General features: G+C 41.0%; 1 protein-coding gene across 1 annotated transcript; it reads right to left on the bottom strand.

Moving 5' to 3' along the window:
* Nucleotides 1–11,834: 11,834 nt before the first annotated feature.
* HECA (hdc homolog, cell cycle regulator) lies at nt 11,835–58,324 on the bottom strand. The gene is made up of 4 exons (XM_024249011.2): nt 57,080–58,324; nt 25,336–26,376; nt 18,127–18,281; nt 11,835–15,711 (listed from the first exon to the last, which is right to left on the bottom strand). The coding sequence occupies exons 1-4, from the start codon at nt 57,348–57,350 to the stop codon at nt 15,547–15,549; spliced, it is 1,632 nt and encodes a 543-aa protein (XP_024104779.1). The 5' UTR covers nt 57,351–58,324; the 3' UTR covers nt 11,835–15,546.
* Nucleotides 58,325–72,089: the final 13,765 nt, after the last annotated feature.

The following is a 72,089-nucleotide window of genomic DNA, read 5'->3' as shown; positions in this document are numbered from 1 at the left end:
TGATCATATTCACTTATTCATACATTCAATGACTATTTCTTGAGCATCTCTTACGTGACAAGCACTGTTCTAGACACTTGGTATATATCAGTGAAATAGACTCCCCCAAATCAAACAAATACCCATGTCCTTAACAGGCTTAGATTTCAGTGGGAAGAGACACACAATAAACAATAAGCATGCTAAATGTGACAGAAGGTGATAAGTGTTATTGAAAAGGAGCCCAAAGGGTTGCAATTTAAATAGTGTGGTCAAGGTAGGCTTCATAAGAAGGTGACATTTAATTAATAGCTTTAAAGAGTTGACTTCTTGATCCAAGACTGTATTCAAGGATTTTATTTTCCTCGATGCACTCAGTTTACAGTCCTCAGCTGGCATTAAGCCATCAAGTATGTCTGCAAGACTTGTGACTCCAGAGGGTTCCCAAATTGTTAATTGGTTGAATAAATAAATCAGAAGTAAAAAACCAAGATTCAGCCTCCACTTATTTCACTGTTATACTTAGAATAATCCAATTAGTACTGTGATCTGTGAGAACCACTCAACAAAGAAAAATCATCTTGGATTAAGTCCAGTGAAGGTTCCTAAGGGATTATCAACTCAAAAAAAGCCATTAATATTAGGTTATTAAAAAATGAATTAACTGTATGCTTAGCTGCTCACAGAAGAGGATAAATTGAGCAGGGATGTTAGGAACTCCAACTTTGGGAAGTTACTTTCGCTTGACACAGACCTGAAATTAGCCTTGTGTTTCTTAGGAGGCCAAGTGTGCCCTTTTCCATTCTGTCTCGCGTCCCTGTGGTTGCTTATTTAAGGCTGTTGATGTCTGAATGAACTCAACTGAGTCTCCCCGAGTCTCCCAGGTACACCGCCCCACACCCAGGATAACCAAAAATGAATAAGTAACAGAAATATTCCACACATTGTATCTAATTTTAAATCATTTATTGAAATATGTGAAACAGTATTAAGGGCTAATAATCAGGAACCCACTCATTAAGGTTTTCACAGAGGACAGGAAAGATTTTGGTGAAAAAAATCTAGCCCAGCACTGTCCAATAGAACTTTCTCCAGTAATTGAAACATTGTATAATTGGTGCTGTCCAATATGGTAGCCACTAGCCACATGTGACTACGGAGAACTTGAAATATCGTTAATGCAACTGGCAAACTGGATTTATTTATTTATTTATTTATTGAGACAGAGTTTTGCTCTTGTTGCGCAGGCTGGAGTGCAATGGTGCGATCTCGGCTCACCGCAACCTCCACCTCCCAGGTTCAAGTGATTCTTCTACCTCAGCCTTCCCAAATATCTGGGATTACAGGCATGCACCACCAAGCCGGGCTAAGTTTGTATTTTCAGTAGAGATGGGGTTTCTCCATGTGGGTCAGGCTGGTCTCGAACTCCTGACCTCAGGTGATCCACCCACCTCGGCCTCCCAAGGTGCTGGGATTACAGGCATGAGCCACCGCGCCCGGCCAGATAAACTGGATTTTTAATTTAAAAAAAATTTAAACTTCATTTGAATGGCAGTATGTGGCTGGGCTGCTGTACTGAATGGCACAGCTCTAGAGGTCTTGATTCTAAGAAATTCTTGTATCTGTCCCCCTTTCTATACAGTACAGGGATTGGGAAACAGGATTTTTAAGGTTCCTTCTTTTTCTGATGTTTTCTAACTTTTTAATCTTAACTACTTAAATAATCCCACACAGGAGCACTGCTATGGTCTGAACGCTTGTGCCTTCTCCTCCAAATTCATATGTTGAAACTCTAAGCCCCAAGGTGATGGCTTTTAGAGGTGGGACCTTCAACACCTGTGAAAAGAAGAGAAAAACAAAAGCAAAAAACAACAGAAGGGGTGGGGACTTTTGGGAGGTCATTAGATTATGAGGATTCTGATCTAATCAGAATCAGTTTGGTGCCCTTAGAAGTCAAAGCATGTTTTGTTCACACCTTTGCCATGTGAGGACACAGCTAGAAGACATCATCTATAAGAAACAGGCCCTTGGCCAGGCGTGGTGGCTCACTCCTGTAATCCCAGCACTTTGGGAGGCCGAGGTGAGCGGATTACAAGGTCAGGAGTTCCAAACCAGCCTAGCCAATATGGTGAAACCCCGTCTCCATTAAAAATACCAAAAATTAGCTGGGCATGGTGGTGGGCACCTGTAGTCCCAGCTACTCGGGAGGCTGAGGCAGGAGAATTGCTTGAACCCAGGAGGTGGAGGTTGCAGTGAGCCGAGATCGTGCCACTGCTCTCCAGCCTAGGCAATATAGCGAGACTCCATCTAAAAAAAAAAAAAAACAGAGAAAAAGAAACAGGCCCTCACCAGACACCAAATCTGTTGGCACCTTGATCTTAGACTCCCCAACCTCTATAACTGTAAATAATACATTTCTGTTGTTTATAAGTTACCCAGTCTAAGGTACTGTTATAGCAGCCTGAACGGACTAAGAATCACTTTTATTCTAAATGTGTAAGATATGAAGGCAGTTCTTATGATCCAGGTATTTTCTTTACTGTTAATATTTTGACATTTGGTTTTCTGAAAGGAATCCCCAAGGAAGTAGGCACCAAAAACACAAAACTAGGAAAGAAAATTGTCTGAATTCCCCACAGCTGCCAGCACATTTGTTTGACAGACAACTAATGGGCACAGCCCTATAGTAAGCATTATGGATAGAAGTTGTCAAAGACATAGTCCCTGACCTAGAGGAGAGCCTACTTGGAGTGATATTTACATGGAATCCCATCACGTGACTTCCATAGTACAACAGCTAGCAATATCTCTGTATCCCCCATCTGAGTGACTTCATACCCGACAAGATCAACCTTGCTAAATGCTGACATAGATCCTATAAAACTCTGTTTTCATCTGGCTCTGACCTCTCTCCCCACAAACCTCCACAGCTGCAAAGACAATATTGTCTTTGAGGAGGTAAAAGCTTACTTCCTTGGCCCAAACTGGAAATCTGACCTGGAAGTTTCTATTTGCAAAAAGAGCACATCTCTACAAGTTGAGAACTCCATTTATTTCAGACCTTTCTTATTTCCTTTCTTTTGGGTTTAATAATAAATTCTGAAATCCTCAGACTCATAATTAATATCTTATTAATTAAAATTATATGTAAACCAAGAAAACTAAATGCCAAATTACTTGCTCTAACCTCAATATAGAGGCAGTTCTAATAATAAAAAACGCCAATTTGACTATTTTAAATATTCTTCTTAAAATCATCCTTTTGAATTTTAATGCTTAGCAGTTTTGAATAAAGCTTTCTCATGTAGCTTAATTTGCTAGATATTTTCTTAAAACTTTCAACTAATGCAAATCCAAACATGCAACATGAAAAACATCAAAAGAGAAATCATAAACTTCTGGGCAACAGAATATGCCTGTCACCTCCTTTGCAATGCTTTTACCCTGAAAGCTATAATAAAACATTAGTGCTTCTTACACTACACATCATATGATTGCTTACTGTTAAAACCCCAATTCCAAAGAACCACAGGTTATATCCCACCTACATAGAATACCAGGTTAAAGAAATCTGGGCCGGGCGTGGTGGCTCACGCCTGTAATCCCAGCACTTTGGGAGGCTGAGGTGGGTGGATCACTTGAGGTCAGGAGTTTGAGGCCAGCCTGGCCAACGTAGTGAAACCCCGTCTCCACTAAAAATACAAAAAATTAGCCAGGCGTGATGGCTCACGCCTGTAATCCCAGCTAATCAGGAGGCCAAGACAAGAGAATTGCTTGAACCCTGGAGGTGGAGGTTGCAGTGAGCTGAGATCGTGCTATTGTATTCTAGCCTGGGCAACAGAGCAAGACTTCGTCTCAACAAAAAAAACAAAGAAAGAAAACAAAAGAAATCTGGAAAACAATTGAGATTCCAACACAATTTTTCAAAAAGCTCTTGCTTCCCAGCATACATACAAAGTGCTACATATGCATTAATAAATCTAACAAAAATGTAAATGAGAGACGTTAGGAGTGAAATTTCTCTTTCAGAAATTTTTCAGTTCAATAAAATTCTTAATATAAAAATGCAAACCTTATAAGTCAAATGCTTTGTGAGAATTTCAATTAAATTTTTAAAAAATAATCTACACTTAAAATTTCATGTTAGGGTAGATCACAGATCTGATGGGCAGCTGTTTGTTTTTACATAAGAGAAACAAATGGATCATTTTTCCAACCAAAGAAGAAATAGGTTTTTGAGCAGAGGTCTCAGTTTGAAGCTGATCCAACTAGGGAAAAAACAAATACGCTGTCACAAAATTTCTATCCCTCCTTATTAAGACGGATTTTATCTGCCTACCAGTTGCACAACCTCCTCAACCCTCTTCTCATCTGACTGCCTCACTGAGGCCTGGTTTTATCTCCCTTTCTGTCAACACACCCATCGATTTGAGAGACATAAAGTAAAGCCACTCTCAGAAGCTCCTGTATCCATGAGACAGGGTCTGTAATTCCTCCACTGCTATTAGAGAACTCTTCAGGAGCCTCTTAGTAAGAAGGCCCCTGAGAAGCTTTCTTAGGGGTTACCAACTGGTTGGTGATGGAAAAGGCCATCTAACATTGAGCCATTTTCCCCATCTGTAAAATAAAAGTGTTGAGTCAAGACAATCTTGCCTTAACATAAAAATGCTTCCAGAAATAACATAAATGATCCTAATACGGAACATCTTTGGCACTTACTCCATGCTAGTGACTGCACTAAACACTTTATTTAATGATTTCATTTAACACCCCCAGGTAGGGACTCAATATTTACAGGTAAGGGAAGTAAGGATTTAAACGAGCTTGAGCAGTAGAATCTTCTCTCAATCAACCTTTCCTTAACCAATCCAGCAATTAACTGCCTCTAAATCGCTTTGTAAAGCCACACTATGATGAATGACCTCGGCCAGACGAATGCTGGGAGCTGGGAGCCTCCTCGCTATCAGGCACCATCTGCATATGGTTTCGCCCAGCAGAGTTGTGTACTTACCAAAAGTTACTCAGGTTTATTCCCAGACTTGCTTATGCCACAGTTACGTTTGCCATTGCAATGATGTAATTTAATAAAACAGTGCATAAACCAATGAAATATAATTATAAAAAGAAAATACTGTTTCAATAACTCAGTAGGATGCTTTGAGCAGATGAGGCAAATCATATACACAAAATACTGAATTAAACATGGGGAAAAAACCAGCAAAAGATTAAAAAAATGGAAATCCTACAAGTCTAGAGAGGTTCTATATTTATAGTATTTCTCATGTGTCATTAAGTTCTAATTCCACTTTAAAAAGAACCAAATGGGAAGCATTCTTAGAGTGAATCATAAATGAGGGTTTTGCAAGAAAGTGTAGTCCTACAACTAGAGGGTCTAGTTAAAGAACCAAATCTGTCAAATGAAAGTGTATTACTGATTTAAATATAAATAAAATGTTTATGATATACAAGTTATCCTGGGTAGGGAGGTGCAGGGGGGAGAAGAGGGTATTTTTTTCTGGCTGATGGAGGTGTAATTGACACAGAACAAACTAAACATATTTAAAGTATACAATTTAATAAGTTTGACAGATGTCTACATCTGGGAAACTATCACTACAATCAAGACAATGAACACATCAGTCACCCCCGAATTCTCTCATGCCCTTTGTAATCATTTCCTTTCCGTTCTCATTAATATTCCTCCACCCATCTCCAGGCAACCACCAATCTGTCACCAGATTCATTTGCATTTTCTAGAGCTTTACATAAATGGAATCATACAGGGTGTAGTCTTTTTCTCTGGCTTCTTTCACTTTAATTATTTTGAGGTCCGTCCATGGTGTTGCATGTATGAAGAATCTGTTCCTTTTTATTGCTGGGTAGTACTCTAAATTGCATATTGCACTTTTGTTCATTCTTCTGTTGATGGGTATTTGGATTGTTTCTGTTTGGGGCTATTACAAATAAAGCTGCTATAAACATTCATGAATGAGTCCTTGGGTAGACATATACTTTCATTTCTTGAATAAATGCACAGGAGTGGAATGGATGGGACATAGGATAGGCACATGTTTAACTTTTTAAGAAAACTGTGAAACTGTCCCACCAGCAGTGTAATAGAGTCCCAATTACTTCATATCTTTGCCAGCACTTGATATTCTTTTTAATTTCAGCCATTAAAATGGGTGTGAAGTGGTACCTCATTGTGGTTTTAATTTGCATTTCCGTAATGACTAACAATATTGAGTACCTTATGTGTCATCATTCCTTTTTCTGTTAACATGTTTGTTCAAATGTTTTTTGGGGGAACTTTTTATGTATTCTGGATACAGGTCCTTTTCTTCCAGTCTGTGGTTCTAGTCTTTTTATTCTCCTAACAGTAACTTTTGAGAAATTCTTCATTTTAATAACATCTAATCTATCAATTTTTGGATTTTACATTCATATCTGATCCATTTTGAGTTAGTTTTAAAAATATGGTGTAAATATGGATCCAGATTGGGTTATTTATATATTTTTGCATACAGATATCAAATTGTTCCAACTCCATTTGTTACATTATCCTTTATTCAATGAATTCTCTTTGTACCTTTGCCGAAAATCAACTGATTATAGGGTCAACTTGTTGATCTTCTTGCTGATCGTAGGTAATTATTTTCTCAACTAACTTCTTTTTTGATTTGCTGACTAACTAATGTCTGGGTTTGTCAAGGAGCTTTTACTATATCCTGATGGTTAAGAAACTTGTTGCAACAGGAAGGGCAAGAGAAAGGACAAAGTAGGAAAGAAAGAGAGATAGGCAGGTAAGGGTAAGTGAGATAGGCAAAACTATCACAACAGGTAGAAGAAAAGGGACTAGAAAAAAAGGACATTTTTTTAAATGACATTTTCCCATCACCAAAGACCACCCTTAACCCAGTATGACTCTATCCTATGTTTTTGTGTGTTTTGTTTGTTTGAGACGGAGTCTCGCTCTGTCGCCCAGGCTGGAGTGCAGTGGTGCGATCTCGGCTCACTGCAATCTCCGCCTCCCGGGTTCACGCCATTCTCCTGCCTCAGCCTCCCTAGCAGCTGGGACTACAGGCGCCCGCCACAACGTCCGGCTAATTTTTCATATTTTTAGTAGAGACGGGGTTTCACCGTGTTAGCCAGGATGGTCTCCATCTCCTGACCTCATGATCCGCCCACCTCGGCCTCCCAAAGTGCTGGGATTACAGGCCTGAGTCACCGTACCTGGCCGCAACTCTATCCTGTTTTGAAAACTTACGTCTTCAAAGTAAACTGCATTTATTAGGTAATTCATTTGTTTTCATATATTATTCATCAAGGGCATATGCTACTGCCAGTGTTTCTGAGCAGCTTAATAACCAAGATTGCAGTAACTCCTGCCAAAAGTAAACTGACCTTTTAGGTATCCTGTGCAGCCTTGTGGTGGGTAACTTTGTGATCTAAATTAAGTTTTCTGAAATATGCACAGTAGCCCCCAGGACTCCCACTATCCCACTCCCTGCCCAAATCAATCATTCTCTTTTCAGAACCATGGGGTTCTGGAGCCTCAGAGGAACGCAAGCCAATAGGCTTCACCCGGCTTTACTTCCCTCATCAATCACCTGCAGCGTCATCAGAGCTTCAGAAAAATATGCAATTTGTTAATGTGATGAAAATAACAAAAAGGCATAAAGCACTTATTCAACCAATGGTTTGGCAGTAACTCAGAATACTGCTAATTAGCAAGGGACAGCCCCTAAACCATAAAAAAAATTGTCATTCCTTAAGAGAAACATGTAACCAGCACTTCTTCCAAGACTATATGGAACTCCAATAAACCCTGATCAAGTCAAGCAACCCTCAACAGTCTGTGATACCAGAGCTTCTAACAAGATTGTGAGAAATTGAAAATTAAACACACCTAGAGAAACTGTTAGAAAAGTTAGTCAAAAAGGAAAACCCTGCCCAAACTGGATAGATCAATGCTATCAAATCCGACAGCTTGACATGTTTGAATCCAAAAATAACTCAAAGCTAGATCCCCAAGTGAATAAAATGATGAATTCTTGGTGTAGACTGTGAAAACGTCACCTTATACCCAGAGTTCTCCTTAAGCAATCATCTATCTTAACAAAAGAGAACAGATGTCAACAAATCAATGCATTAAACGATGAGGTGAAGACACAACTATTGATTTCAAATTTTTTCCCTTTTAGAAAGTGTTCTTTTTCTAAAACAGGGGATGCTTCCAATGTGCTCATCACTCCTATGCAGAGGGCCCAGCTAGGCCTCACAGAATTACTTCTATGTTGGCACCTGTGTTGTTGAAGCAAGGGCTACTATAGCTTTTAAATCTACTCCCTTGTCACAAGCCCAAATTATTTCTCAACCGAAAACAAGGTGCCCATCCACTGATACATATATTGACCAAATCTGTAATTTCCACACCCACAAGGCTCCTCTCACTTACTTCTGGGGACTCCCTGCTCTGTACAATGTCCAGACACTTCTTCCATGTTTGTGTATTACACCCAACCTCCTAGGAGACAAAGTAGCAAACATAAGCAGCCATGTCTGCTCATTTCTGCTTGCTAACATAATTTCACAAAGTGCTGACTCCAGACAATGTGCAGCTCTCCCAAAGCATGCTTTGAGGACAGTGCAGTATTAGCAGACTGTCCTCCATGTCTCTTGCCTGGTCACTATATTCTTTAAAAGATAAATGACCCTAGTCCTTGCCTTTTCTAGCATATAATGTCTGACAGGCTTAGTGATTATGCTTCTGTAATCTATAACCAGATGTACTCTTACACCCAAACTTTGATGTGATTTTGCACGTACCGAACCTCCAGCATCTGTATATAAGCAGTGGGTTGAAGTATCTGTGTTGGAACAGCCTGGCAGAACCTCTCTCAAAGGCTGCTCCTGGGCTACAGGCCTCAGCCTACAGTCTTCAGTAAGACTTCTGAATAGAACTACCTTTAATTATTTAAAAGGTTGATATTTTTTCTTTAGTCAACATCAAGTTAGATATCTTATTTACATATCTGGTAAAAGTGTACATGGCTGTAATTGACATTTTCTTTCCTTTACAGAGAGTCTAAGTGCCATTCATATAGGCCCCCCAATTTGTTACCCTTAGCATCAGAAAATGAAATCAGTAAACACAAAATGAAAGCAACAACAAAAAAATTAACTTCAGGATCTAAAGTTCACATTTAAAACAGCTTCAAAAGTAACATGGACAACTGGCAACGATCTCTTCAGGCTACTAATGTCTAGATCTGACAATTAATATGCTAAAGGTGGCCAGTATGCAAGTGGTAACAGAAAACAAAAGGGAAAACCGAAGAAAGTTCATGGATTCTCTACCTCTGAGCAAGAGTTAGCTAGCTGAATATGTTACCGAATCTCACTTTGAGGACTAGGAGTGAGAATCCAGATTTAATTCCTAGTTAGTCATTAACTATGTGAACTTACTTAGATTTAACTTCTTTGGGCCTCAGTTTACCTCTAAAATGACTACAATTGTCAATGAAATTCACAAACATTTGCCATGTGGGTAAAACAAAAAGCATAGCCCTTGCTCCCAATTCTGACACGTCTAAATTCTATGACTGTTTTGGCTATGACTTTCTCACTCTTAGAATAACTGGGTTTATTAGGAATTACAATGAGACAGTTTTATGCTTGACTTAGATATCTAAATTTGTAATCAAGTGTAACAGAACTGCTTGAGATGGTGCTCATCACCAAGAAATGGTGCTATGGTAGCCAATTCCATTTGAACACTGATGAATGTAGCCAGTGTTGTTTTACTGAACTTCATGAGACAAACTGCTTTATTTTTACTTTTGCTGTTTCTGAGGCTTAGCAATGCCAGGTAGAGCTAATATAATTACCACAATGCTAAAAGTTTCTACTAAAGAAAAAATATGCCTTAAAAATACATTACTATTTCAGATATTACATCTGTACAGCACTTTATTGTCCTCAAAGGTAGTTCACATTCAGCAGGTAAGGTTTACCTCACTGCAGAGTTGAGAGAACAGAAAAAGAAGAAAAGCTCAAGACAACAATTTTTTCCCCCTTTGAAAATTTAACCCTTTACTAAACAGCCTACATAATTAGCAATCTAATTGCTGCTGAATTTGCCAAATTTAAGTCAAAACAATATAAGCAAGATCTAAAGTAACGGAAACCACCAATAAGAAATAAGAATTTTCTTCCATTAAACTTAATGCTTACCAATCACCATTTAACTTCATTTTTTTTCTGCAACTTTTTTCCTTCTGCAATAAAAACTGTACTTTCCTTAAAATTTCAAAGGAATTTTGCTGGCCATAAATTACATCAGTAGAAATCATATCCCAAGTCCTTTATAAGGCTTTAAATAAAGTAAAATTTATGCCTCAGACATCTGCATTAGTAAGTAGCAACACAGGCTTTGAATCCACTGGCAGACTCAAGACTTTCTTTACCCAGGTTTCCCCAACTTATCTTGTGTTCTAATGTTTGTGGATTTCAATCTATTGGCCAAGAATGATATTTGAATTGAAGAGGACAGGGAGATTTAAGGATAAACTATTCTTGATCACAGTATATGAAGTCAGCAAGACGTTCAATTAGACTTCTTTGCTTATAATGAAGAAGCATACGATCTTTTCATGATGAAAATTGTTACAGGCCTAGGAAACAAAAGCATCTGCAGAATGATCTATTGTCAAAAATAAAATCAGATCAAATTTTAAAATTGTATGTTTATTTTGCACACAAAAGAACAGTTGGCAAACCTGGAGACCTCAAACCAAAATTGTTAGAAGTCTGCACACAGCAGTTATAGCACCATTTATAAAGCATAAGGGAGAAACTATTTTCGCCCTCTTTTACAACTGGCTATTACATGTTAACATTCTTTATAAGGAAAGCAGACCAGTTGTTGATTTGTCTACACAGTAGGCACTCCCTTATCCTTAGGGGATCCTTTCCAAGACCTTTCCTATACATTCATACCTATGATAAAGTTTATAAATTAAGCACGGTAAGAGATTAACAACAATGACTAGTAATAATATAGAACAAGTGTATGAGTACACCAGCATTACTCTTGCACTTTGAGGTCATTTTCGGGTAAAATAAAGGTGACATGAATACAAGCACTGCAATACCGGGACTCATCTAGCAGCCTCCTAAGTGACTAATAGGCATGGGACATCTACAGCATGGATCCACTGGACAAAGGGATGATTCGCCTGCTCAACAGGATGGCACAGGACTTGAGATTTCATGATGCTACTCAGAATGGTGCACAATTTAAACTATGTGAATTGTTTCTGGAATTTTCCATTTAGGTTGACCATGGGTTACTGAAACTGCAGAATGCAAAACGGCAGATAAGGGGGGACTACTGTATGGCTAGTAAGTTTGATTTCACCAAATCATGCCGACAAGGCCTTGCATTTTGTTTTGTTTGATTAGAACTAGCATTTCAGGGAAATCAGGATGACTTAAGTTTTGGCTATGTGGCTATGGGTGGTTGACCTTGGGGTCTATCTAATCTTTAACACTATACTATCTATCCAATAGAATTCCCTAAAACCAGAACAATAATTTTGGACTATTCATATAGAATCAACTTTGTCATACAAAAGCTTTTATTGCAAAGTGAGTTTACATGTGATACGTGACTTGCAAGCAGCACAAAAAGTTGGCAGTTTTTATTAGCTGCAGGAGTGACTTTGAAATGGTTACCTGAACAGTGATCAAAACCTCAGAAAGCTTTCTCTTCATCTTTTCTGACCAGACAATCCCACTGCTCAAAAAGTTCAATGAAAAATAAAGTGACAAACTAAAGACAGAGTACAATGTTAGTTTCTGGAATTTTATTATTTTTAATACATACATTTCACAAACAGAAACCCTCTAAAACCACACACAATTCCACAACCAAAAGTTTCAATTTTATCAACATTCTTTAACTATTTACACTGTCTTTCCTCAACAAAAGTGCAATCCAAGACATCTTGACAAGAAATCTTTACCGACAAGAATTTATTTTTGAGCTGGTTTTAATGAAGCCCATCCATTATATTTTCTTTCAATTACCCGGAATATTCAGTGAATAGGACATAGAGATGAACTGGGTTAGGCAGCATCCTATTATAGGAAATAAAACACTAAACAAGAACACTTTCTCCTCACTTCCTTCCCAACCTCCAATGAAAGTTACTCAACAGCTGCTACCAGGACACAAAACAGAAAAGCAAACTGGAGTTCTTGACCTAGACACAGGAGAACAGACTGTGTATTAAGCATCAGTCTTGCAGGACTAAACAAAAGACTTAGCAAATTAGTTTTGGTGCTCTAATAAGGTACATATCTGTCTTATCTGTTAGTTTTAGAGTTCAAATACCTAAAAAATTCTTTTTTGATGAGTTAATTTTCCCCCAACATGTATGAAAATAACTTTTACTCAGAAAATGAACTTCTTGCACAAAACCTAGAAGTTAAAGGGCATTCAAGGAAAGCTCCTCTGTAACTAGAATGGGATAATTCACCCAACTCCCCAACTTCATGGCACCATGTCTATCTTTTAAAGTATAAACCCATTATATCAACTGCTTCAAATGTAACAAGAGAATGAAGAGGTGAGATGGCCTGAAGAGAAAACAATCAATCAGAAATTGTCCTCTCACTAAACTAAAGCAGATCATTCTATCTGCTCAAGGTATAAAACTCTTAAAAATAAATAATTAAAAAATATTAAGAATAGACAAAAAATCACTTTGAAATTATTAGTCACTCTTAAGATTGATTCATTTTACTGAACACTATTCATCAGAAAAACAAATTGGATCTCTTAGGTAACTAATATCCTTTTAGTATCCTAACTACAACAAAAATACTAACCTTTTTTGATATATTCCAATTCCAATCAAAGTATTCAGGGCAAGCTTGGGGTATTAAGGTCAGTAGATTTCCAAAATAAGATTTATCTTCATGGTGTTGAACACTCGATTATATTTTATTCCCAAATCAGCCAGATTTTCCCTCCAGACAAGAATGAATCATCTTAAAGGCAAAAGATATTCTCAGATATGCTTCATGCTCTCATGCTATTCTCTTTAAGTCACATCCACAGAATCCTTACTTTAGCATCGAAATAATGTCCAAGAGTAAACTTTACCCAATTACAGTAAAACCTCATCCTATTTATTGTTCAGGGGGTAGAAAGCCATCCAAAAAGGCAACATGGAACACAGCATACACTATACTGACAGCAGTTCTAAATTCAGGAGCTTGCTGAATGCAATGTATAGGTCAATTGTAAGCTTCAGAACAACAATATAAAGCAGGTTTCACTATAAAATTTTAGGTAGGTTAAAGATCAGCATCATAAATATTTTACTATTTAAATTCAGAAATAAAATCCAAATGGTATTACGAGGACAAGAGAAACTTAGCACTTTTTGCATCTGGGTACAGGAGAGAATCAGTAAGGAAATAGTTAATTCACCACTACAGCTTTGTGCATTAAAGACAAGTTTGCAGAAAGCTATGTCTTACAATCCTCTTTTAGTTGCATCAAACGCTGTCAGTTCAATGACTTTCTACTTCTTATAGGCATTTTATGCATTTCTTCCCACTGAAATGTTTTTTCAGATGATCAAACACCAACCTAGATGCAGCAAACCAAATCATCCAAACTGAAAGATGAATAGTATTAGTGAATAACATTGGTTCTTTAATGCTGCGTTGTTTCAAACAAAACATCAAATACTTCATATAGAACTGAAACTCCGCCAGGCGCGGTGGCTCACGCCTGTAATCCCAGCATTTTGGGAAGCCAAGGCGGGCGGATCACAAGGTCAGGAGATCTAGACCATCCTAGCTAACATGGTGAAACGCTGTCTCTACTAAAAATACAAAAAATTAGCCGGGTGTGGTGGCACGTGCCTGTAGTCCCAGCTACTTGGGAGGCTTAGGCAGGAGAATTGCTTGAATCCGGGAGGCAGAGGTTGCAGTGAGCTGAGATCGCACTACCGCACTCCAGCCTGGGTGACAGAGCGAGACTCCATCTCAAAAAAAAAAAAAGAAAAAAAGAACTGAAACTCACGTGCAATATTGCCTAAATACTTCTGAAAAGCAAAACCACATAGTAAAAAAAAAAAAAAAAAAAAAAGGTATAAACCAAATGAGTAATATAAAATGTTCACATCAACCCCAAATTTGGCTATTCATAAAATGATTTTCTGCATTCTTTTAGCATATATGCACATCATACATGAAATTATCCAATTAATTTTTGAGAAATCATATTCCAATTCTATAAGGGTATGGGACGTCAGTCTATTTAAAGCATTAAAATCTACTGAACCAAAGGCTGTATTTTGGAATGCCCAATGCTCTGACTAATCAAGTTCTATATATATGATCATCTTTTTTCATCAACAGTAAGGTATCATGGGCTTTTTAGAATGGTCTATTTTTCAAACATACTGCTATGCATTAAAATAATTGATTTTCCAAAACATACTTTTAAAAGAAATAGTAAAATTATTTTCTTCATCATCCTTTCACACTTTTTTTTCCCTTCCCTCTTAAGGTCAAATCTTTGATTTTGGAAACTCAGAATTAAATCGGTTAAACATGGCCATAAGCAATTTTGAGGACAATAAGTGTGGCAATTATTGGTTCTGAAGCTCACCAGTTAGATTCTGTGGCTGAGAGATTTACCTGTGAGAAGAATCTGACACCAAATGACACTTCAACAGTGCAACCTGTAATAAATCATCACTGCCCAAATCATGTTATTCATGGGTTCTCCTTAAGAGCTATATTACCAACTTCAAAGACACAATTCAAATGATGGAGTTCTGCCTTCTTGCATTATTTCCAAATTCATTTCACATATTCTGTTATAGGTCAGTTTACCTAAACATATTTGCAACACTAATATCTTTCCTATGTCTTACAATTTGGATATTATTTTCAGCATGAAAAATGAACTGGCAAATTACAATAGCGACAGAAACAGCACTTGTGCCACTTTCAGGTCACCTGTCAGTGTGAGTAAACTGCCTGCCCATGTGTGCTGCAGAACACTAGGCTGAGATAGACTAATGCACTATTAGCTCTCCAGGCACAGACTTACATTCACTTGTCACATATTTTTCCAAAGGCCCAAGGAAGATCTAAAAGAAGGTTTTTAGAAAGTTAACATTTTAGTAAGAGTTTCCTTCCAACTCCTATGAAGCTCTTAGTTTCTAACCACAAATTCCTTTCCTAAATTCACCCCATCCTCTCCACCATCTTAAAGCTGCATCAAAGATTCTTGGTAAGAGTGAACCCCGACCCAAATGCACAGGATTACCCATCTGGGCTCTGGTCAAAACCACAGACTAACACTCGGGAATCAAGACAGGGCAAGGGCAGCCCCTATTTTAGTGGCACACAAACAACAAAGTAACTCTCCTTTAAATTAGAAAAGAAATTAATGTCACAGAATGTTTCCCTATAAAAGATACGTAATAAAGTAATAATATCAATAAAATAGCTATTACTAAAGCAAAGCTTTCATCAATAAGCTTCGAGAACTTTGAAGGAGGAAAATGGCTTCACGAAGTGGTAGTCCAGGTTCCCACAGTGTGGACACTGCTGGACATTGCTATATTCGGAGAAGTACTGCATCCCGATCCTCACGTCGATCACCGGCTTCCCACAGTGCTTACAGTTCAGGCGGGCCTGGGGGAAACAGACACCATCAGCCACAACACCCCTCCGCTTCCCAACACTTGTCAAAGTCATCCAAACCAAAATGCTGGGAAACTGATCAAGGGCTTTGCAAAGCATCCCTTTTACTACCAAAAACAGGGAAACGGGGTATGCCTGAAAGACTCCCAGCTTCTCTCCTGATATGCAGCACTGCTAGCTGTTTCACCTACTTATGAGAAGAAAATTCTAAACTACTACTGCCTAAATGCTCTCCACTGAAGTTCCCTAACAATAAGAAACCCCTCCCCCTGGATTTTAAGACAGTGGCTGAAGCTGACTTCCCTCACCCAAACCTCCACGAAACTTCTTTGAAATTTCATTTTTCATTCTACTCTATATAAAAGTTGCATTTTCTTTGATGTAAAAATAAAATTTCCCAAGATACTCAAGTAAAATTAGCAATCCAGGAAGTGCAGTGCTGGTCTGAGGCTTCTGGAGTTCCCAGCACCCTGCATCTTCACTCATGCCTAGCCTCTCCGTAACAGCACAGTCCTAGAACCTTTCAGCAATGGGTCCAGGACTTAAGTGAATAACCAGAAATTATAAATAAAACAGACTCAATTTAGACTCATTTTAAAAACGTACTTAAAAAGTATAATCTCAACTTGTTCTCAAAATACTCCTGGGAGGTAGGTAGTATTAGATGACTTTTAGATAATGCAACTGAGGCACATGTGATAAAGCACCATGCCAAAGACCACGGTTAGAAAGCAGCAAGGCTGGAGTGAACCAAAGCAGCCTGCTGATCCTCAGCCACTACAGGAACTACTTTTCTGTAACCTGAGGTAAACACTCTTTTAACTACGTAATCTCTCTGAACAACATTAAAAGTGTGATTCTGAGCAAACCCGTCTTCACCCTGTTATACCTTTATAAGAATCAATTATTGCTTATTTTTGGCTACATCTTATTGAAGACTTTCCTTGATTCATTAGTAGTGTCTAACACTTGTATCCTCACTGATTTTTTTAAATTAACAATAATCGAACATATTTTCATTATTTTCAGTAGGGGGCCAGAAATGAAAGGTCTGGGCTTCAATTGTTTTAAGGAAGAAATACAGTGCATGGTGAATACCAAGAGGCTGGGTGTGGCAGGATGCTGTTCTGTTTTTCTTCCTAAAGACATGGAAATAATCTCATTGCCTTTCAATGGTGTACCAAAAAGAACACCAGAACAGGAGTCACACGGTGCAGTCATGGCTGTGACACAATGTATGTAGACCTGGGTAAAACATCCCAAGTTTGTAGGCCTCCATTGTATGAGGAAATAAGGAGGTCGGTCTAGATCCCAGTCCTTTCCAGTGCTAATCTTCTGAGTTAACAGGCTCAAACGTTCTTTCACTTCCTTATTTCTTTAATTTAAAAGATAATCCTCCACGGTGTGTGTGTGCAGAGGGGAGCCACTTCCTCTGGTTTCTCTCAAGAGCTGGCATTAAGGCACAATAACTATCATAAAATGCCACAGTGAATAACTACTGATAATAGTAAAGATACTCTCTTTACAAAAATCAAGCCATAATGCTAAAGACATAAAACTATACAGTAACTAATAAAGTATGTATCAGCTATTTGTACTAAAAAACCAGGCTGGAATACCTTAGAGCAAAGAAAAATTTCTCTCCTGCCCATGAGAGTATCAAAGAATTATATAACAAGCTGTTTTCTTCCCCAAGCACTTGGAAATAAAGCAAGATATTTCCAAGGATTTTGTCTCCTGTGATTCTACTGGTTATTTGTGTTTTCATATGTGAATACTTCCCTCTTTTTCTGATGACAGCTAAATTTCAGATGTCCTCATAGCATGAGACAATGCCTCCTTTTAGTAGTGCTTTAAGGATTACAACCTCAAACACCTTACAAGGCATGCAATTCCTGGATAACTGTACTATCCCACAGAAAGAAAACAAGAAAATCCTGTCTATTTAAGAAAGTGACTTTCTTCCTTTTGAATAACTTTTTTTCTATTAGAAATTTAGTATAAGCTAATCATACAGAATCTTAGAAAATATACTCAGGCAAAAAGAAAACTAAAGGAACCATGCAGCCTCCCACCACTGAGACCATCTGGTAACAGGTTAGCAATTCCCTTTTCATGCTCACTTACTTACAAATGCAAGCATATTATTATACCAATTTATAACCTGTTCTTTTGACCTAATATACTGGAAATGCTTCCCATATAATTATATATTATTCTACAGTATTCCTTTTAATGACCAAATAGTATTCCACTAAATGACTACATTACTACATTACAAGTAGTAACTCAGCCATCATTGCTGGACTGAATTTCTTCTTTATTGCCAGAAGCATCTTCCCTACATTCACTTGGGGACAGAAGCCTAATATCACCCACTGCTCCCTCAGTTTGTTCAGTACCTACCTGACAACATGGAGAGGCAGCCAGGATGTCGTAGGTGTACATAGTGCCCAGCTGGTGCCAGCTGCCATCCCACCGTGACTTACACTTGATGCAGATGATCTTGTGAACCCCTTCCAGGCAGTCCACGCACACCGCATACAGGTGCATGAGTCTCCCTGTGCACAGAAGACACAAGGCTTTGAGTGGCCATCATTGAAATCACATTTCATCTCCAAGGGGATAAAAATGTTTCATCTACCAGTTATAAGCAAAGATTTTATCATCTGGATAAATATAAAAAGAAAAATCAATATTTAGTACACAAGCTGTCCTTTCAGGATAATGATGAATTACTAGCTGTTGTCAATAAAACATGTATTTTAAGTTCAAGCATATTAAAAACTTGGCTTCAATTCACTTTTCCAAAAAGTGCCACTGGGCTTACATAATGGGTCCATCCAAATTCAAGTAACAAAGCCACATATACTCAAAACCAGCCTGTACTGTATTCATGCAGGACTTCCTGCTCAAAAGTTTATGTTTAGCATATAGAGACTTAACCAACAACACTGATCTTGTCACAGGCTCTCTTGTGACAAGTCCCATCATAAAAATCAAAAGTCTGTCTTGGGGACTGATAGCCCAGACTTACACCACAACCAAAATTACTGTTAACTATCCTTGTCCTCAAAATGCTCAGCCATCACCACATCTAATTTAGGAACCAGAATTATATCTTACTTGTAATTTTTTAAAAGTTCAATGTCTTATTATTCACTGAGCTCTTAAAAGTTACAACATGATCCCCCTCCATTATCTGATAACATCTTAATGTTAATAAAGGAAAGATGTCATCCTAGTGTATATGGAAGCATCACAGTTTAAATAATTAGGAAAGAGTCAGAATGCCCAGAATCTGCCCAGGCAACGTATAACAGCAACATTTCTGCTCTCTGTGTGGAACCCAGGGCGCTTCCCCATGTTAAAAACTACCATCAGGAGAACACATAATCCTAAGTGGCCTCGTATTCAGAATGTGCTGCTCACTGCCATCAGTCAGACTATGGGTCTTCAGCACTCAGTAGTAAGGACCAACCTGCTCCTTACCCGATGGAAAGGTATGTATGTTCCATCTACAGTACTTAGGGGGAGCCCTTCATTTGCATTTGCTTGCATGAACCCCTTCCTCCTTGAGGGCAAGAACCATGTCTTAGTCATCCTTATAGACTCAGTGACTAGCACAATGTCTGGGATGTGGAAAGCACTTTATAAATGTTGGGTAAATGGATGGTGCATGTTAACAGCCAAAGACAGATAACCTTGGGGGCCTTTATGCCAAAAGGGGCAAGGATGACAAGAACTTCCTGAAATACTGCCCACCTCTGCTCTACCGCATTGAAAATAAAAGGATCTCACATGCCACATCTACTCTGGCCTCAGGGCATGTTAGGAAGTCCGTTCAAGGATCCAGGAGCCACTGGAGAAAACTTCATTTGCACTCTCTGTCCTGTGTACTCAATGCAATTCCCAAACATTCCCAGGTACAGAGGTCACAGCTGAGAAGGGTAAGGGCAGCCTTCGACACAGAAGTCAGGTGTTGCTAACGATGACCATAATGATGAAGACAGAGTAACTTTTACTAAGAGTTAACCGAGGGTATGGCACTATGCTACCAGCTCCATGTGAATCATTTCATTTAACCCTAACAGCAACATTACAAAATAGGCATTACTGTTGCTCCCACTTCTGAGAGTAGGAAGTGAGGCTTACAAAGCTGAGCAGCTTGCTCAAGTTCATAAGATTTAAGTAGCAAGTCCAGACTGATTGATGTCTCTCGGATCCGTAACCTACAGGCAAACTCACTGGAACACCTGGTCTGGACTGAGTCTAGATTTATTTCAGTTCTGCTACACATTGTCCCCACCACAGAGAATTCTGAATTTCTAAACCCTTTGTGAATTTAAACAAAAAGCTGATTCTTCAGAGAACAATCACATGTGGTTCAAAGTGGTAAAGAAGCCCAATAAGAACTTCTTAATTAGATCAATCTTAATAAATTATTAATGCTAAACAAAACCTATTTTCAGAGGAAAAGAGAGCAAACAAAGTCCAGAGACAGAGTGCGGGGAGGGCAGTGAGGGGTAAAGGGCAGGGCGAGGGAGTAGTAATCCAGAGAGGGCCACTGAACACAGCAAGTACTGCAGCAGCATGTCAGCCCCGCATGCTGTGCAATCCTGTGGCCTGCAGTGTGGCCCTTCTATTGGAGTTGAAAATGCTTTAAAAACCACATGGTCAGGCTAGGCACAGTGGCTCATGCCTGTAATCTCAGCACTTTGGGAGGCTGAAATGGGATGATCATTTGAGGCCAGGAGTTCAAGACCAGCCTGGGCAATAATACAGTGAGACCCCATCTCTTAAAAAAGTTTAGGGCTTGGCGCAGTGGCTCACGCCTGTAATCCCAGCACTTTGGGAGGCCAAGGCGGGTGGATCACCAGAGGTCAGGAGTTTGAGACCAGCCTGGCCAACATGGTGAAACCCCATCTCTACTAAAATATAAAAAAATTAGCTGGGCGTGGTGGCGGCGCCTGTAGTCCCAGCTACTCATGAGGCTGAGGCAGGAGAATTGCTTGAACCCAGAGGCAAAGGTTGCAGTGAGCCGAGATAGCACCACTGCACTCCAGCCTGGGCAACAAAAGTGAAACCCCGTCACAAAACAAAACAAAACAAACAACAACAACAACAAGTTTAAACAAATTAAATAAGCCGAGTGTGGTGGCTTGAGCCTGCAGTCCTAGCTACTGGAGAAGCTGGGGCAGGAGGACTGCTTGAGTTCAGCAGTCCAAGGCTGCAGTAGCTATGATCACTCCGCTGCTTTCCAGCCAGGGTGACAGACTGAGATGCTCAAAAAAAAAAAAGAAAGAAAAAAGAAAAGAAAAATAGAAGAATGTGTGATCAGTAATTGGTGATTAAAGACATGATTTACATTTTCTTACTACAAATAAGACGGCATGGATTTCTCAAAGATGTGGCAATAAAAATGCTGATATGTGGTCAAGGCCTCACTTGTGGCAATGATAACTTCTCTGGTAATGATTAAACACCCTGATCTTCAGGTTTTACATCAAATGTTCAACTTCTCAGTATCTTTGTGGTGCACATCTAATGTGTGCATTATCTATTTATGTATGTCTATGTTTTGATGTGTATATATATGCACACACAAGTACTCAGGCCTAATTTTCACCTCTTTCTTCATCTGCTCCCTGAAAGGTACTCTCAAGATTTGGTCGTGGGTTTATCATATCCTCCTTCCTTTTCTTTCTCTTTTCTTCCTATCCAAGAGCTCTTCCACCCTTAGGATTTTAACCACCACTGTTATAAACTCCCAGTGTTCAACCCAAATGTTTATTTTTAACCGTGTTTGCTAGACATCTCCACACAAAAGTCCCAACATTCCTTCAAACCCAACACACAGAAACCTCATCTTCTGCCCGCAAAACCAGGCCCTTTCCCCACCTTTATCTACCCATCTCCTTTCTCTACTCTTGCACCATTTATCTGGTCTAGAAACAAAGTGAATTTTGTTTCTAAATTCACAAGCTGTAATTTTTCTTTAAAATAACCTCTTGACAATATCCCCTCCCTTCCATTCTGTCCACACCTTTTATCTCCTTGCATCTAGACTACAAAGTCTCAACTCTGTCTCTAGATCCCACCCCTTTCAAACCCCTTTCCCGCACCTTTCCTCCATGTGACTGCCTGCTTTAAAAAAACACTGAAAATCTTTCCATTCACATTCATAAAGAATATATAGCAAAGTTACTTATTATGGCTTGAAAGTACTTCTGCAATCTGTTCTCTCCCTTCTCTCCCTATCCTACTCCTTTCCCACTCTAGAACACCCTTGGCTCCAACCAAACAGCTCTCTCCCTATCTCCTGATCGCAACCTGCCCTTCTTCTTTTTAACCACCCTTACTTTGCTTGCAGGCACTCCCTCCTCATCAACAAACACCTGACCTGGGTAGACCCTCTGCTTACCAAGATCCAGTCCACCTTTTGACATCAGCATTCATGCTGCCTCTTTTTACGAACCAAGCCAAAGTGGTCCCTTCCTCTGGAAATTATAGGGTACTTAATGTACCTCATATCCAGGTGTGATACTAGAACTTTAAGCCTGGTAAGTTAGTTACATTTTATAAAAGCATCTTATCCTAACATTATAAATTGATGACAAGCAAGAACTGATGGTACCCAGCATGTGTGAAATCCGTAAGTTTGATCAACTGATGAATGGATTACATGAAAATAATTTGTCCATCATGGATAGAAAAAGAACACTACTATTCTCATATATGCTGTACCCATATTCATCTTCATAAAAAATGTTTCAAGTTTTACGATGGAGAAATAAAGGTGTTTCCATCCACTTCCCTCTAAAATTACCCCTAAACAGGATAAAAAAACAAAAACACGAACTCCATCTTCCATGAAACAATGAGGTTATTTCAACCCTGAATTAAACTATATGAAGTCAGAAAGTAGACTGAGGGATAGTAAATGGTTAAGCTCGGAAACTGGACAAGCACCGGGGAGCTCGTAGGGAGATTGTAGGGAGCAATAAATTACAAACAACCATAAATTCTATGCAGCACTTTCCATCAAAAAGCAGAGTATTTCAGCATCATCTGAACCTGGGCTAGACTTAGGACTTACACTGATGAACAGAATGTGACAGGAGTGATGTTACTCAGTTCCAAGCTTAAGCCTCTAGAGACAGACTCTGCAGCTTCTACTTACAATGCTATCCTGAGGGCAACATGTGAAAAAGTCCAAGCTAGCCTATTGGAAGATGAAAGACTACATGGAACACAGACAAGCCATTCCGGCTGAGGCCCCCCCTAAGCCAACCTAACAATCCACCCACAGAATTGTGAGAAGTCATTAAATTATCCTTTTAAACCACTAAGTTTTGGAATGCTCTGCTTTATAACAAATGCTACAAGATAAAGGGAGTTAGGTACAATTCTCAAAATGAAAGAGACTACTCTCTGCAATTTCAGCTCCCTTTCCTTGCTCAGAAAGGTAGCACAAGAAATTACATACATGAAACAAGAAGAGAATGCTATTAAAAAGAGCTTTTGGAAATTAAAAATGTAAGAACAGAAAATTTTGAACTTCGTAAAAACACCAAAATAAAAAGTCAAGGAAATTTTCCATAAAGCAGAATAAAGAGATGAACAGGGCCATGTATATATTTATTATATATCCTTTATTATATATAAAATAAAGGAGTTCTCCACTCCAACAAAAAAATAATCTAACGGGTCTAATATCTGATTAAAATCAGAGTTTCACAGAATTTTTCAAAAGTGAAAATAGGGTAGCAGAAATTATCAAAGAAATAATACAAAAACAAATTTCTCCAAATGGAAGATGGTAAGTTTATAGAGCCAAAGGGCCAAGAGAGTACAGAAAGCACGACAAATAGAGAAAACTGTGTAAAAGACCCACATATGGTGAAATTTCAGAACATTAGGGATATACGAAGAAAATCTTAAAACCTTCATGGAGGGGTGGAGATGGAGGCAAAGACAGGAATAAGAGTACCATCAGACCTCTCAAAATAGCGACATTGTAAGATGGGAGACAGTAAAGAAATGTCTTCAAAATTCCAAGGGGAAAATATGTATAACTTAGAAGACTACAGCCAGCTAAATAGCAATGGAGAGTGAAGATAAAATCAGGATATTCTCAGACGTTCAAAGTCTCAAATAATCTATTCCCATGCTCCCTTTCTCAAAAAGCTCCTGGGGGATGTTTCCTAAAAGCTGAGAGAATAAACCGAGAAAAAATAAAATATTGAGATCTAGGAAACAAGATTTTAAAAAATAGGACAGAAATGAAGGCATCCCTAGAAGGACAGCTATGTGGTACACCAGGTCCTGAGTGCACCAGGACAGGTAGAAGCAGGAGGGTAAGAGTCTCCATGAGGGGCATTTTCAGGGGCAAAAATTTTTTTTCCAAAAAAAATCTGACAGGTATGTGGAAATGTTTTTGAAAGATGGTTTGTAAAGCTGCTGGAGAGTGAGAACTAGCTAAAGTTAATTAAAAAAAAAAAAAAAAAAAACTCTGCAAATGAAAATAATCAATTAACCCTAATAAAAACAAAAGGAGTCCTAGAATGTACAGTACTATATAATAAGATAAAACCCTATACTTCTTGGATCAATATTAAATATATATATTCACATTAGTAAACATTAAGGATTTAACCAATAATTATGGTATCTCATCCTGAGAGGAAGGAGGAGGGGGATGCACAGTCATCCACCTTCAAAGCCAGTCAATAAACAGATAATATGTAAAGCTGGAGAATGAAGACAGCAGTATTTACAATCACGATGTCAAAAACTTGAAGCATCAGCTAAGATTTGAAAATGTTTGTCTGGGTACTGACACAGCAGGGTTGGTGGGAAGGAGACAGGTGGGGGATATATCATTTTTACAACAAGCTTTTTAGCACACATTTAAAGTGTAAACATGTTATATGTGATGTGTCTCATCTTTATGGAAGTTCAGTAGTTGTACACGAACTGATAGATTTCTTATACTAACCAACCTCGTGTCATTCAATTTATGGCTGAAATGTACCAAGTCCTTATATGTCATCCACAGGAATAATAAGCTTCCCCATCGCCCCTCCTTCCACCACCACCACCAGGCTAATGCCTGAGCTTTCAATAATCCTATTTACCTTTTGCTGCTATCAAGACACTCTCATCTTTCATAAACTTCAAAATTAATTCAACTAATCTAAAAATACCTCGGCCCTTTTCTGACCACTGCTCTTCCTCACTGTTATGTTTATAAGGATCTAAGAGGATACAGAGCTAGCTGGGCCCATTAAACAGGTTTAAAGTAAGTGACAAATATGCAACAACTCCACTAATTTCCTTCCCCATTATGCAAAACCATACACTGGCAATCCTCTCTTCAAATTACAGAACACACAAAATTATCCGCTAGGACAACTGTAGTTGGTACTGTGACATCAGAGTAAAAAATCACCGCGTCACTGGGCGAAGCTGAAATATTTAAATGTTACCTAGCACCTGACTAGAACAAAAAAACAACACTGGTGAAAACTACACCAAAATAGAGCTATCTGTCTTGTTCACTGTTTGGTTTTTAACAAACAGAAAGCAGGCAAGGTGAATTAACACCTATACCTTGAAGGTGACAAGGAACATCATATTCGATCTCATCATGTCTCGACGGGCTTAGGAACAGAGTTCCATCCACCAGTGGGAACTGTTCGAACACCGGGAGCGCCCGGTGGCACAGGGCACAGTTTACCACGTTTCTGTGGCTGGCACTGAGCGCGGCCAGAATGAACTTCCGCAAGTCCTCCCCCTGGCCCACTTGGGCATCGTCTTCCATGCGCACGTGGAAGGTGTTCAGCTTATGCCTGGGGATGTGAGTGAGGAGCTCGGAGAGGTCCAGCCGCCGAAGGAACTGCACGGGGGTGTCGAAGTGTCCCCCCCTGTGAACTGACAACCCTGCAGGGCTGTAATCAAAGTGGGCATTTCTGAACACATGGCCCCCAGCCATGGCCTTCTTGTGAGGCTCCAGATGGATGGCGTTCTTTAAGAACTCCCCGAGGTATCTGGAGGAGCGGGGGCCGCTGAAGTGGGCAGGAGAGAGGATGGAGTAGCCCGTGGGTGGGGACTGGCCCGGGGAGCCACCGGGGGAACGGGCACCGTAGGCTGCGGCACCCACTGCCTTCTCCTGGGAGTTCTGCCGGTCCATGGAATGCCGGCGGGGGAGGTCGTGGCTCGGGCCTTTCTGGGGCTTATTTGGGGGCCTGCACTTTTTTGCCTCCTCCGCCGCCTCACCAGGAGGCCTCCCTGTGTTCTTCTCGGAGCCAGACTTCTTCTTTTTCTCGTCCTGCATCCGCTTCACCTGATACCAGTCTGTGTCCTTCTTCAAATGGCCCTGGCCACAGCGGCAGGAGCAGAAGCGGAAGGCCAGGTCGTAGCCCTTCTTTGTCCACATGTTCTGGCGGCATTGCTTCTCGTTCCAGCTGCGCGCGCGGCCGATACAGTTGAACTGGACGAGGATGCTGCTCTCCCACTCGTAGAAGCACTGCAGGTGCATCCAGGTGCTGCAGGGGCAGTGCTCGTTGTTGCACACCACCTTCTGGTAGTCGTCCTTTTCCAGGTCCACCGGCCTCCCGAAGCTGCAGATCAGGGGAGTGGCACATGGGGCTTCTGGGGGAGGAATAAAGAGAGAACAGATTTCAGATTTTTGGATTAGGGATACTCAACCTGTACTTGCAACAGTATGGTATAAGGTTTTTCTAAGACATGAATATAATGAAAGGCAGTTCCAGGGTTCCTTTAAAGATGAATCACTCCAGTGAACCAGGGAATAATATAATGAAGCTACTTAACCAACCAGTCCGGTGGAATCTCTAAAAAGGACCTTCAAAGCCCTTCATCCCGAGCTTTAGGTTGTCCTGAATACCAGAAAGCCGCTGGAACATAGACGGTCTCATGCCCATTTCTCGTCTAAGGTGGTCTGACACCTAATGGCAGGGATATTGAATCAAACTAATTGTTGGTCTACACAAAATTACAAAGCCAGGCTGTGAAGGAAAAAACCAGAATTCTTCCAAAGCTATCAGGACAGGAAGTGGGAACAACATAGTTGTACTCTATCTTGAGTACATGTCCCACACACACGGTGCAAACAGCCAAGCCGGTTCCCAGAAAGGACAGAAAACATGGTGACAGAAAGTAGAATCCACTAACCCAATTCTTAAGAAATAAACATGATTCATGGATATGGGAACTCCACTGATTCCTTATAGCTATTCAATGATAACTGAACATCTGAGCTTAGAATTTATTTCTAAAATGTCAAAAAGACATGACAGAGTCAGTAAAAAAAAAAAAACAAGTGGTTGCCACAGCGGGTGGGGGATGAGCAGGTGAAGCACAGAGGATTTTTAGGGCAGTGAATCTATTCCTATGATACTATAATGGCAGATACACGTCATTATACATTTGTCAAAATCCATAGGATGTACAATACCAAAAGGGAACCCCAATGTCAACTATGAAATTAAGTGACAGTGATGTGTAAATGTAGGTTCATCGATTATAACACATGTGCCATTCTGTGTTCATAGTGGGGGAGGCTGGAGGAGGCAGCAGGTATATGGGAACACTCTATACTTCCAGTTTTTCGGTGAACTTAAATCTGCTCTAAAAAATAAAATCTGTTTTTTAAAATGAGAAATAAAAGGACATGTATGTATAAGTCCTGGTTCCATGGGATACTAGCCGTGTAAAAGTGAACTGGTTATTTCATCTGTTTAATCTTCAATTTCCTCAACCATAAATGGGCATAATTATAGTAGCTACCTTACAGAGATTTTCTGAAGATTAAATAAGAAATGCTTATAAAGAGTTTAGCACAGTACCTGGCACATAAAGGATCATTAATGTTGTTGCTGCTGTTCTTGTCGTTAGCTGACTGTGACACAGCTTGGGATATTTTCATTTACAAAAGAAGCTGTGTAATGAGGTGGCCAGAGGTGGAAGGGGCTAATGCAAAGATGGCAAAACTGACCAAATGTGGGGCCAAACTGGGAGACTGAAAGTCTCACAGTGCAGGACCAAGGAAGCAAACTTGTTGCCACAGGCCCCAAAGAGTGGCTGCCGGTTGTATGAGCGGGGGTTAGTGTGGCTTACAGGCCGGGATGACAAGGGTGCTTCAGGGAGTCACACAACTAACAGCCTTCCCCACTTGTGTCTTGGCATTTCTACAATTTTCAATACAATTCATCACTCCCTTACATTCTTGCTTGCATTTCCGTAAGGTTTCATACCATGCAGTTCTTTCGCCTCCCAATCCCCAAAATAAGTACTCTCCAGGACCAGTGCTCAGCATTTCTCTCCTCATCCTCTAGGCAGAAGCTAAAAACTACATCGCCAGTTCTTAATGAGGGCACTACTGGCATCCGGACAATTCTCTTCCTGTAATGCACTGGACAGCCCAGTCCAGCACACTACAGGAAGCAAACATCACTGGGCCTGAGCACTCAGTATCTGTAGCCCACCCACCCCACCTTCCCCATCATGATACCCCCAATGTTCATAACACTTTCAAAGGTCCCCTTTAGAGGGCAATACTACTCTCCCAATTGGGAACCACTGGGCTTGGTCATGAAGCAGTTTAGATTATGTGTATAGATGACAGAAGCTAAAGGCAGACTCCCAGCCTCAGAGTTCTGCTCTAGAAAACTCCCCTGGTGGTAGCGTGGGGCACGGGACTGGAAGTAAGGAGGCCAGAGGGAGGGTGCTGCGGGTTGAGAAATAAGGAGTGCCTGCACTTCAGGAGCAGTGTGAGAAGATGCTCAGAGAGATAGAGAGAGTGTGTGTGTGTGAGAGTCCATGCTGATGGACAGCAATGTGGGAGCAGCAGGGCAGGGAGGATGGAAAAAGACTTAAGGCTGCCCTATTTAGGACCCACTGATTTGGAAGTACCTGTGTACCACTGAGGTGGAGAAGACATGAATTTGACTGGAGCTCAAGAGAGCTAGAGCTGTGAATACAGATGTGGAGTCACTCACCCACAGATGAAGGTAAAATCCCTAGGACTAATGAGATGCCCAAGAAAAATGTGAGGAGTAGGCAGAGACCAGAGGCCAGGAAAAGAATCCTGGGATGCAAGGACTGGAACCAAGGCTGGAGGAGAAGATTCCCCTGCAGAGATTGGTAAGAAATGAACTCAGAATTTACTGAAAAACAAGTCAGGAGAGAATTATGTCCAGGCAGTCAGGGGACAGCGCGGTGGCTCACGCCTGTAATCCCAGCACTTTCGAAGGCCGTGGTGGGTGGATCACCTGAGGTCAGGAGTTCGATACCAGCCTGGCCAACATGATGAAACCCCATCTCTACTAAAAATACAAAAATTAGCTGGGTGTAGTGGCGCACACCTGTAATCCCAGCTACTTGGGAGGCTGAGGTGGGAGTATCACTTGAATTGGAAGACGAAGGTTATAGTGAGTAGAGATTGCGCCACTGCACTCCAGCCTGAGTGGCACAGTGAGACTCTCTTTAAAAAAAAAAAAAAAAAAAGAATGGAGAACTGCAAAATGTCCCAGAGCACCAGGTAACATCGGTGCTTCTCCACCTCTGCACTACAGACATTCGGGCTGGATCTCTGTTGTGGGAGCCATCCTGTAAGATGTCTAGCAGCAACCTCACTATCCATCCCGTACAGCCCAGCCCCACTCAGTGTCTCCAGGCACTGCCAGGTATTCCCTAGGGGGTAAAATCACCCCGAGTTAAGAACTCACTGGATGCAATAAGCCTGCAAGGCCCAGCCAAAATGAGCAGTGAGCCAGGCACTGTCTCCTCACGGAGAACAGCTCCAGAGGGAATGATGGAGGGCAGGTCAGAGGTGGACAGTGAGGTGAAAAGGCAGAAACAGGGAGACTCCAGGAAACTCTTTCCAGAGGGTAACTGTAGGGCAGGGAAAGAGCATGGGCAGGGGACAGAAGACAGCAGAGGCTGAGCCTTAACACCATGTTCATGAGTTCAAGGAATACAGGCCAAAACCTCAGGACAGCTTAAAGACATATGAAAGGGAACAAACCATGTGACTCCTCTACTCAACAACCTTCCCAACCTTATCCCTGCACACTGAACCACAGACACAACATTCCACCAAATCAATCAGCAGAGGGTGGTGGCAATGTGGACCCATAAAGCCTGTACAAATATTAGTTCTGTCATATGTTACAATTATCTCCTTCAGGTGTGGGATTCCAGGGCCTTGGCAAAATGGCCCTAAGCCAATTTGTCTACGTCTATGTATTAATATTTGATCACTGTGGTTTCCCCTTAATCTTCATTTGTCCAAATCCCATTCAGCCACTGACAGCAATTCACAGTTCAGATTCCGCAACCAGACTATCTGAGTTGGAATCCAGGCAGAACCATTTATGAGCTGCATGCCCTTGGACAAGTTACTTAACTTCTCTTTGTGTCAGTTTCCTCTGTATAAAATGCACAAAACAACAGAATGTACCTTAAATGGTTCAGAAGAATGAAATGAAAAAAACTATACAGATGAAGTGCTGAGAAAGCACCTGGCATCTAGTAAACTTCCTCCCCACTCCTACTGCTTCAAGGCCCACCTCTCTACACACCAATTTTACCAGGATTGCCCCCCTATCCTGACTCCAACCCCTTCTCCTCCCCTCCCCGATGGTCTGGCCCCAATCTTACTTGAGTCCCTCATCATGGGGACTCTTCATAATCCCCTGACGACTCAGGAGAGGAAGCCTCCTACTCATCTTAGTGTTCCCGGCACCACTGGGCCCAGGCTATGTAAAACTCCAGTGTTGAATAAAGTCGCATTAAAGACACTGGTTCACCAAACCCACACATGACAAGAGAAGCAGAAGTGAAAAAGAGAGCTGTAATCTTAGGCAGTCAGACCTGGATGTACTGAAGCACAACAAAAAGAAGTAGAAGAGTGGTTTGAAACTGAGTAAATTCACCAGTCACCTGGGCTGTGACCTTTAGAGGCCTTTAAAATGTTAATTGGTCAATTATTAAGTGTAGTTGTTTTTATCTTGATCCTTCAGATGAAGAGCCTTGAAGTGAACGTCACTGAAATGTAACCACAATAACCAAATTTTACTAACCCAAGACCAATAAAATCAAATCAGGTCAAAGGAAGATCTAACTAACATTTGCATTCACAATATTCCAACTGTAAATGCTGAGACTGACTTGATATTTCTTTGAAAAGTATTTTCACACTAAAGAAAGGTGGATTAAGAGAGGAAAAATTCTGTGTCTTTTCAAAAAGCAGCAAATATTTCATTTAACCAATACTGAGCACTTCCTACATGCCAGGTCTTGAGCTAAGAGCTCTAATGGTCTAACAGAAATGCACGCATGGAACACAGACGAGGTACCACAGCTGTGCCCCGTCCCTGTCCCTTTAAGTGTTTGTCATGTTCACAGCCACGCTCCACTGTTTCCTAACCAGCAAGCCTCTTCCTTGTATAAAGAGCCCCCACTCCAACTTGCCAGCCCTGCTTGTTTATAGTCAGCCACTTTGATGTGGCCTTGTGGGTAGGCTTCAAAAACAAATACAAGGCCAAGAGCATGTTAAATACGCCCAGTAATACACACAACAGACACCTCACCCTATTACACACCAGCAGGGTGAGGCTCCCAGGGAGACAGGCAAAATGGGGTAACAGGGTGGACCTCGGGAATAGTCAGAGGATGTCTGACAATGCTTTTGCTGAGGTGTGTTGGCCTCTAAATTCGGACATTATTTCCTTCAAGGCTCGGTTCAAACATACTTTCCTCCCTCATTAGCACCACCCCCGCCCCCGACACACACACACTACACACACACATTGTCCAAACTGGAAAAGCAGCAGGGAATAATAGAAGAGAGGTGTTTGGTGCCAGGTCTGCTCCTGATTAGTTGTTGGACACTGTGCAGTTTTGATTCCTCATCTGTAAAGTGAGGATAAAATGCTTGCCCTATTCAGCTCATGTACATGAAAATACTTTATAAATAGTAAAGTTTCATAAAAATGTTTACTTATATGCTACTTCTACCATAATTTTATACCACTGTATTTCACTCCCCAGATAAATGCAAACTGCTCCAATATTTTCTACTTTTTCTAATGTTTTGAACATGCCATACAGTAGGTGTTTAGAGAATAAGTAAGTATGGCCAGGCACAGTGGCTCACGCCTGTAATTCCAGCACTTGGGAGGCTAAGGCCAGAGAATGACTTGAGGCCAGGAGTTAGAGAACAGCCTGGACAACATAGTGAGACCCCGCCTCCACAAAAATTTTAAAAAATTAGCTGGGCTCAGTGGCATGTGCCTATAGTCCCAGCTACTCAGAAGGCTGAGGTGGAAGGATCAAGTGAGTCGAGGAAATTGAGGCAGCAGTGAGCCTGGGCAATAGAGTGAAACCTTGTCTCCAAAGAAAAAACAGAACAGCAGTCCCACAAAGGCATAAATGGAATATAGATTGATCTGATACAACTAAATCTTCAACACGAGAGATGGGAGAAGGGTATCATACACTTGTGCCACCAACTTCCCTTGGCGCATTAATTAAACTGTGATAATCTAACAAGCAAAACAGAAAAATGCTCCTTTACTCAGAGTTGGCATTGTTTAAAAAAGTATATAAACCTTCCAAGGCCTGTATTTTAGGTTCATCATCAAGTATTCAGTAACCAGCTTCTATTTCTCCTGCTCAAGTTAAAATAAGGAAATAACAGGGTTCATGTGATTCTGGGCAAAAATCTCAGTTTCAAGTCTGGATAACAGGGTAGCTAGGCTGAAGTTACCTGGGCCAAGCCTATCTTGTCTCCCCAGCTTTCTTACCCTGCAGCCTGCCCTCACTTCAGAACTCTGTGCTCCTTACCTATTGAAAGAGGAGGATCACACTGACTGCCCAATGAGCCCAAATCCCCTGACAACCTCATTCACTGAGGAGCCCTATAAACTGGACATTGCTATTTTCAGCTTTTAAACTATGAGTTAAATATTTTTATCCCCCTTAAAATAGTTGCATCATAAGCAGGTGGGGAGTTGGGTGGAATGAAGGTAAGGAGGGTCTTCTTAAGTCATATGAGGCTTTCCAGGCAAAATCTAAAGTAGGGATGACTTAGTCACATTAATCCTTGTAAACCCACTACTGTGTAAATAAGTGTTTAATAAATCTTCTGATGAAGGAAAGAATGACCCAACCAGACGCAGTCCTCTGGTTGTGACCACAGTAATAGAGAGAGGGTGAACCCATGGGGAGAACCAGCCCAGCTGCTGGGGAGGCAGCTACAAAGCTCCAGCCAGGTCTCCTAGACTCTGTCCAGGCCTTCTCTGTCGGGACAGAGCCTGGCCCTCACCCTCACTTCCTCAAACTAACATCATTCCTGCTACCCTCCTTGTGGCACCCAGGTAACATTTTTTTTTAAAGGAGAAAAAAAAAGGACATTTACGTGTAAGTCCTGGTTCCATGGGGTACTAGCTGTGTAAAAGTGAACTGGTTATTACAAATGTAAGGTTTCAAATCTGTTTTATTAGATCGCTGATTATTCCTCTTATGTGGGAACAAATCCCCTTGTTTGCAGAGAGCACGGTCCTCTTAGGGTATGAATTTCTGACCAGTGTCCTCCATCTCCAGCTTCCCAACTCCAGACTGTGGGAGATGACATAGAGTCAGCCTGCCTGGATGTGACTCAGCTCTGCAACTTATTAAAGACCTTTGGCAAATCACCTAACTTCCCTGTGCCTCTGTTTCCTTACCTATAAAATCCTGTAAAATGGCAGAAATAATAATTTTTTTTCAAAAAATTTTTTTTTGAGATGTAGTTTCGCTCTTGTTGCTCAGGCTGGAGTACAATGGTGCTATCTTGGCTCACCGCAACCTCCGCCTCCCAGGTTCAAGCGATTCTCCCGCCTCAGCTTCCGAAATAGCTGGGATTACAGGCATGTGCCACCATGCCTGGCTAATTCTGTATTTTTAGTAGAGACAGGGTTTCTCCATGTTGGTCAGGCTGGTCTTGAACTCCTGACCTCAGGTGATCTGCCTACCTTGGCCTCCCAAAGTGCTGGGATTACAGGCATGGGCCACTGTGCCTGGCCCAGAAATAATAATATTAATATTAATACCTACCCCAAAAGGGTTGCCATGAGGAATGAAGAAGTTATTAAAGTAGTCAGAACAGTGCTTGGCACCTAAGCACCAATTTTTTTTTTTTTTTTTTTTGAGACAGGGTCTCGCTCTGTTGCTCACACTGGAGTACAGTGGCATGGTCAGGGCTTACTGCAGCTTCAACCTGCCAGGCTCAAGCCATCCTCCCACCTCAGCATGGGACTATGGGTGCTGGGACTACGGTGCACGCCACCACTCCCAGTCGATTTTTTTTTTTTTGAGATGGAGTCTCGCTCTGTCGCCCAGGCTGGAGTGCAGTGGCACGATCTCTGCTCACTGCAAGCTCCGCCTCCCAGGTTCACACCATTCTCCTGCCTCAGTCTCCCAAGTAGCTGGGACTACAGGCGCCCGCCACCACACCACGCCCAGCTAATTTTTTGTATTTTTTAGTAGAGACGGGGTTTCACTGTGTTTGCCAGGATGGTCTCCATCTCCAGACTTCGTGATCCACCTGCCTCGGCCTCCCAAAGTGCTGGGATTACAGGCATGAGCCACCGAGCCTAGCCCCAGCTGACTTTTTATAAAAAAATTTTGTAGAGGTGGGGTCTCACTCTGTTACCCAGGCTGGTCTTGAACTCCTGGGCTTAAGTGATCCTCCTGCCTTAGCCTCCCAAAGTGCTGGGATCATAGGTATTAGCCACTGCACCTGGCCAAGCACTGTTTAACTATAAGCAATTGTTAATAAATGCCATATCACTTTATATTACTTGTCATAAAAATCAAGAGATTTTGAACAAGTTTAGAGCAAAGCCACAAACAGGAAGTGGCCATCCATCCTCCTTTCTCCACGTTAAGTGCAAGGCTGGCCAAGCCCACCAGGAGTTAAGCACTTCAGTGTTATTATATTCACCCCCTCTCATTTGCCCCCTTTCGCTACATGCAGGCACACACCGTCCTCCACCTGTGCCTCACCTCAATCCTGTCCCAAGCCCAATCCCTTCCACATCTTCCCAAGCCCAGGGAGGTGCCAGCCTTCTTAGCTGGGAAAGTACCATCCCACTCTCTACAGCCCTCTATATTACTCTTGGGCCAAATGTTGCCACTTGCATGCTCTCCCAACTTACACTTTTGTCAATCATGACTTTTTATGTGTGCTTTAGGCTTATGAGGGGCAAGATGCAGATTTCTTCTTCACAACAAAGCAGTAAGGCATGCATAAAATAATTCACTCAATATTTACTGACTAGTGTCAAAGAAGTAGAAGGAAAAGGAGACCTTCAAAATTACCTTCGTCTAACCCCGTGAAGATGTTCTTCTCAGTGTCAGACAAATAAGTACTCTGTTATGTTGTCAACAGGCGTGTGAACCAGAGCAACTCTATCTTAAATAGGAGCTGGGTAAAATGAGGCTGAAACCTACTGGGCTGCATTCCCAGATAGTTAAGGCATTCTAAGTCACATGATGAGACAGGAGGTCGGCACAAAATACACATCATAAAGACCTTGCTGATAAAAACAGATTGCAGTAAAGGAGCTGGTCAAAACCCACCAAACCCAAAATGGTGACGAGAGTGACCTCTGGTCATTCTCACTGCTCCACTCCCACCAGTGCCATGACAGTTTACAAATGCCATGGCAACGTCAGGAAGTTACCCTATATGGTCTAAAAGGGGACACATGAATAATCCACCACTTGTTTAGTATATCATCAAGAAATAACCATAAAGTGGGCAACCAGCAGCCCTCGGGACTGCTCTGTCTATGGAGTAGCCATTCTTTTATTCCTTTACTTTCTTAATAAACTTGCTTTCACTTTGCACTGTGGACTTGCCCTGAATTCTTTCTTGTGTGAGATCCAAGAACCCTCTCTTGGGGTCTGGATCGGCACCCCGTCCTGTAACAATATGTATTTTTAAACCAAAGCCATCTTTCCCTAGCATGGGTAACAGAGATTCATGAAGCATGACTACATTTTACTCATGGGACATGGTCCTGAAGAACTTACATAATTCAGAACAGATTATTCCATAGTCTAAGGATAGAGTATGGGGAATGCACGCGCAGAACACAGACACGTGCCGTCATTGTCCTGTATTTCTACTTTACTCATACTTTTTAATTCTATCAGCATTAACTCTCATACTTCTGAGTTTATTTCATAAATTAACAGCATGTCATGTCCTGGTATCTTTTATCACATCTAATTTCTTTTCCAAAGTTACTGATTTCCAGGATGTTTTTCAGCACCAGTATTAGCACACTTAGGTGATATTTTGAAAGCTACAGGCTGGACGCAATGGCTCACGCTTATAATTCCAGCATTTTAAGAGGCCAAGGCAGGAAGGTCACTTCAGCCCAGGAGTTCAAAACCAGCCTGGGCAACATGGTGAGATCTCATCTCTATCAAAAAAAGAAAATACAAAAATTAGCCTGGTGTGGTGGTGCGTGCCTGTAGTCCCAGCTACTCAGGAGGCCGAGGTGGAAGCATGGCTTGAGCCTGGGAGGCGGAAGCTGCAGTGAGCCAAGATCATGCTACTACACCCCAGCCTGTAAGACAGAGCCAGACCCTGTCAAAGAAAAAAAAAAGAAAAAGCTATAATAAAGATTTTAAGTTGTAACAGTGAATGTAAAAAATAATAATAATACAAACGTAACCAAAATCTTTACAGAAGTTCTAGCAACACGAAGAGTTCACATAATACTGCCACAAGTTAGTATTTCTGTTTATAAGAAAATATAAACATATAAAATATAAACATATTTATAAAATAGAAACATATAAAATATAAAAAATATAAATGGTGCCACTGGGTAAAAAAGCATTTTTATAATTCAGTTGACCTGACAGCTTTGAAAATATGAAATGGCTTCACACATAATTTGGGAAAACATGCTTGTTGAAATTTTGCACACAATGTGAAGCTTTTATTAATATTATTTATATGTGATTAGTTGAAATTTGCATAATTCAATTTGCATATAATGGGATCACACTGTACTAGAAAACAAATTAGCAGGCTGCCTTTTCTCTTGTTTAGAGATTTAGATCTTGAGGGTACTAAATCATTGAAAACTGTGCAGCATCCTAGCACGAACATGCACTACATAATGTGCTCTGAAGGAAATATAGATTCAAGAGCTCTTGGAACCAAATCACACTATCATAAAATGGGAAGAGGACTCCAGACTAAGCATATATGTAAGTGTATGTGTGTGTATATGTAAGTGTGCATATACAGTCATATGCTATATAATGACGTTTGATTCAACAATGAACTCCGTACACAACAGTGGTCCCATAAGATTATAACTGAACTGACAAATTCCTATTGCCTAGTGACATCCTAGTATACCTACCTCATTTTTCCCCTACATTTAGGGTAGCCTAAGTGTACAGTGTTTATCAAAGTCTACAGTAATGTAATGTCCTAGGCCTTCAGATTCACTCACTGACTCACCCAGAGTAACTTCCAGCCCTGCAAGCTCCTTTCATGTGTAAGTGCCCTACATGTGTGTACCACTGTTTATCTTTTGTACTGTATTTTTACTGTGCCTTTGCTATGTTTCTGTATGTTTAGATGCATAAATACCATTGTGTTCCAATTGCCTACAGTATTCAACAAACCTGCTGTACAGGTTTGTAGCATAGGAGCAACAGGGTATACCATCTGGCCTAGGTATGTAGTAGGCTATACTTTGTATAAGTACACTCTATGATGTACGCCTGATGATGAAATCGCCAAATGACACACTTCTTAGAATGTATCCCTATCATTAAGCAATGCATGACTGTATATATACAACTGTGGAGAAACTGTCCAATCAGTTGTTAAACAATCCTATTTTTAAAGACTTCATGTCAGTCTTTAGTACTGAATTCCAATATTATCCTTGCTTAGGAAAATAAGCTTGATTTTGATTATCCAGATTAATGTCCTCCTTTGTCAGCACAAATATTAAAAATGTGGCAATACTCAAACCTCTTTACTCATAGTTTATCTATGTGATTTTCATTTACCATGTAAATTACAACGCAGTGTAAATGTTGGACCTGCTTCTTCTCTCTTGATGAGCCCCAAAATGGTGCTTGGAGGCCAAAGGCCATGGCTGATTTGGCCCTTTCCCCTTACCTCTGAAATCCCAATGACCTCTGCTGAAAAGACTAATGACTTTACCCCTTCCCTTGTCTGCCCAACAGGTAAAGCATAAAACTGCATGATTAACTGGCAACACAGGTCATCTGTAGACCAGTTACCGATTAGAAAATACAACTCACAACTCCCTGCTGTTCAAAATATTCTAAAAGCTCAACTGATAATAGGTGATATGATGTCTACATATCCCCCAGATCAGAGTTCCAATGGGGCAGTTTGGCCTGCATTGTGTCTTATTAAACCAGTCCAGAGTTTTTTTTTGGAATGTGAATCAGAATACTGTTTTGGTGCAGCACACATTCTCCAGGTAGCTAAGACTCCCTCTCCACCCCATTCATATGCAGTCTGTCCTCTATATCTGTGGGTTTCCACATCCATGGATTTGACCAATTGTCAATGGAAAATATTCATGGAAAAAAAAAGGATGGTTGTGTCTGTACTGAACATACATAGGCTTATTTTTCTTGTCATTATTCCCTAAATACAGTATAACAACTATTTACATAGCAATTACATTGCTTTGATACCACAGAGCTAGGGAAAGGGGGAGGTACTAACCAAGTTAAAACACCACAGCTCACTGTTTTTATTATGATTCAGTCATTTCTCTTGAAAGAACACTCTTAGAATTACTGTAAGCCTTTGGTTAATTTCCAGAGTTCTGAAACAGTTAATTTTGGTAATTCTTGCCAGTGCTCTTATCGCTTTCATGGAGGAGCAAATTTCTGGAGGCCCTTACTCTGCCATCTCAGAAGTCCAACTTAATAAAAATTTAAGTTTATATATATATTTTGTTATAGGAAAATATGATAGGATGATCAATAAAATACTTTTAAGCAGGACAATACCCTGTCTTAGGATCAAATTCTGAGTACAAACTGAATGGAAATAAAGAAAAGAATGTAAAATTTCTATTATTTTTTTAGGCCGGGTGTGGTGGCTCACGCCTGTAATCCCAGCACTTTGGGAGGCTGAGGCGGGAGGATCACCTGAGGTCAGGAGTGACCAGCCTGACCAACATGGCGAAACCTCGTCTCTACTAAAAATACAAAAATTAGCTGGGCATGGTGGCACGTGCCTGTAATCCCAGCTACTCGTGAGGCTGAGGCAGAAAAATCACTTGAACCTGGAAGGCCGAGACTGCAGTGAGCCGAGATCGCACCACTGCACTCCAGCCTGGGCGACGAGAGCAAAATTCCGTCTCAAAAAAAAAAAAATTACATTATTTTTTAAATGGATGATAATGGTTACCAAGTTACTATGATAATTAGGATTCTGTTTGCATAAATTACAATGTTTACAATGAACTGGAAACTGTATCCTCAGCATCTATTTAAGCCTTTAAAAAACTGGGTGTGACAACTTAAAAATTTACAAGAATGCTGGTTTTTTTCTAATTCTCTTAGGAGATACACAGCAAAAAAAGTTTGATTAATACCTTCAGATCGGCATTCTGAAAACTTGACTATGATCACATCATACACACATTCAGAAACCTCAGAAACTCAGACTAATGCTCCAAGTTCTTGGGTCATGTTCAAGGAGCTCCTGTAATTAGGCCCCAGCCTTGCTTTTCCATCTGATCACCAGCTAGGGTAAAGTCTCTGCTTCAGCCTTGGCCCATCCCTGTGGCTGTAACATGGAAATTAGATAAGACACAGGAGTGGACAAAGAAGCTAACTGCAGCCCACTGATGCTCCACACTGTGCCTCAAATTCACAGGGTGTTTAGGAATTATTTCCTATATACTACTATGTACCCACAAAAATTAAAAATAAAAATAAATTTAAAGAATCATTTCCTGATTAACTGGCAAGTATTATTTAAATGAAAACTCGAAAGGTTTTAATATAAATTTCCTCAAATATTTTTAAGAACTTTTTTCTACTAAAAATAAAGACACTAAGCACTACACATAAAGGAAGGCTAGTACTTACAAAAATATTTTATCAACTTGTTTTAATTAGTATAGGAGCTACAATGAGATCGCTTAAGCTTATCTGTCTTAACCTTTGATGTAATTTAACCTCCCCTTATGTTATTTTAGTGTGTGAACCTGCTCCAAAGTGAGTAGCAAATTGAGCACAAGGCAATTACATTGTTAAACACGTTTTTCTTTGCTTACAGTAGGATTTAAACACAAAGCTTTTACTCAGGCAAACCACTCTGTCAAAATAAACATGGTAGCTACACACACACACACACACACACACACACACACACACACACACACACACACACACACACACACACACGCACAACCAACCAACGCTTCAATACAGTTAACAACTTGGGTTTTTAACATTCTCTTAATATATTTAGTCTGTTCTCCTAGACCCACCCTTTTTTTACTTTGAAATTAAAACCCACAAGTTTACCCAGCCTCAAATTCAAACTGAATAAAAAACTACAGGCTTCTATTTTACCTGTTATTTCCATTCTGGCTCTGACACTCTGATCTCAGTAAGAAATCACATCAATAATGACTATAAAGTAGAAGATTCATATTTTCCTTGTCTAATAGAAGCCACGTCAAGACCCAAAAGAATATGGACCCAGAATATGCCTGGTTTAGGCTGAACATCAGGATGAAGATAATGGTGTCATAGTTTATCCTAAATGTTTCTTAAAAGTATCAAAGTTTCACAGAATAGAAATAGGACAATCACTTTGGTCCCGATTCCACATACTCTTTCTGAGCACAGGAAGGCTCCTTTGGTGATGTGCCCAAGGCCATTCAGCTAGTAAGTGGCCTTCTCTCTTGTATTTCCACCCATACTGCACACAGGACAATTGAGAGCACAGAGCCAGCTTATATGGAGAGGCGGTGACCCCACAGCTTTGTGTAACCAGATTGTAGTATGTAGTTCTACAATTAAGAATAGTGTCTTATTCAAAATGTTCAATCCTCATATTAATCCTTAGAGTACTTAAAAAGTAGGTAAGAAAGTAATGGCAAAAATCGCAAATTACTTTTGCACCAACCTAAGTAGACCACGTTAAAAAAGTACTTAAACTCAATTACAGTATAAAGGTTTCCTGACCCCAATCTTTGCACTCCTTAAAAATAATGACAAGTCAATCTGTTCTAGTTAATAGAATTGCTAAACTCAAAAGAGGAGGATTTTCCTTTGAAAGAATGTAAAGAAACACCATTCTCTCAGTATGGAGAATATCAAATTAAGTAGCAGAAAAAGCACTGCCGGGAGAAACAGAAGTTCAGCCTGCCTTGCCTGCATTCTGTTTAGTTAAACGGATTGAGTTAACACACCAACTCCCAAGATAATTTTAAGACTACTGTATTTAAATCAATAAAATCTCAGCACGATGTAGCTAAATTCACTTCTTTATCCTATCCATACCCTAAAATAAATGAAATCCTTACACTCCTTTGTTTTCCACGGGCCTTTTCTGCCCTGCTGAACTTCCTGAAATACACTCTTTCTGCTCCCTGCGTCCCTTCAAAATAACCTGGTAAAATGCTTTATAGTGATCACTCTGGCAGTCATTCTGCTAGGTTCTGGGGAGAAAAGACAAAGCTTTTGCCTGGGGCCACACTGCACGGCCTATTTCTGAAAAGCTGCATCAGCAACCAACAGGCAAGTTATAGAATCTGTTGCAACAAGGAAAAACTTGTCAAAGAAGAGGGCATGTCTAAGTCTTATCCATACTTCAGTAAAAATGAAAAGTAGACTCAACAATCAGTCATGATTGTTGTGAACTAGCAGTTCACATATACTAACTTGAAGCAACTTGCTATAATATGATTTGATTTCAAGGGAGTATTTCATAAAATTTTCTAAGGAAAATTAAGTAAACTTAGAGTTACAGACTCCCATTGATAGTTTAAGCTACTGATATTTTAACTAAATGTTCATTCCTTTTCCAATTATTAACTTTTGTGGAACACAGATATAATTTTATGGTATGACCATTCTCAAAGACTCAAAACTATTCATTTCAAAACCAGAGGGGAAAAATAATATAACATTTGTGAAAAGAGTTACCAAAAAAATCTAAAACTTACTTTCTACTATTATAGAATTTGTTATATTACCTATGATTATATTCAACATATATATATAGTCTAAATGAATTCTAACTCATATGTCCAAAATTGATCAAGAAAAAAATATTTAAAATTAATTATTTAAAAATTACTCAAAGTCATCTTTTTTATCATCTATTTCCTTTTTTTTAGCCCCACTCTCACCCCCAAAGTCATCTTTAGATCACATATATCACAGAACATTAAAATATAAGTTGAGGAAAACTGATTTATTCCAAAGTCAAAAATTTCAAATCTGAATACCACTCATGAATGAAGCTAACAAATTGTTTTTTGTCAGCCTAACCCCAAGAAATATAATGATTCCATATAAAATACTGATACGTACACATGACCAGTATTTCATACCCACAGAAACTGTTTGGATAAAATCTACAATATAGTTTGGTAAATTCACAATTCTATAACCTAATTTAAAATGCAAAACCTAAAAGGGAAGTAAGGAAACCATGAAAGTCTTATGAACATTTCAAAATGCTTTTACAACAACATGCAAACTTCCACTCCATATGGCCCTAGAGGCAGGTAAAGAGGAGAAAGCAGAAAAGCCTGAAGTGAATCAAAATATAAACTATGTGAGGCATAATTACAAATCCAGATGCACACTGTAAATCATGCAGCACAACAGGCCAAAAACAAGGCTCTGCTGATCAAATGGTTAAAATCTAAGTGGACTCTGCTGTTATAACAAAATCAGGAGAGCTCAGGGACAGGATTGATCCACAGATCAGAATGAAAGAATCCCAAAGTCAGCTATGCTCACACTGGTGAAAGAACCCTCCTCAAGGCTTCGGTTACCTCAGTTTCTCCTCACTGTGGGGTCAGAAAGGCCGTTTGCAGTAGCTCCAGAAGGTCTCATTCAAAAAACTGGGCTTGCCCTGAGACCAGCAGGAGAATGAATATTACAGATTCTCTGGGCAAAATTTGCACAGCAAGAGCTCCCAGATCCAAACTTACAGAGAAACGAAAGGCTCCCCCTCAAGCAGCAGAATACAGATTTGGAAGACCGGCATTCACTGCAAACTCCCTGGGCGAAAGCCAACATCTGCACTGGTTCTTCCAACAAATCAGTGTGTGCATTCATCACTGGTTGGGAAGCAGCCACACTACACCACATTACAAACAGAGAACCAAAAACTCACCTAGAAAATACTAAAATCCCCAAATCACGGCACAATGATTTGCTTTTCCAAACAGCTCTATGGTTTGAAAAAGAGCTCGTCACAAACAGTATCACGTCATGCTCACTTTCTGCAGATAAAACTTGGGCTTGGCAAGGTTTGGCAGCCTTGCAAAATGGCAGAGCCAGATCTCCACCTATAACCTGTGTCTCTCAAATCTCACATTTTAGAACAGGAATGAGTTTGGAAACCTCTTCCAAATCACAGACATCTGAGAAGGCACAAAGGTTCCCTGGATCAGCATGATGCATGGTGTGTGAATAAACTCTTGGTTCAATTGAGTGCTATGTTCTCATTTTATTAATATACACATGTAATTTCAGTTCAAGTGCCAGAAGGAGAAAAATGAGAACTTTCTTATGATTCAGCATTTAAGTCTGTTATCATGAGCAACTTATGGGCAATTTAGCTTAAGAGGCCTCAGTTTGCAGCCTGGTTCTTGAGAAGAGGCAATTACAAGTAAATAATGAGTCTTTATCTACAAGTGTCAAAGTCCTACATAGCTGGAAAAAAAACTACAAGGGATTTTAGAAATGTGCAAGAAGAGATGGGTATTGAGCACTGGAGCTCAGCTATTGACTCGACAGCAGTGAGTGGCCAGAGACTTGGAGAGGAGGTAAGGGAGGGCAGCAGGAGTTGCAACCAATTTTTTTTTGTTTGTTTGTTTTTTGGAGACAGAGTCTCCCTCTAATGCCCAGGCTGGAGTTCAGAGGCATGATCTCAGCTCACTGCAACCTCTGCCTCCTGGGTTGAAGCGATTCTCCTGCCTCAGCCTCACGAGTAGCTGGGAACAGGCATGCGCCACCATGCCCAGCTAATTTTTGCATTTTTAGTAGTGACATGGGGTTTCACCATGTTGGCCAAGTTGGTCTCAAACTCTTGACCTCAAGTGATCTGCCTGCCTCGGTCTCCCAAAGTGCTGAGATTACAGGCGTGAGCCACCACACCCGGCGGGTTGCAACCAATTCTGAGAAACAGAGTCTTCCAAATTAAAAAGTAAACACAACCTCATAAATGTAATAGCATTATTGTGCACTGGTATACAAATGAACTCAAAGTTGCTAACTTTATGCCATGCTCAAACTGCTTTGCCTACAAGTAATTTCACAACTTGCCTCACACTCCCTTACCTTTACCTTTATTTCGATGTGGATGTTAACGTAATCATACAAAACTGTAAAATTTCTAACCAGCAAAGACAACCATAAACAAGGCTGAAAGGCAAACAATAAACTAGGGAAAGCGTATGTCAAAAAGTACCCTGAATACACAAACACTTTGTGAAAATCAGTAAGAACACAAATACCCTGTCAGTAAAATGAACAAAAATCACAAACAAGAAAAAAATGCAAATGGTCAATATAAAAAGATATTCACTGATGATCCAAAAAATGCAAATATTATGACAATGAGATGTGATTTTTCATCCATCTGATTGGCAAAGATGAAAACGGTAATCAAAATTTACATTACAGAGTACAAAGGAACTGCACCGCCACTGATGTTTTAAACTGGCAAACCTCGTCTGTAGGAGCAGTTTGGCAATATATATCAAACCAGTGATCCTACTGCTAGGACTTTACCCTAAAGATAATCACATGCTAGTTATGAACTCTGGTCCATTAAGAACAGGAAGTGCCAGTTCAAATGTTCACAATCTCCCAAGCCAAGACCAGGAAGTCCTTCTGTGATAGAAGGATCAGATCAACATACGTGTACAATGTGTGAGTAAAGTGCTTCCTTGGTCAAGTATTTTCTTGTTTTACAAATGTGATTTCAGTTCAAGTACCAGAATGACAAGCATAAGGCTCTTTTCTTTTTTTAGACAGCATCTCGTTCTGTCACCCAGGCTAGACGCAGCTCACTGCAACCCTTTCCTCCTAGGCTCAAGCGATCCTCCCACCTCAGCCTCCCGAGTAGCTGGGACTACAGGCACACATCACCACATCCAGCTAATTCTTGTATTTTTGCAGAGGCAGGGTTTTGTCATGTTGCCCAGGCTGGTTTCGAACTCCTGGACTCAAGTGTTTCACCCACCTCAGCCTCCTAAAGTGCTGGGATTACAGGCATGAGCCACTACGGCCGACCCATAAGACCTTTTAAAAGTAATGTAAATGTCCCTATTCAGTATAAAAACCATATTGGTGTTTTTACACTGAATTTCAGTCCTCTCCTTTAAAAATCTGCATATAGTTTTTCATTATTTATGTACGTATGTGTGTGAGTCAAGATGGACCCAACATCAACAAGATTCCAACTATAAAGCATGGGGGGTCAGGCACACTTCCCTACAGCCAAGCCTTTTCTGCAAGAAGGGAAAGGCCATCTCTGAAGCTTAGTGTCCTCATACTCAAATGTAGACTGTAGACTACAGGTGTCACACCTGACTCCTATTAAACACTCAAAAAGGGGAGCTGTGGCAACTTCACTGTTCCTGTCACTAGGAATGGCTGCTTCTCCTTTCTGTAAGTTCTACAGCCCCAACACACCAATCACCCAGGAGTCTTCCCTAATTTGCTTCTGCACTACAGCACATCACCTTCGCTACTAAAACTATATGCCTAACATAGTGGAACTGTATCATTACCGAGGTAAAGAAAGTCACTGTGACACGTAGGCACTGCCCAGTAAGAACGGATCCAAGGAGCTGGAAACCATTTGGAAGAATTCTTTGAGCTTCCTTGTGTTTTCAGGCATGTACACTTCTGTCTCCACCACAGCAGGCACTTCTTATTTTTAAATGCCAGGCCCTCTTCATGGCTTCTGGCAGCACTGTTCTGGGCTCTCCGTGTCTGTTCATTGACACCTATCACCAGCCACCTCAGGCTCCCACTCTCAGATTACAGACTGTACCCGCTGCCAATCAAAAATAGCCAGAACTTGATTCTGTACATTTCTGTTTCGACTTCTGCCCACTGAGCTGTGTTAGGCATAACAACTAGTGTGTTACCTTAATAAGAAGTTGTGTTATACTAAATATTACACTGAAATAAGCATCACACTCAGGAGTGCTGATTTATAAAGCGAAAACAAAGTTTGTGACTCAGTTTCAACATTAGTGTCCAAAGACTCTCCTGAGATGACTTTATAACTTGAAGGGACATGATCTAAAGTATTATCAAACCTATGCTTACCCCTAGGGAAAAACATACATTTTCAATGTGGCAAGTAGCTGCTTAACTTACCTGAGCAATTTGATACCTTACTAACTTTTGTCTGAATTCATCCTCTTGATCAGTGTTATGAAGGAATAGATCTTAAGGCATTCTATTTTTAATGAATTTCCAATAAAATGAAATAAAGAGAAATGTGAATTGTGACACCTGGACCATCTTTTCCTATCCGACTATCTGTAATTGTTCTTGGTGGGGGGGGGGGGTTAATATGATTTGAGTGGCAATATATTGTGAGGGGGTCCAGAATATGCCACTGTGGCATAAAAATTAAAGAGCTGAAAGTGATTAAGTTCCTGAAATCTCTTACTGGCCTAAAAGCAGAGGCTCTCAAAAAGAATTCAATTAACATAAATCCCCTCCCCAAGAGCAACCAAGGAAGAGCGACTTATCATCAGAGATGAAAAGTCTTCACACCACACCAAGCTGATATTACCACAGAACTATCGCATCTTTCATCTATTCTCCTAAAGGCCCACTTATCTTTCCAAAAAGTCCTTTGTTTTCCCATAAGTTCCCTTTTCTCCCCTCCCCTTCCCCTATTAAAATAACATACAAGCCCCTACTTCTAACCATTCCTTTGACTCACATTTTTCTATGATTAAATGTCTTTTATCTTGCAATCTGTCTCTTGTCAATTTAATTTGCAGACCCTCAATCACTAAGCCTAAGAGAGTAGAGAAAGTTTTTCCTCCTTGACTATTTAAATCTATGAAATACACTATATTATGTGTATATATGAGAACAATGCTAACTCTCATTAAATGCTATCTAAGCAATTATATGACTACATTTAACACTTCATCTTCCTCTTTCCTCACTTTTCTTTAAGCTTCCTCTTAATATCTTTGTTTCTCACTCTTAGACTTTTCAAGTATTATCCTTATCTGTACAATTTAGCAAAAGTAATTTGTCTGAAAAATCGTACTATTTTAAAGTATTAGAAATGCTACTGACTTTTTGCTAGTTTATAAAAAGCTCTCAAGTACAATTAAGCTAAAACATCCTGTTGATTAAATAAAGCAAGTTGCTATTTCGCTAACCACTGAAAACTGGAAGCTTTCTGAAATATACAAAATTAAAACACACAGTCACTCTGTACAAAATAGCATCTCCTCTCACCAGAGTTTATTGTTTTAAAAACTGGTAAGATGTTGACAAAAATAAAATGACGAACCAAGATAATTAGTACAACTTGGCACAGAGATATACACTTTCTACCTAGGTATGAAAAATAAACCATAGGGACAAGCCCCTGTCTCTAGAGAAAATCTTACTTGCTCAAATGGTCCCAATCCCTCCCACTGGCATCTAGTTCTCTGATGTTAACCTCAATTAGTAACCTCACATGGCTCAGAAAGCACTGGGCTGCTGCTGCCCACAATTAAGATAGGCTTTCCATACAGCAGTCTTGGATCCTGTGACACTGTCATCCTGGGCAGAAAAGCAGCATGTGCCATGTGCCCTCTGCTTCATTGAAAAACCACAATTGAGGGTCCATGGCAGGCTCCACCTCCAATCCTTTATTAGTTGTATTAAAAGATACTCATTCTGTTAAAATGTATAATTTTACAAACTTATCAACAACCTATGATTACCCCCTTTTCAAATTCAGCTGACCATGCTTATAAACCTTGCTTATAAACCTAGGTGGGTGTCCTTGCTTATAAACCTAGGTGGGTGGTTCTCCACTGGCTACAAACATCCAGATTTGACTGTCTGACCCAGCCCCCTTTCCAGCCTCCAGTCCTACCACGGCGCCTGACACCGGCCACATTAAACTCCTGGAGCAACCAGAACTCAAGGCCCTTTTTCACTTCCCTCTGTTTGGAATATCCTTCCTCTATCTTTAGAATTCACTGTCTCTCTTCCTGCAAGACTCAGCTCAAATGTCCCCTCCTCCAGGAAACATCATTTTCCCCACTGGGTATCCACAGTACATTATCATGGCTCCTGTTGTTTCCATGTCTCTCTGCCAGCTTCACAGTGAGCCCTGGATGGTGTGGATTCTGATCCCCCCAAGCATAATTTAACATTGTACTTCTCAGTCATAGGAGACAATAGGTGCATAATAAATATGTAGTAAATGGATGAGTATATAAACAATGAATTAGGATCTAATGAATGAGGATTTAATGAATCCAGTAGTTGCCTGGAGAGAGGGAAGGATCCTGTGTTTAATTCTCAGTAAAACTAAGCCCTGGCTGATCCCCCAAAGTACATCCTGGGCTCCTCACCTCCTTTCAGCTACACAACCCCACATACTCATTTGAATTCTCCATCTTCAAATCCAATACTTATATTTAACCCAATATTTTGCCACATATGCTCCTGCTCTTTCACAGCTGCCCTTGTTTAATACATGGAATAACTTACTTGCATTTCTTTCTTTCTTTTTTTTTTTTTTTTTTTTGAGACGGAGTCTCGCTCTGTCACCAGACTGGAGTGCAGTGGTGCAATCTCGGCTCACTGCAATCTCCATCTCCCGGGTTCAAGCGATTCTCCTGCCTCAGCCTCCCGAGTAGCTGGGATTACAGGCATGTGCAACCACATCCAGCTAATTCTTTTGTTCTTAGTAGAGATGGGGTTTCACCATGTTGGCCAGGATGGTCTCGATCTCCTGACCTTGTGGTCTGCCTGTCGGCCTCCCGAAGTGCTGGGATTGCAGGCGTGAGCCACCACGTCTGGCAGCATTTATTTCTGTATAAGGAAGATGTACCCAGTTTTACATGTTGCTTTTTGTTTGCTTATTTTTAGCTAAATCATCTGATTTTTTCCCAGTAAACTATGATAAGAAAGAGAAGATGGGGGAAGAGTAGATAATAATTTTGGGTCAAAGCAGTGCTTGAATAAAAAATTCCATGGTACTATAGTCTTTTTCCACCTTAATGTCTCTCAGTGTCTGTTCTTAACAGCACAATGGCTTAACAAGATTTTTAGTTGGATAAGGTTGAACAAACCACAAAATGTACAAAGCTGTTGTTGACAGGGCTCATATCTGCCAGGCCCTGTGCCAGCATCTTTCACGTATACTGTTTTCCTTCAAAAACACACTCCAAAGAATTGCATTTAGAAAACAGAGGCTGAGAAAGGTTAAATAACCTGCCCCAAAGTCACTCTGCTATAGCATAAGTTATGGCACCTAGCTTTATACCCAAGCCTGAAGTACCCAGTCTTTTTTCACTAAAGCTTTAAAAACTCCAGACCTGACTTTATAAGATTAGAATCATGATGCAGACAGAATTTCAAAGGTCTATGCTTTCATCTTCACTAACTTTATCACCAGTTACTAAAATATCATCTACCATTATTACTTTTGTTTTTGAGACGGAGTCTCATTCTGTCGCCAGGCTGCAGTGCAATGGCACGATCTCAGCTCACTGCAACCTCCGCCTCCTGAGTTCAAGTGATTCTCCTGCCTCAGCCTCCCAAGTAGGTGAGATTACAGGAGCCCACCACCATGCCCAGCTAATTTTTGTATTTTTAGTAGAGAAACACGGTTTCAGCATGTTGGTCAGGCTGGTCTCGAACTCCTGACCTCATGATCCGCCCGCCTCAGCCTCCAAAAGTGCTGGGATTACAGTCGTGAGCCACCATTGCCTGGCCACCATTACTACTTTTTAAAATCTCTGTTTGCTACCAAATCACTAAAGACTACAGAAGTCTCCAACAGAAATACATCCAGCCTTGGAAAGTCCCCCTATGTATGACAGCATCTGCTCCAAATTCCGGATGCAAATGGGGCCCTCCAGTTACTGAGACATTTTGAAGAATTTGCTGAGCAATTCTCCAGCATGCCTTTAAAACAACCAGGGAATGATGAGACCATGGGGAAAAGCACTCTGACCACAGCAATGTCAAACTGGTACAACCTTTCAATAGGGCAATCTGTCAGCATGTATTAAAAGTCATGAGAATATGCATATCCTTTGATATAGCAAGTCCACAGGAAGAATTTTTCCTAAGTACATGCTATGGTTTGAATGTTTGTGTCCCTCCAAGATTCATGCTGAAACTTAATCCCCAGTGCAACAGTATTATGAGGTGGAGCCTTTAGAAGGTGTTTAGGCCATGGCCAGTCGCGGTGGCTCACACCTGTAATCCCAGCACTTTGGGAGGTCAAGGCGAGTGGATCACGAGGTCAAGAGATCGAGACCATCCTGACCAATGTGGTGAAACCCTGTCTCTACTAAAAATACAAAAAATTAGCCGGGCGTGGTGGCAGGTGCCTGTAGTCCCAGCTACTCGGGAGGCTGAGGCAGGAGAATGGTATGAACCCAGGAGGTGGAGCTTGCAGTGAGACGAGATCGTGCCACTGCACTCCAGCCTGGGCGACAGAGCGACACTCCATCTCCAAAAAAAAAAAAAAAAAATTAGCTGGGCATGGTGGCACGTGCCTGTAGTCCCAGCTACTAGGGAGGCTGAGGCAGGAGAATCGCTTGAACCTGGGAGGTGGAGGGTGCAGTGAGCTGAGATCAAGCCACTGCACTCCAGCCTGGCGACATAGTGAGACTCTGTCTCAAAAAAAAAAAAAAAAGAAGATGTTTAGGCCATGAGGGCTCTCATGAACGGGATTAGATCCCTCATAAAAGTGCTTGAAGGAACAAATTCATCCCTTTCACCTTTTCTGCCATGTGAGGATGCTGTGATTCTCACCAACTACAGAATCTGCTGGCTGTGACCTTGGACTTCCCAGCTGCTAGAACTGTGAGAAATACATTTCTATTGTTTATAAATTATCCAGACTGAGGTATTTTGTTGTGGCAGCAGAAACAAACTAAAACATGAAGTAATTAAGTGGACAAATGCCCAGAAATATATGAATAAGAACCTAAAGGTAAACAATAGTGGAATGATCAAATTTCCAAGGTGCAGACATATGATGATACACCTGTATATTTACTGCTCTGCTAAAATGTCCACAAACTATTCTAGGTATAAAAATCAGATTATAAAATATATGATCTTTTTGCAGAAACTATATATGTACTTTTAAAAGTTTTGTGAGAAAAAAATTAAAGGCTGCAAGAACATATATGAAAATATTAATAATGTTGATCTCTTAAGTGGTGGAATTATGTGTTTAACCAGAAAGGCAAAGAAAGCTTTTTTTCTACAATGCTTATTTTATTACTGGTAAAATAATAAAATAACACAATATTTTCGAATAAATAAAACCCTTAAAAATGCCAAAGAGGGCCGGGTGCGCTGGCTCACGCCTGTAATCCCAGCATTTTGGGAGGCCGAGGTGGGTGGATCTCGATGTCAGGAGATCAAGACCATCCTGGCTAACACGCAGAAACCCCGTCTCTACTAAAAATACAAAAAATTAGCCAGGCATCATGGCGGGTGCCTGTAGTCCCAGCTACTCGGGCAGCTGAGGCAGGAGAATGGTGTGAACCTGGGAGGTGGAGCTTGCAGTGAGCCGAGATAGTGCCACTGCACTCCAGCCTGGGTGACAGAGCGAGACTCCATCTCAAAAAACCAAAATGCCAAAGAGTCGGTGATCAAAATCAGTTAGGGCAGATTTTTTTTTTTTCTGTAAAGAATCTCTTCTGATACCTTCAAGTTCTTTAAATTATTCATAGCTAAAAGCCTGAAGTAAACTCATAGGAGGATTAAGCTGCAAGAGATTTTCCCATTTTATCTCCCGTTTTCAATTCTCCATGGAATGAAATATATTCCTGGACTTACAGGAAAATTGACATTGAAGGTTCAGTTTCTAGAACTTAAGGACAGGTCACAGATCCTGTAACAAGTAAAGAATGAGAGAAAGACGAGACTGCACATAGAGCACCATGAACAGCGCACAGCAGAGCTCTTCACTTTAATACACAAAGTGTACAGGAAGAATCTTTGATGCATGAGGCAATATTTTCTGCCAATCTCCATTAAAAAGGTGGATTTCAAAAGGCAACATCCAAAGGCAAATAATTCTTGAGACCCAAAAAACTGACTTCTAGATAAGGCAAGAAAATGTTTTCTAAGATTATAATGGTAACCTATATACCTTAGATCCTCAACAGATATTCCTGATTTGAAAATAAACAGCAAGCAAACATTTTTCATTTTCCTACTGATGGATATAGGTAATTTAAATGTAGTAGGAATTAAAGTATACATCTAAAAAGAAACTATTTAAAATATACTACAAACCTGGGTTATAAAAAGAGTCTTTAGTGGCCTAAATATGCAGCAAAATACAAATCCTGTGCATAGGGAACAGGTGGTACTCCAAAAAAATCTACTTGTAAACAGATATATGGAATTCAGAACCCATTTTCCCATGGAAACATTGTTATAATGGTGGTTAATTCCCAGTCTCTTCCAAAAAGCCTATTTAGTTGTTAGTGAGAAATATTTATCCCACACCTGTGTTTTATGTGAATGGTACTGGTGGTCTAAATGAAGACATCCATAATGCTAGGGGAATAAGAATGGCTCTCCTTTCACTCAGAGCTGAAGCTTCTCAGCAGAGTCCCTCTCCATAAAGGGTTTCCAGGTAAAGAGATGCCACCCTCAAGGTCATACTCTCTTCCTGGGGGGAGGCCAAGTCCAAATGACCAGTCAACTGGGAGTTGGGGGAGTGTGTGGAAGAAGGCCCTGCCCCTATTATTTAAGGTGAGATAACTCTGAAAGGCCATCCCACCTCCAGAGCTCCCCAAGAGAGGATCAACTGGGGTCTCTGTTACAGATGCATCACAGTTCAACTCCTGCTTCTGCCCAATCCTGCTTCCTTCCCTCCTCCACTAGGAATGATGCCAACAGCACTCTCCAGTAAACCTCCAGCACGTGTATCTCTGCTCAGGCTATTTCCAGGATCTACGACAAACAGCTAATACTTCATAAGCTGGTACTATAAGTCAGACACTGTTCTAATCTATCTAATGTATGTAATCTATTTATTTTAAATAGATTTTAAATATTTTATTATTTTAAATATTAAATTAAAATAAAAATTATTTTATTTTAAATATTTAAATATTTTAAATATATTTAATAGATACATACAGATACTTTACTACATCTGTATGGGTAGGTACTACAATCCCATTTTACAAAGCAGAAACCAAGGCTCAGAGAAGTTAAATGACTTGCCCAAGGTCATTTGACAAGTAATTTGAGAAGCCAGGATTTGAATCTAGGTCCACCAAATGGAAAGCCAATCTCTATGCAAACGAACTCCATCTGCTAGAAACAGTTCCATGAATTAAGGCAGACTCTGCTGCCCATGGGTTCTAGAGGCAGTAAGGAATGAGTGGAGTGATGAACCATGGTCATCCAATAACAGGAATTTACAAAAGTACTTAAGATCCAGGCCCAATGAAAACTAGATATACTACGATCAAGGTTTCAAATATTTTTAGGCCTGATGCAAAAATGCAGAGGCCTAATGGAACCAGAATGAAACTACATATCTACCTTTTGATAACTAGATTCTAAATATAACCATTGGTAATCTTGTGTACCTACAATGAAAATGCAAACAGTATGTGCAGACAGATTACTATGTAGGAAAAAGATGGGGTGGTCTTTTACTCCAATCCCTGAAAAATAAGCCTCATAAACTAGTATCTTAAAATTAGTATCTAATAAATGTCTTATTAGTGGTATGATATCCTAAGAATATTAAACTTGTTCAAGATGCACGACTGCAGCCAGTTCAACTTCTCCAACCACAACTATACCGCAACTTCCCCAAGCTCTCCCTAGCTAGTAATCTTCCTTTATAGAATAAGTATTTATTTATGCCCACTTGACAAACTGAACAACTAAAAGCTAATATTGCCCTGCTCTGGTGGCCACACTGCCCAAGAGCCACAAAACACAAAACTATTCTATGAACTCCAAACAACTACAAATAAACACTATTAATTTTAAGCGAAGTCATTAAGTTTGCATGTTTGCAGATGTAGGTAGCTGACTTGAACAGTGAAAACAATTTACAAGTTTCAAAGAATATCAAGTACCTCCTTTCTTGTAATAATTACTTGATTTGTAATTTCTGTAATTACAAAATCTAATGTCACAGTTAAGTAAAAAATTGAAATACACTTAAAACTACTACCAATAATAATTTTAACATTAAAAATCCAAATATTGGTCCTTAGTTGATTTTGAGAATTATGCGTCTCTTGCCCCTTCCTCTTTAAAAATTCACCAGTAACATCTCTCCCAAACCCCTATCTTATAAACTATAGCTTTAAATAGCAAAGAAAAAAACAAAGAAAGAAAAGAAAAGAAAAAGGCATTTGATCTTGCACACAGGAGTCCTCAGCATCCAAGTTCAGTTATCACCAACTGCAGAACTGAGGGGGGGTTCTTCAAATTAAGGTGAATCATTCACGAAGACTTCACATCACGTCAGAAACAAGAATCGGGCATCATAAAATTTGGCTCACTCCTCTAATATAAGTTACATCCTCTGACCCTGACTATGGGAATGTTGGCCCATTCCTTTTTCTCCCCGCCTTTCACTTAATAAAATAAGCTCCTAATCAGAAACAGCTCTTCACATACACTGTGCTGCTAAATATACTTAAGTTTGCCACTTCAGAGAATAATAGGGGCCCCTTAACCAGTTTGTTATGTACAAACTAGGAGGTACAAGTAGCCTAAGAAAAAAATTTCCTCATGCCACCTTGAAGTGGACGAATCTTTTGGAGCAAGAAAAAAAAGGAAACTGCGAACTTGAAGCTTCCACATAGGCCAAAAAAAAAAAAAAAGGAGCGGGTAGGGGGGTGGGCAGAGCAAACCAAAACCGCCACCAGAACAGGAATGCAAGCTCCCTGAGGACCGGGATGTCTCGTCTTGATTACCGCTGGATCCCTTAGTATTGAACACGGTACTTGCAACACTGCAGGTAATCTTTTTTAAATGAATAAACGAAAGCTGTCATCATTGTTCATGCACTCTTTGTGAGAAACTTTAAGCTCATTATACATGTAACCTTTAAAATAACAAGAACTGGGAGCATAATAGGGAAGGGGCACTCTGAGCCTCTCAATAACACTAGGAGGGAGCCAGGGTAATTTTTTTTCAAGCTTACACATGAGGAAATTGAGGTTCTAGAAGACTGACCTTTCCAAGATGACGAAGCTCTAAATGGCTGAGCTAGGAGTCTGTCCTACCCAGAATCTGAGCACCTTTCTCACTGCCACATCAATACCAAAATGAAGGTTAAAGCCAGGAGAAAAACAGAAGAACATGAAGAACACAGGCTACCCAAAACTAGTATTCTGAAACATTCACAAACGGGGTAAGTTTGTTTCTGAAAATAAATAAATAAATCTTCCTATTTCAATTTTGCAGAGACACAGCCAACCGGGCCTACAGTTCTAACAGGCGACACTCAGCCGCCTATGTTCAGAGCACCGTACGCTGCTTGTAAGTGCAGGTGCCCTGTTTAAAAAGTGCCTGATCTGGCTGGGCGTGGTGACTCACGCCTGTAATACCAGCAGTTTGGGAGGCCGAGACAGGCGGATCACGAGGTCAGGAGTTCGAGACCAGCCTGACCAATATGATGAAACCCTGTCTCTACTAAAAATAACAAAAATTAGCCGGGCGTGGTGGCGGGCGCCTGTAATCCCAGCTACTCGGGAGGCTGAGGTAGGAGAATCGCTTCAGACCGGAAGACGGTGGTTGCAGTGAGCCGAGATTGCGCCACTACACTCCAGCCTGGGCGAAACTGCAAACTCCGTCTAAAAAAAAAAAAAAAAAAAGTGCCTGATCTACATAAAGAATGGCTTCAAAAGCTGAAGCTGTAAATTAAAAGCCAGATATAACAATTCAAATCTCCCTTCATTAAAATACCTACGGTGTCTTCCTGGAAAAAGTGCCTGACTAGAGGAATTCAAACAACTGTCCAAATAAGTAAAAGTGTTTGCCCAGCACCTTATAACGAAAACCATGGCTCTGTAATGAGAACAGAAATCCTGTCACATCTGGGCCAGTTCCTAAGTGTCCCCTCAAAAGGAGCATTCAGGCACTACCTAAGATTATGAGGCTTCCTTCTGAAAATGTTAAGCAGAATGACATAGAGAATGATTTTTCTTTTCTTTTTTTTTTTTTTTTTTTTTTAAACTCTGGGCTGAGAACGGAAGTCAAGTTCAGATTCTCTTCCTTCCTCAAGCAAGCCAAAAAATTAAAGAGCGAACACAGAGGCCCTAAATGTCTCGAGGCCTCTTCACCTGTGGCGATCGACGCAGCAAGCCTGGGTGTGCTAAGAATTGAGGCTCTCCTTCACTTCGGGGGTTACGGGTGGCCTTGGAGGCACCGGGAAAAATTAACCGGTGCCTAAGTTTTCAATCGGATCATTCTTCTCAACTTAGGCGGCTCTTTCCTCCCTTCCTTCCTCCCTTCGGCCCGGCACACACGGCGGGGCAGTGCCAGCCCGGGCAGCAGGCTGGGCCCGAGGGCAGCGCTGCCGCAGCCAGGAGCCCCTCAGAGTGTGGGACGCGGGCTGCCCCCCGCGCGGACACCCGGCAGGGGCCGCAGATCCGTCCCCGCCGCCAGGCGTGGGGACCGCGAAGGGGCAGCCGCGGCGGGGCGGAGGGGCGGGGTGAGCACTTCCTGACTCTCGCATTGTCCACGCACCGCCCGCGCCACCCAGGGCCCCGCCACCGCGCCGTCCCCGTCGGGGAGGAAGTTGGCGCTCGCCCCGCCAGCCCCGTCTTACCGTTTTTGGCATCGCCCGCGGCCGCAGCCCCCGCGGCGGCCGCAGCGTTCGCGGCGCCAGTCCCCGCGCCTCCAGCGCCCGCCGCGCCTCCGGCGCCCGGCGCGCCCGCCGCCGCCGCCCCGCAGCCGGCCGCCGCCGCCAGGGCCCCCACGGCCGCCGCTCCCGCCGCGCCCGCCGCTGCCAGGGCCCCGGCTCCATTTTCCTGCTCGTCGCCGCTGCTGTTGGCGCGCTTGTTTTTGCGGCCGCCTTTGCTGTTTTTGGGGTTGGGCATCTCGCTCGCTAGCGTCCAGGTAGGTGCCCGGCGTCAGCGAAGGCGGATCCCAGCGGCACGGCCGCTCCCGGCCCTGCGCGAAGCCGGCTCGGGGAAAGAACGGAGGGCGCGAGCCGGAGGTTCCCTCGACTCCCGTCTAGCCGCACGGCCCGTGCCGCGCCATCCCGGCCGCCGCGCCCTCTCCGGCTTCCTGGAGCCGGCACGCGGCCACCCGAGGCTGGCAGCCGCGCGGGCGCTGCGGGCCCGGGGCGCAAGCGAGACGCTCCCGAGCCGGAGGGAAAAGGCGGGTCTCCGGCTTGTTTTGATTCGGCTGCACTGACACGCTCTGGGCCCGCCCCCTCCCGTGACGACACTGGGGATTCGGCCTGGCCGCGCCCACCAGGTGACCTCACGGCTGACGGGACCGCCCGCGTGACGTCACGCCCCGCGCGGGGCCGGCTCACCTCAAGTGACGTCATCCAGGCGTCCCCACCCCGGCCTCCTGCACTCCCGGGCCTTCGTGAGCTGCCCTTCTTGACTTGCTCCACCCGCCAGTGCAGTGGCATGTGGAGTTCTTCGGTGGCCTCCTGGCCTTAATGTAATTGAGGCTTAGAACAGTATGGTCTGGAAAAATAAGCTGTGACTAGAGCAAGAATGGAAAACAAAGGATTTTGGATTAATAGCTCATTCAAAGGCTATGCCTTTCAGTAACAGTAATTAAAGAAACAGGGGACCGGGCGCGGTGGCTTATGCCTGTAATCCCAGCACTTTGGAAGGCCGAGGCGGGTGGATCACGAGGTCAAGAGATCGAGACCATCCTGGCCAACGTGGTGAAACCCTGTCTCTACTAAAAATACACACACAAAAAAAATTAGCTGGGCGTGGTGGCGTGCGCCTGTAGTCCCAGAAACTCGGGAAGCTGAGGCAGGAGAATCACTTGAATCTGGGATCCGAGATCGCGCCACTGCACTCCAGCTTGAGCAACAGAGCGAGACTCTCTCAAAAAAAAAAAAGAAAGAAAGAAAAAGAAAAAAGAAAAGAAAAGAAAAAGAAACCGGGTAGAGTTCCCAGACAATGGGGATGAACACCAGGGTCCTGAATGGGAAGCCTTCACAGTCTGGTAGTGAAAACAATTCACTCAAACAAGACCCATCATCCAGGGATGTAACTAGATGTTGCCTGGACTCTGAAGCAGTCCCTGCTTGGGGGGAACCCATCCCTATGCATAGGGCTGAGTTGTCCTGAAAGATAGTGAAAGATAGGTAGCCAGGTTATGAGCAGTAGGTGATTAGGTGACACCTGTGAAGACAGGCAATATGAGGGCAGGGGACCCCTGGGAAGAGCTCCCCTTGATCTCTTTCTGCAATTCTATTCTACCTTTTCGGCCAACTCCTTCCCTTCCTTCAGGTCTCAGCTCAAATACATCACTTCCACAGAGACCTTCCCAGGAGAGCTGTCAGAAGTTCCACCCTGTTATTTTCCTCCTCCATCTCTAATTATGTTGGCAATGTACGTGTTTACTTATTTCTTGTATATCTCCCTCTCACCGAGATGAAACCTCCATGGATAGATTTTATCTGCCTTGGGCACATGAGAGAACAGCTGGCATAAATTTGTTGATGTATAAATTAGGTTCCTTCCTCATGAACTGTGGAGGAAAGGCTAGTTTAGCTGACAGCTTTACAGTGTTCCCCTTTTATAGTGTAATCTTTAATTCGGCCCTTTAGTAAAAGCTCGGTCACGGTGTTGTTACCATTAGAGGGTCTTGACTGCAAGTCGTCCATGTTCTTGGCATTTTGAACAAACAATTGGACCAAACGCCCAGCAAAGCAAGGAAAGAAGAAAGCAGGGATTTATTGAGAATGAAAGTACACTCCACAGTATGGAAGCGGCCCCAGCGGTGGCTCAAGGTTCCAGATACAGAATCTTCTGAGGTCCGAATACCCCCTGGAGGTTTCCCACTGGCCACTTCATCCTCACCTCATGTAAATAAAGTGGTGACCCACAATTAGTCTGATTGGTTGCTTTCGTCAACCAATCAGAGGCTGAAGTGGAGTTACAAAGGTCACACTGCTGTGCAAACACAATTTTGCACACTTCTGTTTAAAAAGCAACCAATCAGAGGCTAAGGTGAAGTTACAAAGTTGCACTTCTATGCAAACAAAGACTCCACCCGCAATCAGTCTGATTGGTTGCTGACAGCCAGTTTCCCATCTGCCACGCAGAAAAGGTGAGGGTTTGCAAAGGGAGCAGCTTCTGGTCCTTTTGTTACTCAGGTGTGGAAAGTTAGGGTTTTCTTTTCAATTTAGGAAGTGGGGTGAAACGCCCTTAGGTTCCCTGCCTCCAGACTCTATCCTCTGCCTCATTGTGAACTATAGAGATAGACAGGAAAGTACAAGAAACAATACTCTCCCCCACATTCAGGTAATGGAGAGGGGATTCTGATTGCGAGCTCTGGGCAACCATAGCAGAGTGCATAACAGAGCCTGGAACAGCAAGGAGGAGCAAGCACTGGATACTCAGGGGAAATTGCTGGTTGGACTGTTTAGTAGGAAAAAAAAAAAGATGAAATGTTTAATTCCCTAATATGTATTAGAGGATAGTGACCCTTTAGAAGGCCCTATTGATAGATAGATATTTTGTGCTTATATTTGCATGTCTATTTCTCCCCAACCTTGAAATCTCCTAAGTGCTAAGAGAGCAGGGATTTTGCCTAGCTTTCTAACGCTACAGAGTCTAGCATAAACTTTGACCCACAGTAAGTATTCAATAAAAATTTGTTGCATGGAAGATACCTAAAGCACTCTTCTTCTGGCTACATTTTTCTGAACCTTAAAGTCTCAGCTAAATCATCAATTCTATAGGAAATCTCTGACAACCCAAAACTAGACTTGTCCCCAAATACTCCCTGCACCTTCCTCACCACAGCAGCTTACACACTGGGTGGGATGTTGCTTCTGTGGCCACTTGGACACCAAAAATGAGGGATGAAGGAGAGAGTGAAGTCAAGAAATTCTGAAAATCAGAAGAAATGATGATGGTAGTTAATTAAAGGGAGATTTCTGGGGGAGAGCAGTGGGTCTGTGGAGGAAGATAATGAATTACTGTTGCCCATTCAGACTTAGCTTAATTTCATTATTGATACCAATAGAGGTCTCAAAATATGTGGGTGATGTTAGCTTTGGCATTTCTTCTTTCTTCTGTTTTTTTGTTTTGTTTTTTTAAGTCGTGAAGATGAAGACATTTTAGGTTAGAGTACAAGAAAATTGAGATAATTATTTTCTTGAATAAGCACATTGCTGTCATGCCATATTGGATCAGAGTTAGTATGCATGTACCCTGCAGACAGACATTCACACCAGCTGCCTCCCACCTCTACATAACTGAGAATTAAGAATTGGAAACTTTCCACAAAAATATCCTAATTGGCTCAAAGCACCCAGACATCCAGCCAGTTGCTGTTCTGGTTAATTGTGTGAGCTACCTCCTTCTATTCAAACTGAAACAAAATGAAAAGGAGGAAGGAGAAGTTTGCCACTTCTTCCATGCTCAACCTCGCTAATCTATTTTTAGCCTTAGTCAAATTTGATGAAGAGGCAATAGTTCCGATTTTATTGCTACAAAGACAATATACTAAAATCAAGATGTCAGGAACAAAATTTAGGTGAAGTTAAAGGACTCCATTTCCTATGTTCTATCCTGCTGTCCTAGCCGTTTTCCCACCATTTCTGAAGGTGAGAGAGAGAGACAGCATACCAAAAGACAAAAGGTGGCAGATGGTACAATGGAACATTCCCCTTAGAAACCTCCAGAAGTATAAAGAACTCCAAAGAACTGAGGAAGCCACTCTGTTCTGTACATCTACACTTGCCTTCTCATTCTTCAATTTCCCTGATCAATTCATGCTCTGAAATAAACTTCAAAAAAAATTATACCTCTATCCTAGGTTTCCTTCCCCCAAACCTCACCCACCCTATTGCTCACTTATCTGCAAAAACAAAATAAAGCACAGCAACAAATCAAGGGCATCAAAAGCAAACAATTTACACCCTTAAGAAAGGGGTGGGCTAATCTTCAGGCTGAACTGGAATAAGCAGTCATTGTTTCAGTGCCCTAGTTTTGTTCATTTGACATTTTGTGCTTGTCTTCTGAGCTCTTGGGGTCAGCTAAGTTTGGTTAGGTTTAAAGTACAAAATATATGTGTTAAGGATAATTGAAAACTTAGAACATAGGTAAGAAGCCAAATATCCAAATACACCTTGATCCAAAAAATCATATAGGAACTCAGAAGGAATTCTGCAGATAACACAGTAATGCACACAAGAATATGTCCACAATTGAAACATAAGCTAAAAGGTACTCAAGCCTGATCTGCTAAAAAGTCACTTCAAATAAATACACCTGGAGCAATGCATTGTCTTTATGCATCAGTTTTTTCTTCTGGAAATAGCCTTTCCTATGGCCACAGGTTTTCTTTGAGGAATAATGACAATTGTGATTATAAAAACTTTGAAAAAATGGAATATTAAAGCAAATAATAATATTGATTAATAAATTCCATAGATCTACTCTCCCTTTAGGCTGTTCCTGATTACCAATATTAATATTTTTCTCAAATACTTGCCCTTAAAATCTCTTTTCCATCCTTTAGTTGTGACTTTTACATTATTTTCATAATCTGTAAAAGCAGTCATAAAAAAGGGTCAGAATTTTGTTCAGTGATCCCTGAACTTGCTGCTTACTCGAACCTCTGTGCCTTCCTTGCTCATACTATTGTCCCAGTTCAGCATCAATACCATCTTAGGCCCCAGTAAACCCAAAAGAATGTTTCCTTCAAGAGATTTATTTACTTTTTTTTTTTTTTTTTGAGACGGAGTCTCGCTCTGTCGCCAAGGCTGGAGTGCAGTAGCACAATCTCGGCTCACTGCAACCTCCACCTCCTGGGTTCAAGTGATTCTCCTGCCGCAGCCTCCTGAATAGCTGGGATTACAGGTGTGCGACACCATGCCCAGCTAATTTTTGCATTTTTAGTAGAGACGAGGTTTCACCATATTGGCCAGGCTGGTCTTGAACTCCTGACCTTATGATCCACCTGCCTCGGCCTTCCAAAGTGCTGGGATTACAGGTGTGAGCCACCTAAGAGGCCGCGCCCGGCCTAAGAGATTTATTTTTATGTTTATTAATTTTGTTTACTGTCTGTCCTTCCACACTAGAATGTAAGTTTCAAGAGGGTGAGGATTTCTCTGTTAATCTTCTGTACCTAAAATAGGGCCTGGCATATAGTTAAGTGTTTAATACATATTCATTCAATAAAAGAGAATGGAGAGGAGCACCTAAAAGAATAATTTGAGCCAGATCTCATGAAGAAAAAAAAGAATTCTTCTAAAACCATATTTTTATGTTCAGCTAGCATAATATTTAAACCAAAAAGGGATGGCTCAGTTTGGTCTAGATTTGTATAACAAGAACCCATATAATAGAAATACCTTCATCAGCAATTGCAGTGGCCATGGAATTATCCATTTCTACACCTTGTATTTCTGATATCTCCTCTGGAGTGTCACTGAAATCTCGAAGATTTTTGTCATCTAGTTTTTATCAATATCCCCTATGTTTATTCCCAATTAAAATCAGCACTTTTCTATTCTGCCATTCTAAAGCTTGACTTAACCACAGTGCTTCTGAAGGCTGTCTGCAAGATTTGACTTAGATAATACAGCACTGGCCCTCTCTAAATGCCTCTTTTAATGTGGCGCTAGTAATCTATTGCTGCCTAACAGATGACCCCACAATTTAGCAGCTTAAAACAACAAACATTTATTATCTCACAGTTTCTGTGAATCAGTAAGCTAGGGATGGCTTAGCTGAGTCCTCACAAGGCTACAGTCAGCCAACTGGGGGAGGATCCATTTCCAAACTCAGTCCTAGGGTTGTGAGCAGGATTCAATATTCCTCGTGGGCTGCTGGGCCCAGACCTCCCCTCAGTTCTTTACCACAGAAGCCTCAGCCTGGGGCAGCTCACAACAGGGCAGCTGGTTTCATCCAAGGGAGAAAGACAGGGAGCATGAGAGAGTAAACAAGACAGATGCCAATCTTTTTTGTAATCTAATCTCAGAAGTAACATCCATGATTTTGCTGTACTCTGTTTCTTGGAAGCAAGTCACCAGGTTTAGACCAAGCTTGGGTGGAGGAGATTACACAAGGGCATGAACACGAAGGGATGGGGATCATTAAAACCTATCTTAAGGCCGGGCACAGTGGCTCACACCTGTAATCCCAGCACTTTGGGAAGCCAAGGCGGGTGGATCACGAGGTCAGGAGTTTGAGACAAGCCTGGCCAAGATGGTGAAACCCTGTCTCTACTAAAAATACAGAAATTAGCTGGGCGTGGTGGCACACACCTATAATCCCAGCTAATTGGGAGGCTGAGTCAGGAGAATCGCTTGAACCCGGGAGGCGGAGGTTACAGTGAGCCGAGATTGCGCCACTGTGCTCCAGCCTGGGCGACAGAGCGAGACTCTGTTTCAACAACAACAACAAAACGATCTTAGAAGCTACCTACCACAAATATATTAATATACTGCTTGCACTCTAAGTTCTCATTTTCAAGGGCTTCAAGTTTAGTTTATAAGATAAAAAGCATGGAAAAAGTTAAGACCTTATTCCAGTTCTTCCTTTCCACACTGCTGTTTCAACTAATGAATCTTTGATGATCTTGGATGATAAAATTTCATGAATTTACAATAACTTTTGCAAAAGATCTTTGGCTTAAGTGTTTCAGGCCTCTGTAGTTAAAGAGCTATTGACTTTTAGAACAAACACAATCAGTGTAGTTAGTTCATTGTTGGATCTGAGGATCTACTTCAAGGACACCTATTTTTTTTCTAAGTGCTAAGGCTACTGCTCTGCTTGTTTCTGCAGTTAATTTTGATTGATCTTGGCTAGAATTTTCTCTCAAGATTCAGCTTCCTCCTTTATTTCTACTTGGAATGATTTCTACCAAGAATATTCTGAGGAACACTAGTTATATAAGACGTGCCTCTATTTCTGTGGTAAAATAAGTCTAGGAAACACTGTATATTGTATGAGTCACAATATATATTAGCATAGTAAAGATCCTAAAAGTCCAGCAGTAAAGAAACCTGTTTACTCTCAACTTAGAATTTCCCAAATGTATATAACCTATAAATCCTTTTACATGTAATGCTCATTAACATTCTGTGGAAGTAGAGTCCTGCTGAATATTTTTAGAAGAAATAATGCCTTGGAACAACAACAACAAAAATCTACTTCTAGCTGGGCACAGTGGCTCACACCTGTAATCCCAGCACTTTGGGAGGCTGAGACAGGCAGATCACTTGAGGTCAGGAGTTTGAGACCAGCCTGGCCAACATGGTGAACCACCCCCCATCTCTACCAAAAATATAACAATTAGCTGGGTGTGGTGGTGCACGCCTGTAATACTAGCTACTTGGGAGGCTGAGGCAGGAGAATCTCTTGAACCGGAGAGGCAGAGGTTGCGGTGAGCCCAGATGGTGCCACTGCACTCCAGCCTGGGCGACAGAGTGAGACTCCATCTCAAAAAAAAAAAAAAAAAAAGGAAGAAGAAAAAGAAAAGAAAACAATCTATTACTTCTGGCACTAGCAATCAGGTGAGTATTGATACAATGGTGAAAAAGACAGATACTGGATCCCTCTTGTAAACAACCAGTTCTTTAGAAAACTTCTTGGGAGATATCTTCAAAACTATAAAACTGAAACTGTCAGAAGATATAATACATTAAGTACTAATTCTAAATGATGTAAACAGTTGAACATTCATGGTATTGCTTCCATTTTAAGAAATTTCAAATATGCTGTAATTGTTATATGTAACAAAAATTTACCATCACATGAACAATCAGTTTCACCTTTAGTCCAGTAATAAGGACTGCTATGTGTGGTTCTGGAGTTAATTTCAATCAATCTTGAATAGAATTTTGTCTTAAGATTTCCTTTCCTCCTGCAGAATATTTGTTCTAAGTCCTTAAATGCAAACATGATACTGCATGGATTAAAGATGAACACAAATGTGCTACTCCTCTCTTCAAAAGATGGAGTCTATTTGCCTTCCCCTTAGATCTAACCTGGCCTTGTGGCTTGCTTTGACCAATTAGAAATGCAGCAAAAGTGCAATTGCTCTAGTCTGGACCCTAAATTTGCTTTTGCTCTCCCAAAAGCCAGCCACCATGCTGCAAAGAAGCTTGAGCCAGACTATGATGATGAGAGGCCACATGGAGAAGGTGACAAAGACTCTGTCCTTGACCAAACTTGAGTCAGGCCCCTCTGATTCCTCTTTTTGACTAGGCCCCAACCTTGCCTTGTCCTTGGCCTGCTTAGTTCTGTTTTAGCAAGAATCTTGCTGGGTCAATTTCATAAAAATCCCCAACTTTCCGTATGAGATCAGCCTGGCCTGCCTTCAGCAAGAATCCTCTCAAGTCAGTTTGGGCACAATCCCCCTAACCTTGATGTTTCCTCTTAGTAATTCTCTATCCACTGACTCCCACCCCTGCTCCTTGGCTACAAATCCCCACTTTTCCTTGTCGTATTTGGAGTTGAGCCCAATCTCTCTCTCCTAATACAAAACTCCATGGTAGTAGTTCCCCTGAAAACTTTGCCTTACCATCTCTAACAAATGTCACGAATAACATTTTTCTTTAATAAAAGGTCATGGACATGTGGAAGATGAGAAGGGATATTCGTGTTCCAGCCCCAGCCAAGCTCTTAGCTTCGTGGTTCTCAACCCCTGGCAATTTTGCCTTCAGGGACATTTAGCAATGTCCAGGGATATTTTTGGTTGTCACTTCTAGCGTCTAGTAGATTGAGGCCAGAGATGCTGCTCAACAGCCTACAATGCACAGGACACAACAACAAATAATTATCCAGCCCCAAATCTAGTGCCAAACTTGAGAAATCCTATCTTAGCTGAATATAGCTGTATGAGTCACCACAGCTTTACCACATGGAACAGATTGCCCGGATGAGCCTAGTCAACCCACAGAATTGTGAGAAATAATAAATAGTTGCTGTTTTAAGCAACTCTTGGGGTAGTTTTAGTGCTGTGCTGTTGCTAAACTGGCTGGGAAGGGAGGTGGGAGGGAACTCTGATTTGCAGCATTTCTAGTTGCCCATGGTATAAATACTCCTACTGTGGCCAATTTTAGGTTATCAGCACAAGCCACTGAACTCAAGGTTGGGAAGAGATGTGCACAACCAGCTCTTATGAGCCGATGGGAAATGATTAAATTGTTATATTATAGTAGGCAATGGAGGCAACATCTCATGTATAAGATCTTCTCACGCCTGAAATTCTAGGTATGGCCACGTCCTATATGCTGTTGATCACCTAGTCATAGTTCTCTACTTGTATATTGTGTTAACATTTCTACTAGAAAATTCTATGTTAAATGCTGAGACATTGATTCTGCAGCCTTCCTGGCTTGGGCCATTTTTTTGCACCATTAAAGTTGCCAAGTTGGGTTTAGTCAACAGTCTCCCACAGAGGATCACAGCATGGACTGTACTCCAAACCAATCCCACCACACTCTCCAATTTGTAATATTGTGGCCCATGGTCTGGTTTGGGTTAAAACATTGCCCTTGGTAATCTGTGGGGTTTCTTTGTAAAATGAAACACCTGATCAATACCTAAAGCAGCTGCTCAAAAGTGGAAGCAAGGGTGATAAGAATACCACTGTGTCTTGTTTGGACCCACACTACAGTGTGCTTTTGTTAAAACAAAACAAAACTAAACTAAACTAAACAAAAAACAAACCCTTCCCTTCAAGATAGAGGAAATTCCTTCCAGTATATAAGCAGAAAACATTTGTTATTTCCTAGAGCAGGCACTTCTCAGGTTTCAGGGTAGATGCCAGCTTTAGATCCAATGAAGAGTTATTATAGTTTTGTGGTTAGGGGCGTGTGTATGGAGCAGACTTTCAGTTTTGGCTTGCTAGCTGTGTGATCTTGGGCAAGATATTTGTGAAATGGGGATAATGGTATCTATTTCAGAGTTAAGACTGATAATGTATGTGTAGTGCCTAGCGCATAGTAAGCTCTCAATAAATAGTGGTTGTTATTACCAGGAGCATTTACATTTTATATTCTTTGTCTGTTGCTATTTGCCTTTCTTCTTTTTAACTGTGCTATTTAACTTTCTCCTTTTTAACTGTAAACAATATTTTTTTTTTTTTCTAAAAGCAGTACTAGTTCTAGGTCAAGGATAAACTCTTTTCAGCATACAACTGTAGTCTCATCCCAGAACAAACCACACCCCACTTCCTGTTGCATGCAGATACAGATATCTTAAAGGGACAGTTCATACCAGGGACCCATGCAGGATGCTAAGATTGCAACAGAGCGCACTCTGGTGTACAAAGCTGGGAGCCAGTGGGGAGGAGATTATGAGAAGCAATGCTTTGCCCAAGTATGAAGTTGATTTGTCCAGCTCTAAGAAGTTATTTTAAGTTACTAGATGTGATGTAACTTACATCTAGTTGTTTCATCTAGTGATGAAAACATCATTTTGGAAGAATACTCTGATAGTAACATTCAGGATTGATTTGATAGGAAAAGAGGTGACAAGGAAGCCAGCTGAAAATCTATTGTATCATTGTTGGAATGAGACGACGAGAATTTGGGGTTAGGGAGTTAAAAGGAGAACCAAGGAAAAGGATGACTATAGGAGACATTTTAAAGGGGAAAAAAAATCATAGGACTTAAAGACAAAAATTTGATCTTAAAGAAAAGCCATTCCACCAACATCTTATTCTGTTTAGATCATATCATAAGTTTCAGTACCCACAAATAAATTGCTAGCATTTTCTATTCTAGTAAAGCCTGTAAGTGGAAAAAATAACCCAACATTTGCTATGTTGATTTGTTTTCTTTTGAAGGACAAAATTAGTCTACTATGAAACAAGACTTGAAAGTTCTAGGTGAACATAGCACTTATTCCAAAATTGACCACATAGTTGGAAGTAAAGCACTCCTTAGCAAATGTAAAAGAACAGAAATCATAACAAACTGTCTCTCAGACCACAGTGCAATCAAACTAGAACTCAGGATTAAGAAACTCACTCAAAACCACTCAACTACATGGAAACTGAACAACCTGCTCCTGAAGGACTACTGGGTACATAATGAAATGAAGGCAGAAATAAAGATGTTCTTTGAAACCAATGAGAACAAAGACACAACATACCAGAATATCTGGGACACATTTAAAGCAGTGTGTAGAGGGAAATCTATAGCACTAAATGCCCACAAGACAAAGCAGGAAGATCTAAAATGGACACCCTAACATCACAATTAAAAGAACTAGAAGAGCAAGAGCAAACACATTCAAAAGCTAGCAGAAGGTGAGAAATAACTAAGATCAGAGCAGAACTGAAGGAGATAGAGACACAAAAAACCCTTCAAAAAATCAATGAATCCAGGAGCTGGTTTTTTGAAAAGATCAACAAAAGTGATAGACCACTAGCAAGACTAATAAAGAAGAAAAGAGAGAAGAATCAAATAGATGCAATAAAAAATGATAAAGGGGATATCACCACCGATCCCACAGAAATACAAACTACCATCTGAGAATAGTATAAACACCTCTGTGCAAATAAACTAGAAAATCTAGAAGAAATGGATAAATTCCTGGACTCATACACCCTCCCAAGACTAAACAAGGAAGAAATTGAATCCCTGAATAGACCAATAACAGGCTCTGAAATTGAGGCAATAATTAATAGCCTACCAACCAAAAAAAACCCAGGACCAGATGGATTCACAGCCGAATTCTACCAGAGGTACAAAGAGGAGCTGGTACCATTCCTTCTGAAACTATTCCAATCAATAGAAAAAGAGGGAATCCTCCCTAACTCATTTTATGAGGCCAGAATCATCCTGATACCAAAGCCTGGCAGAGACACAACAAAAAAAGAGTAATATCCCTGATGAACATTGATGCAGAAATCCTCAATAAAATACTGGCAAACCGAATCCAGCAGCACATCAAAAAGCTTATCCACTATGATCAAGTGGGCTTCATCCCTGGGATGCAAGGCTGGTTCAACATACGCAAATCAATAAACGTACTCCATCATATAACAGAACCAAAGACAAAAACCACATGACTATCTCAATAGATGCAGAAAAGGCCTTTGACAAAATTCAACAGCCCTTCATGCTAAAAACTCTCAATAAATTAGGTATTGATGGGACGTATCTCAAAATAATAACAGCTATTTATGACAAACCCACAGCCAATACCATACTGAATGGGCAAAAACTGGAAGCCTTCCCTTTGAAAATGGCACAAGACAGGGATGCCCTCTCTCACCACTCCTATTCAACATAGTGTTGGAAGTTCTGGCTAGGGCAATCAGGCAGGAGAAAGAATAAAGGGTACTCAATTAGGAAAAGAGGAAGTCAAATTGTCCCTGTTTGCAAATGACATGATTGTATATTTAGAAAACTCCATGGTCTCAGCCCAAAATCTCCTTAAGCTGATAAGCAACTTCAACAAAGTCTCAGGATACAAAATCAATGTGAAAAATCACAAGCATTCTTATACACCAATAACAGACAGAGAGCCAAATCATGAGTGAACTCCCATTCACTATTGCTTCAAAGAGAATAAAATACCTAGGAATCCAACTTACAAGGGATGTGAAGGACCTCTTCAAGGAGAATTACAAACCACTGCTCAATGAAATAAAAGAGGACACAAACAAATGGAAGAACATTCCATGCTCATGGATAGGAAGAATCAATATTGTGAAAATGGCCATACTGCCCAAGGTAATTTATAGATTCAATGCCATCCCCATCAAGCTACCAATGACTTTCTTCACAGAATTGGAAAAAACTACTTTAAAGTTCATATGGAACCAAAAAAGAGCCCACATTGCTAAGACAATCCTAAGCCAAAAGAACAAAGCTGGAGGCATCATGCTACCTGACTTCAAACTATACTACAAGGCTACAGTAACCAAAACAGCATGGTACTGGTACCAAAACAGAGATATAGACCAATGGAACAGAACAGAGGCCTCAGAAGTAATACCACCATCTACAACCATCTGATCTTTGACAAACCTGACAAAAACAAGCAATGGGGAAAGGATTCCCTATTTAATAAATGGTGCTGGGAAAACTGGCTAGCCATATGTAGAAAGCTGAAACTGGATCCCTTCCTTACACCTTATAAAAAAATTAATTCAAGATAGATTAAAGACTTAAATGTCAGACCTAAAACCATAAAAACCCTAGAAGAAAACCTAGGCAATACCATTCAGGACATAGGCATGGGCAAGGACTTCATGTCTAAAACCAAAAGCAATGGCAACAAAAGCCAAAATTGACAAATGGGATCTAATTAAACCAAAGAGCTTCTGCACAGCAAAAGAAACTACCACCAGAGTGAACAGGCAACCTACAGAATGGGAGAAAATTTTTGCAATCTACCCATCTGACGAAGGGCCAATATCCAGAATCTACAAAGAACTTAAACAAATTTACAAGAAAAAAGTCAAACAACCCCATCAAAAAGTGGGCAAAGGATATGAACAGACACTTCTCAAAAGAAGACATTTATGCAGCCAACAGACACATGAAGAAATGCTCATCATCACTGGCCGCCAGAGAAATGCAAATCAAAACCACAGTGAGATACCATCTCACACCAGTTAGAATGACAACCATTAAAAAGTCAGGAAACAACAGGTGCTGGAGAGGATGTGGAGAAATTGGAACACTTTTACACTGTTGGTGGGAGTGTAAACTAGTTCAACCATTGTGGAAGTCAGTGTGGCAATTCCTCAAGGATCTAGAAGTAGAAATACCATTTGACCCAGCCATCCCATTACTGGGTATATACCCAAAGGATTAGAAATCATGCTGCTATAAAGACACATGCACACATATGTTTATTGCAGCACTATTCACAATAGCAAAGACTTGGAACCAACCCAAATGTCCATCAATGATAGACTGGATTAAGAAAATGTGGCACATATACACCATAGAATACTATGCAGCCATAAAAAATGATGAGTTCATGTCCTTTGTAGGGACATGGATGAAGCTGGAAACCATCATTCTGAGCAAGCTATTGCAAGGACAGAAAACCAAACACCACATATTCTCACTCATACGTGGCAATTGAACAGTGAGAACACTTGGACACAGGGTGGGGAACATGACACAACGGGGCCTGTCATAGGGTGGGGGGAGGGAGCAGGGATAGCATCAGGTGATATACCTAATGTAAATGATGAGTTAATGGGTTCAGCACACCAACATGGCACATATATACATATGTAACAAACCTGCACATTGTGCACATGTACCCTAGAACTTAAAGTATAATTTTAAAAAAAAGAAAAAAAAAGAAAGTTCTAGGTGAAATAGGGCATTCTGTCATTAAAAAACATTGCCCAGTGAGCTAGATGTCTTTTGTATGACTCTGGTTCAAGTTAACAATCCTGAGTTCAACGGTTTCCTGAGATGTTTTTAGATTTCAATCTGAGGAAAAAGAAGTACCAGACATTTCCTGCCAAGTGTTCTAAATGACTCTATTTCTCAAACTAGTATTCAGAGAAACTGGGTTCAACATGTATTTATCCAGTATCAACTATGTGCAAAGCTCTGTGATAGATGGATTACAAGCATCTTTCATTTTTCTTGGTTTATAAGCCACAACATTGTCATGATCACACCATCAACAGGT

This window comes from Pongo abelii, chromosome 5 (genome assembly GCF_028885655.2).
Source record: "Pongo abelii isolate AG06213 chromosome 5, NHGRI_mPonAbe1-v2.0_pri, whole genome shotgun sequence".
Taxonomy (NCBI): Eukaryota; Metazoa; Chordata; class Mammalia; order Primates; family Hominidae; genus Pongo; species Pongo abelii.
Note: the sequence above shows the minus strand (reverse complement) of the source record. Positions and strands in the feature narration are given on the sequence as shown.

Excerpts from the sequence above, each read along its gene's own strand:
- HECA (XM_024249011.2), bottom strand. The coding sequence starts at position 57,350 with ATGCCCAACCCCAAAAACAGCAAAGGCGGCCGCAAAAACAAGCGCGCC. Across the intron at positions 18,282-25,335 it reads TGTTCCTTGTCACCTTCAAG|GGAGACTCATGCACCTGTAT; the intron begins GTATAGGTGTTA and ends TTCTGTGCACAG. Across the intron at positions 15,712-18,126 it reads CTGCCTCTCCATGTTGTCAG|GCCCGCCTGAACTGTAAGCA; the intron begins GTAGGTACTGAA and ends TGTTTCCCCCAG.